The following is a 72,089-nucleotide window of genomic DNA, read 5'->3' as shown; positions in this document are numbered from 1 at the left end:
ACGTTTATTCACGAAAATCACCAAAAGACGTTGTAGAATGGATAATTATCTTTGCATGAAATTTTACTAAACTTAATTACAACGGTTATGTTTTATTAACCGTTGTTATTAGTTTTAACAACGGGTCACACTTGCACAACCGTTGTAAATATAAAAACTAATAACAACAGTTTACTCTGTAATACAGTATAACCGTTGTTAAAAATTTGGCGCAAAATTAGTGAAAATTAATTACAACGGTTGTATTAGAACCCGTTGTTATTAAGTTTTAACAACGGTTGTATACGCAATAACCGTTGTTATTGAAGTTATGAAGATCTAAAGAACAACAGATCGCTTTATTCTGCTATACGCTACAAAACACAAACACAAGCTAATACTGCTACACAAATATCATCCTCCATTCCTCCCTGATCGTCTCTCTCTGTCTTCATCTCCGTCACTGTTGTCACCATCTTCTCTCCCTCATCGTGTTTATCAATCACGTATATATGTTTCTTAGCTTATTAACTATTTCTTATTAAGATTTTCAAGCTATATATAGATATAGGATTGTTCAATTTCCTGGCCTATGAATGTCGATTATTTTTGAATTTGTGAATTTCGTTTATTTGTTTGCCTATTATTGGATTTTCTGAATTAGTTGCCTATATATTACGAATATAGAAAAATGACTCGAACTTGGATGATTGCTGCAAATATGAGTGACCCCAACTATAAGGATGGTTTAGCTGAATTTTATGAAGTCGTTCCGAACAATTTCAAAGGTTCTTCTAGTATTCCATGTACTTGTGAAAGATGTGGTAATATTAGGTATATGGCTTTTCCGGACGTTAAAATACACCTAGAAAAGTGGAGATTTAGTCGATCCTATACACGTTGGATTTTTCATGGGGAACCATTAGAGGACGAGAATAGCTTTGAAGAAGATGATGCTGAGGTATACGAAAGGTTAACTGATGATCCCGAGTTTGCCGAGTTTTTTGAGTTAGAAGAGTTGGAAGCAGAGAAGTTGAATGTTGGGTCTATAGATAATAAAGAGAATGATGATGAGTCGAATGCTTTTGAAGATGTAGGTGATGACACTATTAATTGGGATGACCTTAACAACATGTATGAGAAGTTGTGTGAGTCTGAAGCACCTCTGTATCCTGGTTGTAAGTTCACAAAAATGTCGGCTGTGGTGAAGTTGTATAATATCAAGGGGGCAAATGGGGTGAGTGACACGTGTTTCACTAGTTTTTTAGCCTTGATAAAGGAGTTGCTTCCAGATGGTAATGTTCTACCTGTTAAGACATATGAGGCTAAAAAACTAATAAGAGGAGTGGGTATGAAATATGAGAAAATACATGCATGTCCAAATGATTGCATATTGTATCTGAAATTATATCAAAACTTAACCAATTGCCCTAATGTTTGGAGTGGCGTTATAAGGATAAGGAAGGGATCTCGGGTAAGGTGTTGTGGTATTTTCCAGTGATACCAAGATTCATAAGGATTTATACGAATCCCGATGATTCAAAAATGTTAACTTGGCATGAAACTGGAAGAATAAATGATGGAAAGCTAAGACACCCGGCAGATGTTATGCAATGAAAATCGTTCGACGCTAAGTATCCCGAGTTCGGCAATGAACCTAGAAACTTACGTCTAGCGTTGTCTACTGATGGAATGAACCCACACGGAAACATGAGTAGCCAATATAGTACTTGGCCAGTAGTGTTGGCTATTTATAACTTACCTCCATATGTGTGCATGAAAAGAAAGTATTTGATGTTGTCGTTGTTAATTTCCGGCCCTAAACAACTTGGAAATAATATAGATGTCTATTTGGAACCTCCTCTAGACGATTTGCGAATGTTGTGGGATAGTGGGATAGAAGTATTTGATGCATATAAGAACGAAACTTTCAATTTAAGAGCGATGTTATTGTGTATAATATCTGACTATCCGGCTTATGGCGACCTTTCTGGGCATACAGTTCATGGGAAAGAGGCTTGTCCATTGTGTGGGGAGGATATCGAGTCTGAATACTTGAAGTCTTCTCGTAAGTATGTGTATATGGGAAATAGGAGGTTCTTGTATCATGACCATTGTTATCGCAAGATGCAGAAAGCATTCAATGGAAGACAAGAACTTCGTCAACCTCCTAGAATTTTGAGTGGGAATGAAGTTTATTAGAAAATAAAGCATATTGAGATAGATTATGGGAAGAAGAGCGGCTCTAAATTGTCTACTCGTGGGTATAAGAAAAGATCCATATTTTTTGATAAACTTCCATATTGGCCTGACCTGGAGGTCAGGCATTGCGTCTATTTCATGCACATTGAGAAAAATGTCTGTGATAATATTATCAATACCCTTCTGAATGTTCCCGGTAAAACAAAGGATAACACCGCAGCTAGGGAAGATATGAAAATGATGGGTATTAGGTTAGAGATGGCACCACAGAAGAGAGGTAATCGTACATTTTTACCGCCACCAGCTTATACCCTTTCACGGAATGAGAAAAAAGAGTTCTGTGCATGCTTGAATGAAATTAAAGTGCCACATGGTTATCATCGAACATGAAAAGCCTAGTGTCGATGCAAGACCTAAAACTCACCGGGTTAAAGTCACATGATTGTCACACTTTGATGCAACAATTACGACCTGTGGCTATTCGTTCCATTCTACCTGAAAAGGTAATATATGCTATAACTAGATTCTGTCTCTTCTTCCAGTCCATATGCGAGAAAGTCATCGATCCCGATGACTCGGATTCATTGCAGGACCTCGTTGTAACCTCTCTTTGTCAGTTGGAAATGTATTTTCCACCCTCTTTCTTCACTATCATGATTCATCTGACCATTCACTTGGTTAGGCAGATTTTGTACCTTGGGCCCGTTGAGATACCAGTATCCTTTCGAAAGAATGATGAAAGTCTACAAGGACTATACATCTAATCGGTATCGTCCAGAAGGTTGTATTGCTGAACGCGCTATTTTAGACGAAGCTCTTTCATATTGTTACGCTCATTGATGCCCGTCGTTGTGTGCACCAAAAATAATATTTATAATTCCAACTACAACTATAGATAGCGGTAGCAGGGTCGAACCACAGAGAGGCGAATGTAATTTATAGTTGTCTAATTTTAGTCTTAAGGTAACAAATGTGAGGGGGTTTGTTTTGAGTTGATCTATCACTAAAGGCAATAAATGAAAAGTAAACTAAATAAACGGATGAAATCAAATATTAAAGGGGTGCTAAGATGGTCGGTTCACTATAATTTCGGCGGCAGTACACTAGGTAGGTCTAAAACAAACACGTTAGACGGGAAAATAAGAAGTCCTCTCGGTCCATTCTTAACAGGTAGCATCTTTCGATCTCGCTACAGGTCCCTAATATCACTAATGCTAACTTTCGTCCTGAAAAGTGATTTAAAAGGCTAAATTAACTTATCTTTCGATCTCATTAATCTAGTCGTCTTAATTAGGTAGGCTATCTCCCTTCCCTATCTTTCGATCTTTATTGGGTCGGTCAATTCCTAAACATTCAACTAGTCGCGTGCACTCGATTCGTCAAATATAGCAATTAAATTAATTAAAACGAAACACATCTCACGTGGCCAGCCGATCGACCAGGGAACCCAGTCGATCGACCATGGCGCGTCCAGGTCTCCCTATTCTAATGCCGCCTACACTACAGATTCCCTACATCCTAGCACAGGGTATTTAGCTACTCATGCTGGAAATAATAACAACGATAAAATTGACTAATAAAACAGACGAATTCATGATTAAAATATCTAAATAAATGATTAACATAAAACAATAATTGGCTTTGGGAAAACTATTCTAGCAATTCTAATCTATGAACGAACAAAGTAACGAAACTGAACTAAAGAACAGAAAAATACCGAATAGAAGTAAGAAGAATCGGAAAGCACGAACGAAAAGTAAATTGTATTGAATGAATGTAAACCCCTAATGCAAAACTTAATATCAAACCCTAGGTATTTCCCTCAAAGATTGAATGATTTTCAGAATAGAGAGAGTTACGTTATATAGGTAGACATACGTAACTTTATTCTAAAACCTAAAAATACAATGGGTTTTAGAATTCTCGTTCTATTTCTTTAATTTGCGCGTCAGCTCGTGTGATGGTCGATCGACCATGCAAGGCAGTCGATCGAATGGTCTGTGCTGAACAGTAGCTTCTGTAAGTCGTTCTCTGGTCGATCGACCATAGGCGGCAGTCGATCGACCACTATAGCTGGTAGTCCGCTTCTAATTCTTCATAAAGTTGTCTTTCAGGCCTCGAAATGCGCACCAAGTTCATTTCTTGTGTAAATACTTCACGTCAAATGCAACACAAGTTACTCGGGGACGGATTCGGCTCGATTTATAATCATTTCCGCATAAATCTGCAATATTACATAAAAATACGAAAGTAGACGAAATGGGGCAAATAGTAGCATAAACTACATAATTGAGCTCTGAAATGCGTTTAAAATAGGGTGTAAAACATCATATAAATGACACGCATCAAACTTCCCCAAACCAAACCTTTGCTTGTCCCCAAGCAAGAACTAGACTCGATCCTAAAACCTAATGGAACGAGTTCAATCTCAGAGCGAAATGCAAACTGAATAGCCTAAACCAATTTAATGCAACAACTAACTATCAATTAGCAATATGAATCATGCAAACGAGTTATGTAGTCATTAAAAACTGCTGAACCGTCAACTATAGAGACTTATCAAATCAGACTCTCACGAGTCGCTCATATCACTCAATAAATACAGGTGATTAATGTATAAGATAGAAAGAATTCATTTTGTAGTGACACTCACCTAACTACGACCTATAAGAACATGCCTGCAATCTAATATGAAAATAATCTCTACAACCGTACATTTGCATTCCAACCAAACAAATGACCATGACATATGCCGAGGTAAATATGGATATGTGAGGTCTGGGTAAGAAGAGCCTAAGATAAATTTGGATAAAAACAGAGTTAAAAGCCAAGCTAGTAACTAAGGGAACCAAATTGATAACAACATCCAACTTCTTGATCAAACTTTCAATCGAAACAGTGCTAATAGCAAGCACAAAACTCACAATCTCCATAATAATTATAATTGCCCAAATGATGATGATAAAGCATGGGAATAAAATCACCAACTAATCGTAACTCCAACCATGTGATTTTATTATCTCTTTTCTCGGGCTTCAGTCGATCGACCGCCCTCTACAGTACAGCATGCGTTTTTTTTCTTTTTTTCGAATCATCTTTCTTCTCTCTTTTTTTTTTCTTTTTTCCAATTCTATTTTTTCTTCTTTCTTTCCTTCCTTTTTCATTTTCCCAACATCATCTCAAAATGAGCATTAGCTACCAAAAACAAAGTAACAATCCCAAGAACATAAACTACTAGCTTGACAAGGGCGGGCTATATGTAGGATGTGGTTAGCGGGACAAAAAGGCTATTTTTGGCAGTGTGAAGCTTATGGGCAAAATGAATAAAAGGGTGACCTCTTCCACATGTGTCAACTAACCACGAACCGAATGCATGCAGGTATTAAGAGATCAAGTTCATATTTATGCAAATTTATGTAACATGTCTCATAAGGAGTACTACTCACATCCTAGATAAACTGGTCATGAAGGACACCAGTTATAAGCTCTAAATCTCAGAAAATGATGTAGTTTGCCAAAAATCAAAGTCAAGTCTCAAGTCCAGCAAGAAATTTAACGAAAACTCGTAGAATATGCATATGATTCTACTAATAACATGTCAGTTAGCAAAGCTTAGGCATAAACAGCTGAAAATGCAATGTCATCATTGAAATACTACCGTTCCGACTCGACCTATATGCTAAAATAAACGTGCAATTTTTGAAAAAATTGAAATTTTTCAATTTTTTTGAATTTTCTGTATATATAAGAGAAAATAAACAACAATGCAAGATAAAAATGTAAACGTGAATGCAAGCAAATGAAATGCAACGTAAAACCCTTCCCCAAACCAAATCACACAATGTCCCCATTGTGCAAAATCATGTAATGTAATAAAAGGAAAACGGGAATTTGCGTGAAAATTAATTAAAAAGGACATGAAATGAAGGTCGGAAACTCACAAGACTTTAAGCGCAGCAAAAGGAAACCTCCCCAAACCAGTGTGAGCTAGAAGGTTTCAGTAGCCAGCAGTGCTACCAATAAGTACCTGAAAAGAAGCAAAAGTACCGCGCGTAAATCCGAGAAAACAATTTATTAAACGAAAAATTATGTGTAAAATAAAGAAACGAAAGAAAACAGAAATGAGTCGGAGAATAAAGTGGAGAAAAGACTCCCTCAACTCCGTAAATGGACCAAACACAGCAGGGGAATGGTCGTGAACAGGTACAGCAGCGAACATGGTCGATCGACCACATCACCCAGTCGATCGACCAGAGTGAATAGGGACAGAAGCTCCTGAAACTGTAGTGCTCAGTCGATCGACCATACCGGCTAGTCGATCGACTGAAATACCTGCTGTAACTTTCTGATTTCTTCAATTAGCTCAATAAATTGAGCTATCAAGGTCTATGAACCTGCAAATACACATAATAACGCGCCCAAAATTGCGCAAAACCCAAAGTAACAGTCTAAAGTATTTAAATCCTAAGCAAACTTATTAAAATTGCGAAGTCTCGCGCACAGAAAAACAATAAAAAGTCCAAAAGCAATAAAATGAATGGTTTTTGAAAAAGTCTTAATCAACTAATAGTTGATCAAGAATGGCCATGGAATGGCCCACTTGCTCGGCTTCTGGCTATAAGAAGTAGCATCTACAGTGCTCATCTCCTCAGCTGCACTCCTATCAACTTCAACATCTGCAGAACTCAATGGATCAACAGCTTCAGCATCTCCCCAATCAATAACTTCTTCTGGCTCATCAAAATCCAAGTCGGACTCCGTCACTTTGACTGACTCCTCATTAGGCTCCTCATCAGTGCCATAGCTAAGACATCCTAAACCGCCTCTTTGAATGATTGGCTCTTTCACAGCTGGAGCAACATGCGGCACTTCCTTCCCCAAACCAGCTCTTGCAATATCCAAACAAAAGAATCTTCCTTCAATTTTCTCCCAATCTGGGGCGGAGGTGTAATAGCAGAAACAGGCACAGAGACAGACATATCAGAAAGCACAAAATAAGATTTCTTTTCAGAAACCGTATTACAAGTGACTGGCCACATGGGGTCTTTCTTCTTAACTGTCTCGGCAAAGACAATGGAATGCTTCCCGACTTTGAAGGTTAGAGTCCCTGAACCAACATCTATAACTTCACCAGCAGTGTGCAGAAATGGTCTACCCAATATGATAGGAATGTGGGCATCCTCGGGCATATCTAGTACAACTAAGTCAATAGGGAAAAAGAACTTTCCTATTTGCACAGGAATGTCTTCTAAGACTCCTATAGGCTGGACCGCGGAACGATCAGCCATCTGTACTGTCATGTTGGTAACTGCAAACCTAGTCAATTTCAACTTCCTAGCAAGACTCAAAGGCATGACACTAATACTGGCTCTTAGGTCACACAAGGCCTTCTCAATAGAAAAGGTGCCAATATTACATGGGACTGAAAAACTTCCTAGGTCTTCTAGCTTATGAGGTGAAGTATGAGTTAAATATGAACATGACTCCTCAGTTAGTGCGACAGAATGCACAGTTTCAAGTGACTTCTTTTTAGACAAAATTTGCTTCATAAATTTCATGTAAGCAGGCACTTGATTAACTAATTCAAGAAAAGGAACTTGTACATTCAAACTACGAATAACATTTTCAAATTTGTTGAATGATACCTGTTCCTTCGTCGGCACCAATCTCTTCGGATATGGGGCTATAAGAAGTAACTTAGCCCTCTCCTCTAGGTCTCTCATGCCGGCATCGGTGGATTTAGGCTGAAAATCCACTACCTTCTCTTTGTTGAAGCTCGAACCCTCTTCAGACCGTCTCAAGAATGAGCCATTAATCGTCATCGGATCATATTTCGGAACCGGAACTGACCCATCAGCATTTGGGTCTTGCCTCAATAATTCCGGAGTCGTCGTACCCCGAAACAAGTGGTCCCTCAAGTTATTTGGCATTGGAGGACGAAAAGACTCACCATCAGCAGCGTAGTCAGTCGATCGACCATGCATGTCCGTCGATCGACTGACTTCTACAGAACGAGAGTCGTTTCACTTGGCGGATCGGGTCGATCGATCGGGTATGTCGGTCGATCGATCGATACATCCCCGCCGATCGTCTTTTTCTTGCTATTATTCGTTACAACCTTCTTCTTACTTGGTTCCCCCTCATCTTTTTCAGTGACATCCTCGACCATAGCGGGCCCCTCAAGGGTGGACCCACTCCTCAAAGTAATAGCATTAAGAGCCTCCTTTTGATCCGTCTGCGATGGTAAATGTCCCGGAGCTCGAGTTGCACTCTTGCTAGCCAATTGAGCAATTTGGCTCTCCAACATTTTCATCCCGGCCTCTCTAGCTTGAGACTCTTTCAACAACAAATTTTTCAACTCGGCAAATTCGGAGCCATGGGACTCATTTCTGGCCGAGGAACATCAGAGGCTTTTGATATGGCGCTTTTGCTTATGAGGGGGCACATAATTCTGCTGCTCTTTGCTGCTTGTGGAGGTGGAGTCGGATTTAGGACATTTTGGCTACTCCACCTCAAATTCGGATGGACATTCGGCTCAAAATAAGTGTTTGTCTGCCTATAATGTTGAAAAGCAAAAGACAAGACTCATAGGGAATTTGCAGGTTATGCGAAACATGTCCTTCTCCTCCACATCTCTTGCAGATGAAAGGACCGTCTAAAACAACATTCACATGATAGATCCCTCTTTTTGAAGCTCCTCCCAACTCGTACTTATCAAATCTCGCCGTAAGAGCCTCTAATGCGCTACGAGAAGGATTCAAGACTTCTCCTTTGATTTCCCCTGGAATTTCCATACTCAGCATTATGGGTGGCCAAATCATCAGTAATTTTCCACCCCTTTGTTTCTCCAACATTCTCCTGGAATCTACCATTAGCTGCCGCATCCAGGATAGCCCTCTGATCGTCATAAAGCCCATTATAAAATTGATTGCATAAGCTCCATTTTTCAAACCCATGGTGCGGAATAGTTCACACCATCTTCTTGAAACGGACCCACGCCTCATGAAAATTCTCATCAGGACCCTGTTTAAAGCTCGTGATCTGAGCTCTAATGGCATTTGTCTTTGAGGTAGAGAAATATTTCTTGTAAAATGCTAGGGCCAGCGAATTCCAATCAGTGATCCCGTTAGCAGCTCGATCCAGGTCTCGGTACCACTCCCTTGCAACATCACGAAGAGAGAATATGAACATAGTCTCCTTCACCTGGTCTTGGGTCACACCGGTTGGTGGAGGTATGGAACAGCAGTAGTCAATGAATGTCTCCATATGTTTAGCTGCATCTTCATTTGCAGCTACCCCGATTTGGTTTCTCTCAACCAAGTTGATATAGGACGGTTTCGGCTCGAATTTCCTATCCGTCCCTGGTAATGCGAGTCCCTTATAGAGATTCTCAGCTGTCGGCGCAGAGTGACTGGCTATACTCGCTTCTTCGGCCATGTCTGGAGATGTGACAGTCTCTGCTGAAGAAGTAGAAATAGGTGACTGTTGGGCCCTAAATTATCCTGCCTGACCTGATATAGGCCAGGCAACAGCCAAGGACAACTTCCAGGCAAAAGACATCTGAAACCAGGCATTGATTCAACACGGATAGGCACCAAGCAGGAGTTGATGAAAGACAAGCGAAAGATAACCGGCTGACCCTAAAAAGGAAAAGCACCAGCCACCTGCAGCGACAAATAGGCGGTTGATATATGTTCCCTACAAAAAGGAAGACCAATTCCAGAAAGCTATGATATAGGAAGCAGTCAAAACAACGGCTAATAAAGAGGCAACCACCTCCGGGTAAATAGGGCACATTCCCTATTTACCAGGAAACCCTAAACGGCATAAGAAGGAGGGAGAGATCAACTATAAATAGAAAAGAAGAGAAGATTAGAAGGGACATCAGATATACCCTCACTTTTACTTATATTTTTGTATTCTTAAGCTATATATTCGCTCATCACGCCTTTGATATAACAATACTCTGTCAGGCTATCTAAAACCATAGTAACAATCACTCCTGGCTTGGTGCCCGTGGTTTTTTCCCTTATTCCCAGGGTTTTTCCACGTATAAAAATCTTTGTGTCATTGTTTATTAGTTCATTTTACACTTAATTATACCAATCAGGCGAGTTGTTTGAGTTAGATCACCCTACATATAAATCCTGGCAGACAATCTAGATCAGTAAAAAGCCTGTCAAAACAATTGGCGCCCACCGTGGGGCATCTAACTCAAAAATAATCAAAGCCCACAACCAAATACCACAAAAAACTAAGAAAAGATGGCAGGAGACAACGTTGAGCAACAATTAGTCTGCTGCAAAAACAACAGTTGTTGGAGATGGAACAATTGAAACAAAAAATGATTCAAATTTGAAGCGAAGTGGCAAAATTGAAAGAATCAGAATCCAGCCTAAAAATACAGCTGGGAGAAAAAGCTTCAGGATCAAAGTTGAAAGTCCAGCCTGGCACACCATTCTCCTCAATCATAAGGAACATTGATTTCTCCAATATTGGTACTCCTACTCCATCAAAGTCCAAAGCAGGAGAAGGAACGGACTCAGGAGAACTCCAAAATGAAGAAACCTCATCGATCGGACTAACACGGCCATTATGATGGCTATGCTCCAGAAATCCAAAAACTTCACGAGAGATTTGAAAAGATTCCAGGAGTTCCTACCCCAATTGAAGAAGCAAATCCAGAGAGCTATCTTTGATTCACCTTTGTGGATGAAATAGCAAAAATAGACTGCCAAAGAAATTTGTGATTCCCTCAATGAGAATCTATGATGGAACCACAGATCCACAAAACCATGTTGCCTATTACAAGCAAAGGATGCTGGCAGCATCAATTCCTAGTGAACTACGTCAAGTCTGCATGTGTAAGGGATTTGGAACAACTCTGAACGGACATGCCCTGCAATGGTACATAAACCTGCCAAATGGAAGCATCAAGTCCTTTTCACGACCTGGTCAACTCTTTCAATCATCGGCCACAGCAGCAGGAACTAGAAAAGAGATCCAGTGACTGCATACAGGGTTAAACAAAAGCCTGGAGAATCCATCAGATCCTACATGACAAGATTCAACAAAGAAAAGGTTTCAATCCCCAGATGTGATGTTGGAACAACCGTTGAAGCTTTCAGGCAAGGGCTACCCCGGATGGTGAATTCTACGATGCAATGACCATGAAGCCCTCGTCATACCTTTGAAGATGTCCAAGCATTAGCCATAGGCTATATCAGTCTGGAAGAAGACAAAGGCTACAAGGCGATAATGCGACAACAACTCAGGATATGACAAAACCAACAGAAAAAGCTCTAACCACAGAGGAAGCGGTTCAGGCCATCTCCCTACACGAGACCCGACGGATCGAAGTCAACTATACACATGAACAACGAGGTAACTCCTATACTTATCCTCCCGTCCAGAATATAACTTCTCTGTTGACATTGCAGGATCGATCAAGAGACTTGACCATATGGGAGACATTGTCAAGTGGCCAAAGAAGTCGGACAACCCCAACTCAAGGAAGGACACCATCGGTGGTGCGAATTTCACATGAACATAGGACATACAACGAGAAGAATGCGGGATTACGGAGACAAGTGGCTTACCCGCTAAAGAAAGGATACCGAAAGACTTGATGCCAACAAAGAACAGGGAAGATGATGGAACACGAAAAAACACAGAAAGGCAACAACGTGACTTACCCCCTGCACCACCCATTTATGAAGTCAAATTCATCAATGGAGGATCAGAAATTTGTGGCCTGACCAGCTCAGCTGCAAAGAAAATTGCCAGGGAGTCAAAAATGAAATCTCCTTTTAAACCTATCAATTTACCTCAAATTACTTTTGACGATCTCGATATGCAAGGCATTCGGACCTCCACCATGACAAACCTGGTGATCACCATGCAAATAGGGACTGCACGTGTCATGAGAATCCTGGTAGATGGAGGCAGTTCAGTAAACCTGATCATGCTTGATGTCCTTAAAGCAATGAAGATTGATGAAAGCCAAATCATAAAGAAGTCTAATGTCCTAGTGGGATTCAGTGGAGAAACAAGAAACACACTGGGAGAAATACACCTGCCCACATACGTGGAAGGAGTATCTTCATACGAAAGATTCGGAGTCCTGGATTGCCTGTCATCCTACAATGCCATATTGGGAAGACCATGGATCCACAACGTGAGGGCCATACCCTCCACCTATCACCAATGCATCAAAATACCAACAGAATGGGGAGTAGCAACCATAAAAGGTGAACATAAATCTGCCCAGGAATGCTATACTGAGTCATGAAGCCTTCCAAGGCGGGTAAGTCCTCGCCTAGCAATTACGATACCACTGTCGGGACAACTCATGTGGCGAGAAACCAAAATGGAAACGATCAAGTAATTTTAGACCCGAGTACCCTGACAGGCACGTCATCGGTAGGATCGATGTCCCTGATAATATCAGGCCAGAATTAGTAAATTTTCTTAAAGGTAAATCTATATGTTTTGCCTGGTCACATTTTGATATGACCGGAATAGATGCCAATATTATTACACATAAACTAAATATAGATGAGTCTTATAAGCACATCCAAAGAAAAGAAGAAAGTTTGCATTTGAAAGACATGCTATCACTAATGAAGAAGTAGACAAACTATTGGACATGGGGATGATAAGAGAAGTCATTTACCCTAATCGGCTAGCCAACGTAGTGGTGGTACAAAAGAAGAATGGCAAGTGGAGAGTTTGTGTAGATTACACAGACCTCAATAAAGCTTGCCCAAAAGACCCATTTCCACTCCCACACATAGACGCAATGGTGGATGCTACAAGCAGGCATGAACTCCCGACATTCATGGATGCCTCAAGTGGATTCAACCAAATCAAGATGCACCCATCTCGATCGGGAACATCTTTGCATTTATCACGGAAAGGGGCATATACTGCTACACAGCAATGCCCTTTGGCCTGAAAAATGCAGGGGCAACATACCAACGCCTGGTCAATACAATGTTTAAGGACCAAATAGGAGACACCATGGAAGTCTATATTGATGACATGGTAGTTAAATCAAAGAAAGCTGAAGATCATGTCAGAGACTTGGAGACAGCCTTTAAGATCCTGGAAGAATTCAATATGAAACTTAACCCATCCAAATGCCATTTTGGAGTATCTTCAGGAAAATTCCTAGGTTACATGGTGACCAAAAGAGGAATAGAAGCCAGCCCAGAACAAATAAGAGCCATACTAGAACTGGAATCCCCCAAGTCAGTCAAAGATATTCAAAAACTGACAGGACGAGTTGCAGCCCTGAATAAATTCATTTCCAGATCATCAGTAAGGTGCAAGGCATTCTATGACCTACGCAGGAAGAACAAAGCATTCAAATGGTTGCCTGAACACGAGTCAGCTTTCCAGGAGCTCAAAACATACCTGACTACACCTCCGCTACTTGCCAAACCAGACAAAAGAGAACCCCTGATGGTCTACCTATCTGTCACAGAAACAGCAGCAAGTGGAGTCCTGACCAAAGAAATTGATGGCCAACAGCATCCAGTTTACTATGTAAGTAAAAGTCTCCTAGACGCAGAAACCAGGTATGGCCTACTTGAAAAATATGTACTTGCTTTAGTAATGTCCTGCACTAAACTTCGACCTTATTTTGAAAGTCACCCAATCATTGTAAGAACCAACCTACCTATCAAATCTGTCCTGAGAAAGCCTGAGTTGTCAGGCAGAATGGCAAAATGGTCAGTACAAATCAGCACCTATGATATAACCTTTGAACCCAGGACGGCAATTAAATCTCAGGCACTAGCAGACTTCGTGGCTGAATTCAGTCCTACCCTAGAACCAGACCTCATAAAAGAGGTCAATCTTCTTGACACCCAAAAGACAGACCAGGAATGGACTCTCCATGTAGATGGGGCAACAAATATGAAAGGCACTGGCCTAGGACTAGTCCTAAAGTCACCACAGGGAGACCTAATTGCACAGGCTATTAATTGTGAATTCAAAGCCACGAATAGTGAGGCTGAATATGAAGCCCTGATTGCTGGATTAAAGGTATGTATAGAACTCGGTGTAGCAAATCTCAAGGTAAAAACTGACTCTCTCTTAATTTCCAATCAAATCAAAGGAGTATATGCTGCAAAAGATTCAAAGATGATACTCTATTTGGAATATGTCAAAAACCTTTGCAAAAAATTCAAAACCTTTGACATTGACCAAATACCAAGGACTTAAATACCCAGGTGATGCCCTAGCCACTGGGATCAAACTTCACCTTTGTGTTTGACAAAATACCCATCGTCCACCTGTTGGAACCAACCATAGAAAGGCCTGAACAAATTTGCCCTATCCAGGAAGATACAACCTCCTGGACTAAACCTTACTATGATTAGTTCCTACAGGGGATACTCCCTACAAATAAAAACGAAGCAAGGGCCCTGAAAATCAAAGCATCCACTTATACCATTATAAATAACACCTTGTTTAAAAAGTCTTAGGCTGGACCTTACTTACGTTGCCTGGAACCAAATGAAGCCAGCCAGGTCATAGAAGACATACATGATGGATACTGCGGAAATCATAACGGTGGAAGAAGCCTGGCAAGCAAAATTCTCAGACAGGCTACTTCAGCCAACCCCGAGAGCCGATCGCATAACATATAGCTCAAAATGTGAAGCCTGTCAAATCCATTCCCCTTATATCCATCAACCATCAGAGCTACTACATTCCATCTCAGCCCCCTAGCCATTCATGAAATGGGGCATGGACATAGTAGGCAAGCTACCTCAGGCGCTTGGACAAAACGTCTTCATGCTAGCAATGACTGACTACTTTTCCAAATGGATAGAGGCAGACTCTTACAGGCAAGTCAAAGAAAAGGATGTCATATCATTTATCAAAAGGAATATCATATGCAGATATGGAATACCTTCAGAAATAGTCTGTGACAATGGTACACAATTTGTGGGGAAAAGAACAGAAAACTTCTGTGCACAATGGAATATCAACCTAGTCACATCTACACCAGGCTACCCTAAAGCCAACGGCCAAGCAGAATCAAGTAACAAAGTAGTAATCAGCTGCCTGAAGAAAAAGCTGAAAAGAAGAAAAGGAAGATGGCGGAAGAGCTCCCCCTAGTCCTATGGGTGACAGGGACCACACCCAAAACGCCCACAGGCCGGACACCATATTCCCTGGTCTATGGTGCAAGCGATAATACCAGCAGAAATTCATGTGCCAACTACTAGAAGCAGCCTGAACACAATAGAAGAGAACAGGCCCCTATTACAGGATAACCTACTCTTAACAGAAGAACTAAGGGATGCAGCCAAAGTCAGGATAGCCGCCTACCAACAGGTAGTCGCCAGAAGTTACAACAAAAATGTCAACATCAGAGTATTCAAAGAAGGAGACGTGGTACTAAGGAAAGTTTTCCCCAACACCAGAGAAAAGAACGCAGGCAAACTAGCCCCTACATGGGAAGGCCCGTACTTAATTGATTCAATAGTGGGACAAGGAGCTTACAGGCTACAAACTTTGGAAGGAGAAATGATCCCCAGATCTTGGAACATTTCCCACTTAAAACTATTTCATATCTGAGAAGCAGGTAAAACTACCTATCCTATATACATGTCACTAGAACTTCCTGCTATGTGCTAAGTTGCTTGCCTGTTATTCTTAGCTTCACCTAAAACTTTATTTTAAATCCTGAAAACTTGTTTTACGCCTTCTTTTCACTTATTATATGTTACACTTTAGGCTTAAACAAATGTTCAGGATTGAGGGCCACTCCACCCAACCTGAACAGCATTTCTAAAAATGCTCTAATTTGGCACCTGCCTGCCTGACCCGAAAATTAAACTGAGCTCAGTACATAAAAAGATAAGTACAAAGGTGGAATAGACCATAGTACTTGTCAAAGAAGCCCTCCTGACAGGCTGAGGGCCATAAGCCCTCCTGACCGGCAACCACCCTCATTCTCAAAAGCCCTCCTGACAGGCAGATAGAGCCACCATTCCCCATAAACACAGGAATGAGGGCCATAAGCCTTCCTGACAGGCATTACTATAACAAAAAAATCACATGAATGTACAGGTACAAATTCCAGTCAAACACAGCAAGAAAATCAAGAGAAGAAAGGATATATATATTAAAACCTACCTAGGAATATACCCTTCCCAGGAAACAAACCGTTTATCCAGGAAAAGCCAACAAAAACCAAAACAAATCCTAAATTATTTGTTCAGGGAACATCCCCCCCTGAATAGGCCAAAACAACACAAAATTCCACAACAGAAAAAATCAAACTAGCCCGCCTTGGACACAGTAGTAGAGCCAATCCCCTCATCAGCAGCCTCCTCTTCTTCATCTCCCTCCCCTTCAGCATCACTATTTTTCCCTTTGGATGGAGGAGAGTCCACTTCCTCGTCAGCATGCAACTTACAAAGCTCAGGATAAGTGGTATTGAGATCGCCCAACTCCCGATCGGGATTCCAAAAGGCCGACTTCAAAGCAGGCTCTTTCATAGCATCCACACGGCCCTTGCCAAAGAAATACAAATGCATCATCTTTATACCTAGCCTGGACCTCATCCCTCTCTCTGACCATTCTTCATTTACTTTTAATCGCTCCGCATAGCTCGCTTTTGACCTTCAACTCTTCCCGAGCAATATCAAACTTAGCCTGAAGAGCTTTCAGAGCATCCCGAGCAGATTTCAGCTTAGAAGACTCCACCAGCAACCGAGCCTTCCCTGCCTCATTATCCTCCTTCAAAGAATGATTCTCAGCCTTGGACACCTCCAACTCAGCTTTAAACTTGTCAGCATCTTTTTTCAAGATTTGTACCTCCCAATCCAAGGCATTTTTAGACCATGGACTGATTCCAGTTGATGGCGTTCCTCAAAGACATCATTAACATTCTAAAACAAAAGAAAAATGCCTATCTAAGCCACAAAAAAGAAAACACACACAAAAACCTACAATAAACAAAGACAGATAATATATACCTCCTGAAGCATGGTAATCAAAGGTTGGCAAAGCATAGTCCCCGGAACGATACATAGCGGCCAAAGCACGGCGCGAAGCTTCCTGCACTGGTACTTGAAATAGGGATCATCAACCACAAAAGCCTGAGCCTGAATTTGATCCTTGGCAAACTGGACCTCATCCATACGAGCCCTGACCCCCTGACCTCATGAACTCCTCTAGACTCATCCACTCTCTTCCTCTTCTCAGGACGGTCACTATCATCCATAATCTTTTCAGGAGACGCCAACTGAACCTCCCGCACAAAGTTCCGAACTTGAACAAAGACTTGTCACTTCCCGTTGCCTCACCGCTCTTTGACTTCTCCCCGTGTCTGGGAGACCCCGCCTTCACCAAAGACAGACCAAAACTAGTCTGGCGAAGCCCGGTAGCCTGCACGTCGAGTTTCTAAATCAGCAATATAAGCATGAATCCAATACAGGAAACAGAATGACAAAAATAAGCAAAAGAACTTACTCCCTGACGAAGATGCCCCTGGAACCTTAGTGCTCTTTACAGGCTTATACGTACTCAACTTAGCCTTCTTAAAACGAGGCATAGAAGCTTGCCCTAGACAGGCAGGCCAAGCCCTCTCCTCTTGAGCAACGCCATAAACGCTATCCGCTATCCCCACCGACCCCTCAGCATCAGGATCATTCACCCAATCATTTACTAAAAGAAAGCATGGGCAAAGTAAGTAAACTCTCCAAAACATATTATTACCAAACCAAAAATAATGCAGGAAAGAAAGTTACCTCCTTCAACAGCTGGGTAATTCAGATAGTCCAGGTCAGGGGCAATTGAATCAGCCTTGATAAACATATAAGTTTGAGCCCATCCTTTATCATCCCCTGAATCAAAGTTGGTAATCAGGTGAGCCATCTTTGACCTGACTCGAAAATTGAACCTCCCAAAGAGAATGACTCTTCAGGTGATAGACATTCTTGAAATCATCCAGGGTAATAACCAATTTATGCTTAGAACATAAATGCTCAATAGAATGGACAATTTTCCAAACCATTGGCATGAGTTGAAACGGAGGAACCCTAATAGCCCTAATCACCTCAGTCATAAAAGGAGAAAGGGGAAGCTGACCGCCACCCCTGAACGCCCACTCAAAAATACAGAACCAACCCGGGCTACTCTAATTAGCCCTGATAGGACCGTTCTCAGGAATCCAAACCTCAGCCCCATGAGGAATAAGGCCCCTGCCCTTTATATAATGCTCAAAAGCAGGTTTCAGTTGATTGGCTTCTTGAAAAGAAGCCGCCAAAGCCTTATTAGGAGAATATTCAACCCCCTTATAAGACATGGACAAAACCTCTGGAGGAGCAACAACCTCCACCACATCATCCTCAGGGATGATATCAGGGACCCCCTCAACCTCAGCAGAAACCATTTCAACTTCAACAGGAACTTTTTCAGCCTCAGCAGGAGCTTTTGAAACTGCTGTCCTACTCCTGCCACCAGCCATATCTTATTATTTCTGGAAGATGAATTTTTCAAAGAGAGAATTTTTTAGAAAGGGAAAGAAGAAATTTGGGGATTGAAATGTGGAAGCAATCACGGCAAAGGAAGGATATTTATAACCGCAAATCCTAAACGGCTAGAAAAGCAAGTGGTAGAGACTAATCATGACTCTCCTAGGGTTTTGTGAACCTACCCTATTAATGAAAAATAACCGTTACAAGAAGTTGAATCAAACACCAATTCTAAATCCGATAAAAAGACCCTGCACAAATCACTTGCCTGGCCCAAATTTTTATCTCCTTATTCCTGGCCAGACCCAATAATGAAATAAGCAGATAAGGGGCAATTGTTGGGCCCTAAATTATCCTGACTGACCTGATATAGGCCAGGCAACAGCCAAGGACAACTTCCAGGCAAAAGACATCTGAAACCAGGCATTAATTCAACACGGATAGGCACCAAGCAAGAGTTGATGAAACACAGGCGAAAGATAACCAGCAGCCTAAAAAGGAAAAGCACCAGGCCACTGCAGGCGACAAATAGGCAGTTGATATATGTTCCCTACAAAAAAGGAAGACCAATTTCAGAAAGCTATGATATAGGAAGCAGTCAAAAGAACGGCTAATAAAGAGGCAACCACCTCCGGGTAAATAGGGCACATTCCCTATTTACCAGGAAACCCTAAACGGCATAAGAAGGAGGGAGAGATCAGCTATAAATAGAAAAGAAGAGAAGATTAGAAGGGACATCAGATATACCCTCACTTTTACTTATATTTTTGTATTCTTAAGCTATATATTATTTTCGTCACGCTTTGATATAACAATACTCTGTCGGGCTATCTAAAACCATAGTAACAATCACTCCTGGCTTGGTGCCCGTGGTTTTTTCCCTTATTCCCAGGGTTTTTCCACGTATAAAAATCTTTGTGTCATTGTTTATTAGTTCATTTTACACTTAATTATACCAATCAGGCGAGTTGTTTGAGTTAGATCACCCTACATATAAATCCCTGGCAGGACAATCTAGATCAGTAAAAAGCCTGTCAAAACAGTGACGAAGGTGGATCCTCCTCAAACAGCTCGTTCTCGTAGTAACTAGAAAGAGTACTCAGCTCTTCCTCTGTCGGAAATACTCTAGATGATCGTCTCAACTCACGCAAAGTCTTCTCAAGATCAGGATTGAACGGTAGTAGTTCACCACCCTGTGACCTGCGCATAAGAGGAAACTACAAGTAGAATATGAGAATAGTTTAAGGAACAGATGTCCCTTAAACTAAGAGAAAGACTAAAATAGAAACAACTACAAATTTTAAACAATTGCCTCCCCGGCAACGGCGCCAAAATTTGATGCCCGTCGTTGTGTGCACCAAAAATAATATTTATAATTCCAACTATAACTATAGATAGCGGTAGCAGGGTCGAACCACAGAGAGGCGAATGTAATTTATAGTTGTCTAATTTTAGTCTTAAGGTAACAAATGTGAGGGGGTTTGTTTTGAGTTGATCTATAACTAAAGGCAATAAATGAAAAGTAAACTAAATAAACGAATGAAATCAAATATTAAAAGGGTGCTAAGATGGTCGGTTCACTATAGTTTCGGCGGCAGTACACTAGGTAGGTCTAAAACAAACACGTGAGACGGGAAAATAAGAAGTCCTCTCGGTCCATTCTTAACAGGTAGCATCTTTCGATCTCGCTACAGGTCCCTAATATCACTAATGCTAACTTTCGTCCTGAAAAGTGATTTAAAAGGCTAAATTAACTCATATTTCAATCTCATTAATCTAGTCGTCTCAATTAGGTAGGCTATCTCCCTTCCCTATCTTTCGATCTTTATTGGGTCGGTCAATTCCTAAACATTCAACTAGTCGCGTGCACTCGATTCGTCAAATATAGCAATTAAATTAATTAAAACGAAACACATCTCACGTGGCCAGTCGATCGACCATGGCGCGTCCAGGTCTCCCTATTCTAATGCCGCCTATACTACAGATTCCCTATATCTTAGCACAGGGCATTTAGCTACTCATGCTGGAAATAATAACAACGATAAAATTGACTAATAAAACAGACGAATTCATGATTAAAATAGCTAAATAAATGATTAACATAAAACAATAATTGGCTTTGGGAAAACTATTCTAGCAATTTCTAATCTATGAACGAACAAAGTAACGAAACTGAACTAAAGAACAGAAAAATACCGAATAGAAGTAAGGAGAATCGGAAAGCACGAACGAAAAGTAAATTGTATTGAATGAATGTAAACCCCTAATGCAAAACTTAATATCAAACCCTAGGTATTTCCCTCAAAGATTGAATGATTTTCAGAATAGAGAGAGTTACGTTATATAGGTAAATATACGTAACTTTATTCTAAAACCTAAAAATACAATGGGCTTCGGAATTCTTGTTCTATTTCTTTAATTTACGCGTCAGCTCGTGTGATGGTCGATCGACCATGCAAAAGCGATCGATCGTGATGTCCGTCTTGAACAAAGAGCTTTCGTAAGTCGTGCTCTGGTCGATCGACCATAGGCGGCGATCGATCGACCACTATAGCTGGTAGTCCGCTTCTAATTCTTCATAAAGTTGTCTTTCAGGCCTCGAAATGCATACCAAGTTCATTTCTTGTGTAAATACTTCACGTCAAATGCAACACAAGGTACTCGGGGACGGATTCGGCTCGATTTCTACTCATTTCCGCATAAATCTGCAATATTACATAAAAATACGAAAGTAGACGAAATGGGGCAAATAGTAGCATAAACTACATAATTGAGCTCTGAAATGCGTGTAAAATAGGATGTAAAACATCATATAAATGACAAGCATCACTCATCCCTCCCCCCGAGGAGTTGATTGGCGTTCTAAGAATCGTCATAGTATTTGGATGATAGGAAAAGGTATTAGGGGCCGGGTTGAAAAAATTGTGACACGTGAAATGTTGCATTTAGCACATACGTATGTGCTAAACAACGAAGATGAGGTGCAACCTTATATTCAACAACACAAAGATGAGCTCAAATACGATCACCCGAACAAGACCGAAAAGTGGATTGCAAACGAGCATACGAAGACGTTTGGAGAGTGGTTTAGGAATATTGTCTTAGAGTGTACGAATCAAACTGGTGATGACATCTCTCCTAGGTTACTACGTCTTGGTTTAGCTCCAAATGCCAGGGTCACCTTTTATAACAGTTTTTCCATTAATGGATATACTTTTTACACCATGAGCAAAATGAGTTGAGCACAATGCAAAATAGTGGTGTGAGTTCTGAATTTGAGGCAATGCACTTTGTTACTTCATAAGATAAAAAGCCTATTTGGGGAAAATGCCTTTATTATGGTGTTATTCAAGAAATATTGGTATTAGATTACATTTATTTCACAATGCCTTTGTTTCGATGTAACTGGGTTGATAACAACATCCATTGTGTCCGAAAGGATAAGATAGGATTTACGTTGGTCAATCCGGGTAAGGTTGGCAATAATAAGGTTGATCCTTTCATAATGGCATCCCAAGCTAAACAAGTGTTCTATGTCACCGATCTTATGGATAAGAAGTGGTCTGTTGTACTGTCTATAAGGAGTAGAAGGAGTAGTCCATCCGATAATGGTGATGATGATCAGGATGTCGTTTTGAGGGAATGGATCACTCTACCACTGTATCTTATTTCAACGATGTTGACACAGATCATGAGGACACTAAAAGCATCTATATGCGTGATGACCATGGTGAAGGTATTTGGGTTAACGAAGAAACTATGACATCCTAGAAACATCCCCGATCCTGAGTTGGTCTATAATGTAAGTTATTAGCTTTTATTTTTATTTTTATTTTTAAATATATATATCTTCCTTTTAGATTTTTTTTATTTTAAATAACTATCTCCCTTTGAACAGATTTGCATTTAGGAACTGCATATTTAATACAAACGTAAAGCAACGTCTGAGATACACACAGTTTGACACTCAACAAATAACACACGACGTTGCTTGGAAGTTTCAGCCACGGAGACACGAGACACATTTTTAGGGTTTTAGGGGTACATTGCTTGGAAAACATCCACAACCTGGTTGTAGGCATCGACGCTTTCAGACTGGCCGATCACGCCTTGCCCATCAAAGATGGTCGCATACGCACTTGGACATAGTCCACGGTATTCTTCAGAAGCTCGGCATCCGAGTCTGTGGCTACCCAGAGGTATGGTTAGAGTGTTGATCTATTCGGAGCATTCCAGTCGTTCCTGCCATGGCCTCTGAGTTGAAACATCATGTCAAGCTTAAATGCTGATTCTACATGTGCAGGTGATGTTCCAAACTGAATGAGTAGACTCCTTTGAATCCCCATGGCCCCATTGGGGCTTAACTTTGTTGACCGAGTATCCCAGCTCAATAAGCTTATTCCTCAAAGAATTAAAGCTTTTGGTAGCAAATTTTCCATTGTCTATATCTATGTGGCCTGGGGCATTCATCAGGATACAGTGATATGGATGACCAACATTTTGAGTCATTTTCAGAATTTATAGGTATGCCTCTTTTCTGAGTTGTGGGGAGAAAATTTGATGGTTTATTTGTGAGTTGTGGGGAGCTAATAGGATGCCTCTTTTCTGAATTTATAGTAAGTTTGAGATGTGTTGCTGGAGTGTATGTATGTTGTCTTTAGCTTTTGGTAGCTTTAAAAAGCCAATAGAAGCAATGGTCATCGTTAAAGATTCCCAAATTTGCATGGCATTGTAAATCCTATAGATATGCAGTATGCATTCTGGTGTTGTGGTCTTATTTTCTTGATCTTATTGTTAGATGTGGATGCTGTTGTTGAAATTGGTGACTAATGTTGCAGTATATAGTGCTTCTGCTATTACAGTTGTTTTGCTGCTGTATTGTTACAGGTTTGGACTGTAATGAAATTACAGTAATTTTAAAAAAAAAAGTGTTAAACAATAACAACGGTTATATTGACATTACTCGTTGTTATTACTTTCAACAACGGGTTATAACACAGGAACCTTTGTTATTGGTTTTATTAGAATAAAAAAATGAGATAGGAAGTGACAACGGTTGTATTACTTATACCCATTGTTATTTCTTTCAACAACGGGTGTAGTACTTCTACCCGTTGTCATTTCTTTTTTAGACATATTTCATTTTGGCGCAAATTGGGTGAAAATATATTACAACGGGTATATGTTAACCGTTGTAATAAAGTTATGACAACGGTTGACTTTTATTGACCCGTTATTGTTAACATATCACAACGGGTTTGTTTTTAGAACCCGTTGTCAATAGTTTGTCTAAATAAAAAACTAATATACAAACACATACAGGTATACAGCATACAACATCAGTTCAACCGTTGGTATCCTGAGTTTATTCTCTCTTCCCCGCTTTCTACATTCACGTTGCCGGCCGTCGCCCAGTTTCCGATGCCCAGATTCCGTTGCCTTCCCTTATGATCCTGCTCGTTCCCTTTATCATCATCATCATCATCATCAGGTATGTTCACTTTTGTGTTTCGTCATTAGGGTTTTAAGATCATCTTTTTTTGTTTTTCATCTGTTTGTTTTTCATCTTCTTTGTTATCTTTATCATCCCGCATCATCTACTTCATTCCTCTTATTAGGGTTTTAGGATTTTAGAAGCTCAAACTGTTGTTTTAATTAATTTTCATTCCTCTTTAGGGTTTTAGATAATACTCTGCATGTCGTTGTTCATTTCCTATTTAATTCATATTTAGGTTTTAGGATTATCATGGGTAAAAAACGGAAAAGAAGTCAAAAGAATAATAAGCCTGATGGGGATAATAAGCCTGGTGAGAGGGGTGCTACGAAGTGCCCTGCAGCCCTTGCAGCTATAGCGGCTAAACAACCGCCTAAAATAACATGGAACTCGAAGGGTATCCCTACTGGTCCAAATACGGGGCATTTATCCACTTGAATTGGATGTTGCACAAGACATTTTGTGCCTATCCATTTAGATGAAATTAGGAATTTGAATCCAAAATTGGCGCAGTTATTGTTGGATCGTATAAAGAAAGCCTTTGATATTGCCGAATGCTATGATAAGTATTTAATATATAAGGCAGGGGGTGCCTTAAGGCAGTGGAAGTGCGACGTTGGTAGGAATTGGTTGTATGTGGACAAGAAGACGGGGGAGATGCGTAAGAGCCCATCGTCAAAAAAGTGTCCCACCATCACTCAGGAACAATGGGATCTTTTCAAAGTGAAGAGAGCTAGTGAGAAGTTTGAGGTTAAGTATCCTCGCCTTTTAATGATTTACCTATCATTTTTTTAATTAATGAGTTCTCTATAATCTTTTTATTATCTCATGTACTTGCGCTTTTATATAATTTGAAGGCCGTTAGCAATAGAAATCGTGCTAACATTTCATGCAAGAAGGGGAAATGGTATGGTTCTCGAGGCGGTTACAGATTGATAGAAGACAACCTCGTAAGTAGCACTTAATTATCCCCCTGTTTATTTGATTTTTTTAATCACACTTGGACTTGATACACATTTATATATATAACTGTTAACATGTTAATGTGTAGGCGGCAAAGGGAGTGACCGACTTGAATCAGCACGTAACTTATAAAGAAGGGCACACGCATAAAGGATCCTGGCCGTGTGACAAATATGATTAGGAAGTGTTGGCCAACATAGTAAGCATTATTTTATTAAGACGAGTTCATTACTAACTTTTATTATTTTAGTCACAAATATAATTTGAAGTTTATTAAATATATTATAAGAGAAGGTATTGAAAGAGGTAGAAGAAGGGAAATTCACTCCCAATGGTTATGAAGACGTTCTTGCTAGAGCGATCGACCGACCCGAACATCCAGGTCGATTGAGGGGCGTCCTGTTACATGTTGGAGTCAAGGAATATTATGGGACAACTACCCCGAAAAAGAGGAAAATGAAGGCTAAGGCTGACATGGTACCATTTATTCTATAATTTTCATTTAAGTTCACATGTTATTGTTTTAAACAAATTGTTAAAACATTACATTCTTGGCACGCAGGTTCAGTTATTGGCATCCGTGATACTAAAGATGAATTCTGGAGGCAAGCCTTCCGAAGAAGAATTGAAGACGATGGAGGATGTCATTAAAGGGGGAAAGGTACAACAGATTGGTCAAGAGGCCGAGAACACTACTACCTTGGCAATACATGAGAATGAAGTATCGGTCAACGAGATTCAGAAAGATCAGGTACCTAATGCTTCTGAAGTTGTAACAACTAAAGCCGATAAGGTAAATATATGACTTCCTTATTTTTCTTTTCTTTTTTTTGGGTAAGATCAAGAGGTGTGTTCCCTACCAGCTCTAATGCTATAACTTCTGACATCGTGCCATTGGTTAATTTTATTAGGTAAATGAGTCTGAAAAGGAGATGCAACTTGAGTTATCCACCACAGATGACAATAATCAGGGGATGCAACTTGAGAAGACGGTTGATGGAAAACAGCATCATACATCCCCTTCAAATCAGTTCAGAGTTTTCGGCAAGGTATGCTGAAGTCTTTAATTAGTTAAATTTATATGAATTCTATTAAATTTTGGTATATAATATGTAATGTATGTGTATTCTTCAGGCCTTAAACAGGAGGGTAGTTATTCTTACTGACCCTAAATCCGAGAAACCACTTGTGCGTGTTGGCCGGGGTCTTGTAGACTTGCCTACCAAATCAGCGGAAACTTTATTGGTTCATGGCGAAAAACTTTTGCCGAACCATAGAAAAGTAGAGATAACTCAAGTCTTTGAAGGCCATGAAAACTCAAGTCTCGGCCCATTTACCGAAATTAGGAGAGTTAATTTCTCTTTTTTTCGGTTATTCCAAAAATGTATAAAATGTGTAAATTGTCATCTAATGAGGATCGAACCCATGACCTCTTGGTTTGAGTACCCTCACTATTACCACTATGACACATTCATCTTGTTGATATTAAATATAACCGATTACATTTAATTACGAATTAACAGATTAATTCTTCAAATCTAACATTACATACATTTAATTAAATATAACTTATTATATTTAATTTACGAATTGACAGTTAATTCGTCTCAACTAATTTTATTTAATCTTCATTAAATAATTGTCTCATCAACACATTGACTAACTGTTTAGTCATATAAGGCATCAATGTGATTATATTTCTATAACCACATCTCTCAAACACATCCTATAGGTGTGACCTTTAGGGACCAGTTGATCACCGCCATCTGTATGATAATAACGTCAAACTTTCTAGCAAGCCAACCGTTATTAGGTAATCGTTAATCAACTGATTAAAATACGAAGTATACCCTTGTGAACCTGTAAGAGATTTACAATTGTTATCACACTAATTTGTGGAGGACACAAGCTCCAACAAACTCCCACTTCTCCTCACAAGTGTATGTGCGATAACCGATTCTCATATCCTAAAATTTCTCCCACTCAATGTAAAACAATTTGCAAATCCGTATTCACAAAGGTCGTATTTTACAAGCGATCATTATCAAGAGTGGTTTCCCCGACTAGAGAGTAACTTAACTGATAAACGAATCATCATTCGAGCATGGCCATGCATTTCAGTTACAACTCCTTGAGTGGCCCTGAGAAATAACTATACCTGATAAAGGTTGGATATTTTCCTCAACTCGAATCCTGCCAATGTAAGCACAGTATGAAATGACCCAGAAAAAATCTACTTAGCCTCCGATTCACAGACCGTGAGAAAGAAACCAAAGTCACCCAAAAACTGCCTTAATCTCAAGAGACAGTCGATAGTCAAAAGAATCAACTCTAGGAACACAATGGATGTCCTATCAACGACTTGGCACTGAATGTTTTTAAAACATTTAGGACTCCATTACGTTGTCACAAAAAAATTTTCCTACGAGGTATCGTTATAATCTCGCATTTGTGATCGATCAGTCAACAATTTGACTTATGGCTCGTTGAACCCACCATCAATCGACTGCACAATATAATAGCTAGAGTTATCAGCTCATTAAGGCGATTACGGACCAAACAAAATATAATGTAATTCAGTTCACTTTGTGGTGTTCAATGTTGTCAGTACAATCCACATGAAAAACAAAATATTATAATAAAACGATGAAGTTATAAATAGTATTTGAAAAAGATAATGTATCAAATTCATAATCAACTACTACAACTCAGGAACACGTTTAATTCCCATGGAAATAACGTGCCCTTCATGCTTATCAAAATTCAACGGTTTAGTGAGAGGGTCCGCGATGTTATCATCCGTCGCAATCTTGTCAATCACTATCTCTTCTTGCTCCATGTAATCACGGATCAGGTAAGATTTCCGATGTACATGTCTAGATTTGTTGCTAGACTTAGGCTCCTTAGCCTGGAAGATGGCACCTCTATTGTCACAGTAGATGGTGATCGGGTCATTCAAACTAGGAACTATCGTAAGTCCTTGTAAGAATTGACGCATCCATATCGCTTCCTTAGCTGCTTCCGAAGCGGCATAGTACTCAGATTCAGTGGTAGAATCTACTACAACACTCTGTTTGGAACTCTTCCAGCTGACCGCAGCACCATTAAGAGTGAAGACGAACCCGGACTGAGATTTTGAATCATCTCGATCTATTTGGAAGCTTGCATCTGCGTAACCGATTGCGCATAGCTTAGAATCACCTCCATAAGTCAATACCCTATCCTTAGTCCTCCGTAGGTAATTGAGGATATTTTTAACAGCTATCCAGTGTGTTTCACCTGGATTCTTTTGGTACCGACTTGTCATACTCAATGCATATGCCACGTCTGGACGTGTGCATATCATGACATACATGATTGATCCTATTGCAGATTCAAAAGAAACACGACTCATGCGCTCAATCCCTTCAGGCGTCGTGGGTGACTGAGACTTGCTCAACTGCATCCCAGATGTCATTGGAAGGTTCCCCTTCTTGGAGTTGGTCATGCTGAACTTCTCAAGAATCTTATCCAAATAAGACTCCTGACTAAGTGATAACGTCCGTCGTGATCTATCTCGGTAGATACGGATTCCCAAAATGCGTTGTGCGTCACCCAGATCTTTCATCTGGAAATGGTTGTTCAACCATTCTTTAACCGAAGATAGGAGATGAATGTCATTCCCAATCAATAGTATGTCATCGACATACAATATCAAGAATAAAATCTTGCTCCCACTCGACTTGATATATAAGCATGGTTCTTCGACCGATCGAGTGAAACCATACTCTTTTATCACCTGGTCGAAACGATGATTCCAACTCCGAGAAGCTTGCTTAAGTCCATAAATGGAACGCTTAAGCTTGCATACTTTCTTAGGATGTTCAGGATCTATGAAACCTTCGGGTTGCACCATGTACAAATCTTCCTCCAAATAACCGTTTAAGAAGGCGGTTTTCACATCCATTTGCCAAATTTCATAGTCATGAAAAGCGACAATCGCTAAGATTATCCGAATGGAACGTAGCATGACTACAGGTGCAAAAATGTCATCATAATGCAATAGGTGCACTTGAGTGAAACCTTTTGCCACTAGTCGTGCCTTATAGGTATATGGTTGCGCGTCTACAGAACACTTTATTTTGTAAAGCCACTTGCACTGTAGAGGTTTTACCTTATTAGGTAAATCAACTAGATCCCATACGTCATTCTCATACATGGAGTCCATCTCGGATTGCATGGCTTCAAGCCATATATTTGAGTCGGAACAGGCCATAGCACCTTTATAGGTAGCGGGTTCATTACTCTCTAGGAGTAAAACGTTATTCTCCTCGACCATACCAATGTATCTGTCCGGAGGATGAGAGACTCTACCCGACCTCCTAGGTTCCTCAGGAATATTAACCGTATCATCAGTTGGAGGAACAACTTCCTCCATCCGTTCCTCGGTTGTTGGTTATGGAATCTCCGACAGCTCGAAGGTTCTATTACTCGTCTTGTTCTTGAGAAATTCTTTATCTAAGAACGTCGCACTAGCCGCAACAGAAACTCGATGTTCGGTAGGCAAATAGAAGTAATGACCAAATGTTCCTTTTGGATAACCTATAAAGTATGTCTTGACCGATCGCGGGCCGAGCTTATCCTCGTGTCTCCACTTGACATAAGCCTCGCAGCCCCAAACCCGAATAAAGGACAAGTTAGGGACCGTTCCCTTCCACATTTCATATGGAGTCGTGTCGACAGCTTTAGTTGGACTTCGGTTAAGTATAAGAGCAGCTGACAAAAGAGCAAAACCCCATAATGAATCAGGCACTACGGTGTGACTCATCATGGATCGAACCGTATCAAGTAAGGTTCGATTTCTTCGTTCGGACACACCATTTAATTGAGGTGTTCCAGGTGGAGTTAACTGTAGAACGATTCCACAGTCTTTAAGGTGTTGATCAAACTCATTTGAAAGATATTCACCACCCCGATCTGAACGGAGTGCTTTAACCTTTCTACCCAGTTGGTCCTGTACCCTGTTCTGGTATTCCTTGAATTTCTCAAAGGACTCACTTTTATGTTTCATTAAGTAGACATATCTGTATCTACTTAAATCGGCCGTGAAAGTGATAAAATATCTATAGCCATCTCTAGCGGTAATTGACATAGGTCCACAAACATCAGTATGTATGAGTCCTAATAGGTCACTAGCGCGCATTCCAACACCTTTGAAGGAAATTCGAGTCATCTTGCCAATGAGACATGATTCACACGTGCCATATGTAGAAAAATCGAATGCGGGAATAGTCCCATTATCGACGTGTTTCTTTACGCGTTTCTCATTTATGTGTCCCATTCGACAATGCCATAGATAGGTTTGATCTTTGTCACCAACCTTTAATTTCTTATTATTCATGTGTAATACTTCCGTGGTTTTATCTAAGATGTAAATTCCATTCATGGAAACTGCTTTGCCATATATCATTTCATTAAAAAGAAAATACAGCTATTATCCTTTATTGAAAATGCAAAACCGTCTATATCGAGTACGGAAATAGAAATAATGTTCTTAGATAAACTGGGTACATAGTAACAGTTATATAAAATAACTCAAAACCACTAGGGAGCTGGATTACGTATGTTCCTTTCGAGACTGCAGCAACTCGTGCTCCATTCCCGACTCGCAGGTCCACATCACCCTTTTCGAGAGGTATGATGTTCTTTAGGCCCTGCAAATGATTACATAGATGAGAACCACAACCAGTATCAAGTACCCTAGTTCCGAAACTTGCATGGTTAATCTCAATCATATGAATATAAGATGACATACCAATAGGAACGATGCGGCCTGCTTTGATGTCCTCACGGTAGACGGGACAGTTCCTCCTCCAATGTCCAGTCTTGTGACAATGGTGGCACTCAATGTCACCGCCCTTGCTCTTTGCCTTGCCCTGTGAGCCACTAGTCTTACCGGGCCCACTCTTACCGTTTCCTGGCTTTTTAAACTTTGGCTTACCTACAGCTAGGTCGCCATGAGCCTTGCCCTTACCTTTACCCTTGTTGGAAATCGTGAGAACATCCGGTTTCATGCTCCCACTCAATTTCATATCCTTCTCGGTCTGTACAAGAAGGGAGTGTAGCTCATGAGAACTCTTTTTCAAGTCATTCATGTAGTAGTTCGCCCTGAAAAGGGCAAAACCATCGTGAAGAGAATGAAGCATTCGGTCTATGACAATGCTCTCACTGATTTTACAATCAACTGCCTCCAGCTTCTCGACATTCTCAATCATGTGAAGAATGTGTGGGCTAACCGGTTGGCCCTTCTAGAGTTTCACATCAAAGAAGCGACATGTATGCTCATAAGTAACGATTCTCGGTGCCTTTGAGAACTCGTTAGTGAGCGTGGTGAAAATCTTGTTTGTACCCTGAGCAATGAAGCGTCTCTGCAAATTGGTTTCCATTGCAAAGATGAGTACGTTCTTTATCGCACCCGCTTTCATAACGAAGTCACTATAAGCAATTGACTCGTTGACTCCTGCATTGGGACCTGGGTTGACCGGTATTGGCTCAGTTAAGTACTTGAGCTTACCGTCAGCAATGACAGCATTCCGTAGTGCCGCCTACCAGTCCGCAAAGTTGGACCCGTCATTCTTCAGTCGTGTGGACTTATTCACGTGGTCCATGAAAGCTTTCAGCCAGGACTCGCGTCCAAGTGTGGCACTAGGCATTTGGATTGCGTTATTTCCAGACATTTTGTTGTAACAGTATTATCAAAATAAACGTGTTCTACACTGCGAGAAGAAGAATAAAAATAATAAGCATGTGCATCGTTTATATTTTTAAGTCTAATGAACTACTGTCATAACGCGAAGACTCAAAACATTTATACAATTGACCTTCCTCAAGAATTATATAAATGATCCCAAGACTTAATTATCTGTAAATTGATAAGCCAACCTTTTGGCTAATTCTACTGTTAGAATTCTTGGTCGATAAATTTCTGTAAATTCTATCTTTAGTCCATCATAATCACGAGAAACTCTTCGGACTATAATGTTGAGATAAACTAAGTCAACACAAACTACTTACCCAACGTAGAAGGGGTCATATTATGCCTACCGACGAAGAAGGGATTCATAGTTGTTTGCCCTTATAAAGACTAATCTCAATTTCCGTTTTAGAGGAAGATCCCATCAACTTTATTTTAATTCATTTTAAGTGAACTAATATCTAGCATTCGAGAATGAATAAACTAAGGTGATGGCTTAAAAAAAATATGTGACATCTGCATGTCCATGAAAACTAATATACAATCTATATGAATCAATTTTCATGCATTTTAGTAGTAGGTGGTTTCGCTTTAGGCGGAATATGATGCATAAACTATCATGTGAATGTAAAGCAATAGGAATGAAAAACGTAAAAGCAATAATAAAGTCCTAGTGTGGCCTATCCTATCAAAATGAACATTAAATACAAGTTTGGAATCCATACTTGGACCCGAGAAGCTTGTCTCGATGTTCCATCTTGATCCATGTAGCGGGAGTGAGCTTCAATCTCCATCTTTAGTCTTCTTCGAAAATTACAATAAATAAATTTACATAATAAACCTATTTATTACATTCTAATTTCAAAACCCAAAAACTAAAGAAAAATAAAAGAGATTCGAGATCTCATAATTACATAAAATGCGTAAATAAATTCATTCAACGATTCATTCAACAAAATTAAAATGCATCAACTAAAAAATAAATTAAACATACATGACACAATTCCTTAATTATGTTGATTAATTTATCCAAACCACCTATTTAAAAACATATTAAGTGACAATTCCTCAATTAATCACATTAATTTCAATCTTAATTCATATCAAACTTGTAATATGAATTTAATCCATCAATATTTTAAACTGCTTTAAAATAATTAGGTATCTCAAAATTGTGAACCGTTTCACAACAATTAATCATACATTGTAAAGGTAATGTATAATTAATATTGGCCAAAACAAACAAAAACAAAATCCTTTTTTTTATATGTCTCGGCTAAACCAAGAAAAAAAAACAAGCCCTTTTTTCGGCAAAAATAGCAAGAACCAAAAAAAAAACAGCCCGTTTCTCATATTGTTCACGGTTTTTATCTGTAAAAAACCGAAACAAGCAATTTTTTTTTTTTTTTTAAACTGTCCTTTGTGAACAGTAACAAAAAAAATTTTCTTTTCTCGGATGCTTTTCAAATCGGCATAAACAAAAACAGCCGCAAAAAACTTTAATCGGTTTTCAGGAAAAACCGAAAGGAAAAAAAAAACAGAAATTTTTTTTTTTAATAAAAATACTGTTCATCCGTGAACAGCACGTGACGGAAGGGAAAAAAATTCCACGGATAAAAAAAAATCTAGCCGATTATATATTTTTTTCGCAAACCCTAATTATTGTTTACAAACAATTTTATGAAAATCATCAAAATTAAAATTCGTGGCCTTGGCTCTGATACCACTTGTGGAATTTATCTGTATGCATCCCTTTAATTTAAGGATTATAACGAATCATAAAGTGATGAATACTAGTCATAAAATTAAATTGCATAAACAAAAACATAAAGGATTAAGAAATAACCTTCGGTCCTAGCAAAAACGGCCTAAGAACAATATCAAAGTTGATATTCGCCTATCAGTTGCACCCAAGACGATATGAGAAATGCCCTTTGATTATGCTAGAATCGATCCAAAAATTAACTGATTAATTTTTAGGTTTTTTTTTGTGTTTTTCGTAGAGATGAGAGGCAAGAGAATGAGTGAGAAAAATTAGGTTAAGAAAAATTCACTCCCCTTCCCCTTTAACCGTGTATGAGGAGGAGATTAGGGTAGAATTTTTCTTCCTAATATTCTCGGCCCATTTACCGAAATTAGGAGAGTTAATTTCTCTTTTTTTCGGTTATTCCAAAAATGTATAAAATGTGTAAATTGTCATCTAATGAGGATCGAACCCATGACCTCTTGGTTTGAGTACCCTCACTATTACCACTATGACACATTCATCTTGTTGATATTAAATATAACCGATTACATTTAATTACGAATTAACAGATTAATTCGTCCAAGCTAACATTACATACATTTAATTAAATATAACTTATTATATTTAATTTACGAATTGACAGTTAATTCGTCTCAACTAATATTATTTAATCTTCATTAAATAATTGTCTCATCAACACATTGACTAACTGTTTAGTCATATAAGGCATCAATGTGATTATATTTCTATAACCACATCTCTCAAACACATATTATAGGTGTGACCTTTAGGGACCAGTTGATCACCGCCATCTGTATGATAATAACGTCAAACTTTCTAGAAAGCCAAACGTAATCATTAATCAACTGATTAAAATACGAAGTATACCCTTGTGAACTTGTAAGAGATTTACAATTGTTATCACACTAATTTGTGGAGGACACAAGCTCCAACAGTAATTCACCACCCTGTGACCTGCGCATAAGAGGAAACTACAAGTAGAATATGAGAATAGTTTAAGGAATAGATGTCCCTTAAACTAAGAGAAAGACTAAAATAGAAACAACTACAAATTTTAAACAATTGCCTCCCCGGCAACGGCGCCAAAATTTGATGCCCGTCGTTGTGTACACCAAAAATAATATTTATAATTCCAACTACAACTATTGATAGCGGTAGCAGGGTCGAACCACAGAGAGGCGAATGTAATTTATAGTTGTCTAATTTTAGTCTTAAGGTAACAAATGTGAGGGGGTTTGTTTTGAGTTGATCTATAACTAAAGGCAATAAATGAAAAGTAAACTAAATAAACGAATGAAATCAAATATTAAAAGGGTGCTAAGATGGTCGGTTCACTATAGTTTCGGCGGCAGTACACTAGGTAGGTCTAAAACAAACACGTGAGACGGGAAAATAAGAAGTCCTCTCGGTCCATTCTTAACAGGTAGCATCTTTCGATCTCGCTACAGGTCCCTAATATCACTAATGCTAACTTTCGTCCTGAAAAGTGATTTAAAAGGCTAAATTAACTCATCTTTCGATCTCATTAATCTAGTCGTCTTAATTAGGTAGGCTATCTCCCTTCCCTATCTTTCGATCTTTATTGGGTCGGTCAATTCCTAAACATTCAACTAGTCACGTGCACTCGATTCGTCAAATATAGCAATTAAATTAATTAAAACGAAACACATCTCACGTGGCCAGTCGATCGACCAGGGAACCCAGTCGATCGACCATGGCACGTCCAGGTCTCCCTATTCTAATGCCGCCTATACTACAGATTCCCTACATCCTAGCACAGGGTATTTAGCTACTCATGCTAGAAATAATAACAACGATAAAATTGACTAATAAAACAGACGAATTCATGATTAAAATAGCTAAATAAATGATTAACATAAAACAATAATTGGCTTTAGGAAAACTATTCTAGCAATTTCTAATCTATGAACGAACAAAGTAACGAAACTGAACTAAAGAACAGAAAAATACCGAATAGAAGTAAGGAGAATCGGAAAGCATGAACGAAAAGTAAATTGTATTGAATGAATGTAAACCCCTAATACAAAACTTAATATCAAACCCTAGATATTTCCCTCAAAGATTGAATGATTTTCAGAATAGAGAGAGTTACGTTATATAGGTAGATATACGTAACTTTATTCTAAAACCTAAAAATACAATGGGCTTCGGAATTCTTGTTCTATTTCTTTAATTTACGCGTCAGCTCGTGTGATGGTCGATCGACCATGCAAGGCAGTCGATCGACTGGTCTGTGCTGAACAGTAGCTTCTGTAAGTCGTGCTCTGGTCGATCGACCATAGGCGGCAGTCGATCGACCACTATAGCTGGTAGTCCGCTTCTAATTCTTCATAAAGTTGTCTTTCAGGCCTCGAAATGCATACCAAGTTCATTTCTTGTGTAAATACTTCACGTCAAATGCAACACAAGGTACTCGGGGACGGATTCGGCTCGATTTCTACTCATTTCCGCATAAATCTGCAATATTACATAAAAATACGAAAGTAGACGAAATGGGGCAAATAGTAGCATAAACTACATAATTGAGCTCTGAAATGCGTGTAAAATAGGATGTAAAACATCATATAAATGACAAGCATCACTCATCCCTCCCCTGAGGAGTTGATTGGCGTTCCTAAGAATCGTCATAGTGACTGGATGACCGGAAAAGGTATTAGGGGCCGGGTTGAAAAAATTGTGACACGTGAAATGTTGCATTTAGCACATACGTATGTGCTAAACAACGAAGATGAGGTGCAACCTTATATTCAACAACACAAAGATGAGCTCAAATACGATCACCCGAACAAGACCGAAAAGTGGATTGCAAACGAGCATACGAAGACGTTTGGAGAGTGGTTTAGGAATATTGTCTTAGAGTGTACGAATCAAACTGGTGATGACATCTCTCCTAGGTTACTACGTCTTGGTTTAGCTCCAAATGCCAGGGTCACCTTTTATAACAGTTTTTCCATTAATGGATATACTTTTTACACCCGCGAGCAAAATGAGTTGAGCACAATGCAAAATAGTGGTGTGAGTTCTGAATTTGAGGCAATGCACTTTGCTACTTCATAAGATAAAAAGCCTATTTGGGGAAAATGCCTTTATTATGGTGTTATTCAAGAAATATTGGTATTAGATTACATTTATTTCACAATGCCTTTGTTTCGATGTAACTGGGTTGATAACAACATCCATTGTGTCCGAAAGGATAAGATAGGATTTACGTTGGTCAATCCGGGTAAGGTTGGCAATAATAAGGTTGATCCTTTCATAATGGCATCCCAAGCTAAACAAGTGTTCTATGTCACCGATCTTATGGATAAGAAGTGGTCTGTTGTACTGTCTATAAGGAGTAGAAGGAGTAGTCCATCCGATAATGGTGATGATGATCAGGATGTCGTTTTGAGGGAATGGATCACTCTACCACTGTATCTTATTTCAACGATGTTGACACAGATCATGAGGACACTGAAAGCATCTATATGCGTGATGACCATGGTGAAGGTATTTGGGTTAACGAAGAAACTATGACATCCTAGAAACATCCCCGATCCTGAGTTGGTCTATAATGTAAGTTATTAGCTTTTATTTTTATTTTTATTTTTTAAATATATATCTTCCTTTTAGTTTTTTTTTTTTTATTTTAAATAACTATCTCCACTGAACAGATTTGCATTTAGGAACTGCATATTTAATACAAACGTAAAGCACTGATACAGATACACACAGTTTGACACTCAACAAATAACACACGACGTTGCTTGGAAGTTTCAGCCACAGACACAGACACATTTTGTAGGGGTTTTAGGGGTACATTGCTTGGAAAACATCCACAACCTGGTTGTAGGCATCGACGCTTTCTGACCTGGCCGACTACTGCCCATCAAAGATGGTCGCATACGGCACTTGGACATAGTCCACGGTATTCTTCAGAAGCTCGGCATCCGAGTCTGTGGCTACCCAGAGGTATGGTTCGAGTGTTGATCTATTCGGAGCATTCCAGTCGTTCCTGCCATGGCCTCTGAGTTGAAACATCATGTCAAGCTTAAATGCTGATTCTACATGTACAGGTGATGTTGCAAACTGAATGAGTAGACTCCCTTTGAATCCCCATGGCCCCCATTGGGGCTTAACTTTGCTGACCGAGTATCCCAGCTCAATAAGCTTATTCCTCAAAGAATTAAAGCTTTTGGTAGCAAATTTTTCATTGTCTATATCTATGTGGCCTGGGGCATTCATCAGGATACAGTGATATGGATGACCAACATTTTGAGTCATTTTCAGAATTTATAGGTATGCCTCTTTTCTGAGTTGTGGGGAGAAAATTTGATGGTTTATTTGTGAGTTGTGGGGAGCTAATAGGATGCCTCTTTTCTGAATTTATAGTAAGTTTGAGATGTGTTGCTGGAGTGTATGTATGTTGTCTTTAGCTTTTGGTAGCTTTAAAAAGCCAATAGAAGCAATGGTCATTGTTAAAGATTCCCAAATTTGCATGACATTGTAAATCCTATAGATATGCAGTATGCATTCTGGTGTTGTTGTCTTATTTTCTTGATCTTATTATTAGATGTGGATGCTGTTGTTGAAATTGGTGACTAATGTTGCAGTATATAGTGCTTCTGCTGTTACAGTTGTTATCTTTCTTTGTATTATTCTGAGTTTGACTGTAATGAAATTCTGAGTAATTTAAAAAAAAAAAGTGTTAAACAATAACAACGGTTATATTGACATTACTCGTTGTTATTACTTTCAACAACGGGTTATAACACAGGAACCTTTGTTATTGGTTTTATTAGATAAAAAAAATGAGATAGGAAGTGACAACGATTGTATTACTTATACCCATTGTTATTACTTTCAACAACGGGTGTAGTACTTCTACCCGTTGTCATTTCTTTTTTAGACATATTTCATTTTGGCGCAAATTGGGTGAAAATATATTACAACGGGTATATGTTAACCGTTGTAATAAAGTTATGACAACGGTTGACTTTTATTGACCCGTTATTGTTAACATATCACAAAGGGTTTGTTTTTAGAACCCGTTGTCAATAGTTTGTCTAAATAAAAAACTAATATACAAACACATACAGGTATACAGCATACAACATCAGTTCAACCGTTGGTATCCTGAGTTTATTCTCTCTTCCCCGCTTTCTACAATCACGTTGCCGGCCGTCGCCCAGTTTCCGACGCCCAGATTCCGTTGCCTTCCCTTATCATCCTGCTCGTTCCCTTTATCATCATCATCATCATCAGGTATGTTCACTTTTGTGTTTCGTCATTAGGGTTTTAAGATCATCTTTTTTTGTTTTTCATCTGTTTGTTTTTCGTCTTCTTTGTTATCTTTATCACCCCGCATCATCTACTTCATTCCTCTTATTAGGGTTTTAGGATTTTAGAAGCTCAAACTGTTGTTTTAATTAATTTTCATTCCTCTTTAGGGTTTTAGATAATACTCTGCATGTCGTTGTTCATTTCCTATTTCATTCATATTTAGGGTTTTAGGATTATCATGGGTAAAAAAACGGAAAATAAGTCAAAAGAATAATAAGCTTGATGGGGATAATAAGCCTGGTGAGAGGGGTGATACGAAGTGCCCTGCAGCCCTTGCAGCTATAGCGACTAAACAGCCGCTTAAAATAACATGGAACTCGAAGGGTATCCCTACTGGTCCAAATACGGGGCATTTATCCACTTGGATTGGATGTTGCACAAGACATTTTGTGCCTATTCATTTAGATGAAATTAAGAATTTGAATCCAAAATTGGCGCAGTTATTGTTGGATCGTATAAAGAAAGCCTTTGATATTGCTGAATGCTATGATAAGTATTTAATACATAAGGCAGGGGGTGCCTTAACGCAGTGGAAGTGTGACGTTGGTAGGAATTGGTTGTATGTGGACAAGAAGACGGGGGAGATGCGTAAGAGCCCACCGTCAAACAAGTGTCCCACCATCACTCAGGAACAATTGGATCTTTTCAAAGTGATGAGAGCTAGTGAGAAGTTTGAGGTTAAGAATCCTCGCCTGTTAATGATTTACCTATCATTTTTTTAATTAATGAGTTCTCTATAATCTTTTTATTATCTCATGTACTTGCGCTTTTATATAATTTGAAGGCCGTTAGCAATAGAAATTGTGCTAACATTTCATGCAAGAAGGGGAAATTGTATGGTTCTCGAGGCGGTTACAGATTGATAGAAGACAACCTCGTAAGTAGCACTTAATTATCCCCCTGTTTATTTGATTTTTTTAATCACACTTGGACTTGATACACATTTATATATATAACTGTTAACATGTTAATGTGTAGGCGGCAAAGGGAGTGTCCGACTTGAATCGGCACGTAACTTATAAAGAAGAGCACACGCCTAAAGGATCCCGGCCGTGTGACAAATATGATTAGGAAGTGTTGGCCAACATAGTAAGCATTATTTTATTAAGACGAGTTCATTACTAACTTTTATTATTTTAGTCACAAATATAATTTGAAGTTTATTAAATATATTATAAGAGAAGGTATTAAAAGAGGTAGAAGAAGGGAAATTCACTCCCAATGGTTGTGAAGACGTTCTTGCTAGAGCGATCGGCCGACCCGAACATCCAGGTCGATTGAGGGGCGTCCTGTTACATGTTGGAGTCAAGGAATATTATGGGACAACTACCCCGAAAAAGAGGAAAATGAAGGCTAAGGCTGACATGGTACCATTTATTCTATTATTTTCATTTCAGTTCACATGTTATTGTTTTAAACAAATTGTTAAAACATTACATTCTTGGCACGCAGGTTCAGTTATTGGCATCCGTGATACTAAAGATGAATTCTTGAGGCAAGCCTTCCGAAGAAGAATTGAAGACGATGGAGGATGTCATTAAAGGGGGCAAGGTACAACAGATTGGTCAAGAGGCCGAGAACACTACTACCTTGGCAATATATGAGAATGAAGTATCGGTCAACGAGATTCAGAAAGATCAGGTACCTAATGCTTCTGAAGTTGTAACAACTAAAGCCGATAAGGTAAATATATGACTTTCTTATTTTTCTTTTCTTTTTTTTGGGTAAGATCAAGGGGTGTGTTCCCTACCAGCTCTAATGCTATAACTTCTGACATCGTGCCATTGGTTAATTTTATTAGGTAAATGAGTCTGAAAAGGAGATGCAACTTGAGTTATCCACCACATATGACAATAATCAGGGGATGCAACTTGAGAAGACGGTTGATGGAAAACAGCATCATACATCCCCTTCAAATCAGTTCAGAGTTTTCGGCAAGGTATGATGAAGTCTTTAATTAGTTAAATTTATATGAATTCTATTAAATTTTGGTATATAATATGTAATGTATGTGTATTCTTCAGGCCTTAAACAGGAGGGTAGTTATTCTTACTGACCCTAAATCCGAGAAACCACTTGTGCGTGTTGGCCGGGGTCTTGTAGACTTGCCCACCAAATCAGCGGAAACTTTATTGGTTCATGGCGAAAAACTTTTGCCGAATCATAGAAAAGTAGAGATAACTCAAGTCTTTGAAGGCCATGAAAACTTTCAACTGCCCGTCCCAGTTCGTGATGACATTACCATTCTGGCAGATGCGGTTAGAAGTTTCATCCAATGGCCTGAATCTCACATCTTTCTGCCTCGTTCGTCTCCGCCTCAACCGAAAGAAGTTGGGGTTAGAAAAAATACCTTAATATGTTAAATTTTTATATGTTAAATATTTTTATATGCTAAATTTATATGTTAATTTTTTTTTTGTAGGGAACAAAAAAGCTGGAGAAGCCGGATAAGCCTAAGTCACCAGACATGCCAACTACCTCGTCGAAACAACAACTTGATGAGATATTTAATTAACTTCTCCATTTTTTTAAAAATCTCCCTTTATATTTTTTCTGTATTTCTAAAAAGTATGGAAATTTTGTGTAGGGAACAAAAAAGCCGGAGAAGCCGAATAAGCCTAAGTCCCCAGACATGCCAACTACCTCGTCGAAACAACAACTTGATGAGGTATTTAATTAACTTCATTTTTGGGAAAACCTCCCATTATTTATATTTTTTCTGTATTTCTAAAAAGCATGGAAATTTTGTGTAGGGGACATCATTGAAAGAGCAGGTTGATGAGGTATTTAGTTAAGTACTCTTTTATTTTTATTACTCCAACTAGCTAGATAGGATATGTTACCTTTGATTTTTTTATTATTTTAATTATCTACATGTATAGGCTGGTGGTAGTAGCACAAAAAGAGAGAAGCATTATTTCCCCGCACTGAAAGATGTTAGGAGTATAAACTCCACTAAATTTTCTGGGAATGAATTCATGCTAAAAGTAAGAACGGTGACGATGAGGAAACTGTATTCGGAGGCTAACCATCGCATAGCAAACGAGCAATTGATAATTATTCCGCTCGAGGAGGATATTTTAGGGGTTGAGCGCGAAACAATTCTGTCATGGGAGCTGCTAGCCATTTGGGCTGGCCTTGACGAGATTGATGTCCAACACCTATTTGTTTGGATGAATTAAGTTTCTTAATAAATCATTTCATATTCTAATATTCTGACTAGATAGTGTTTTAAATACCGGAATTAATACCGTAATAATGTAGGATATTGAAATTGAGAGTGATCCCCGAGAACAAGATTCCATGTGATCAATACGGATTCCTGTGCCCCTATATTTTATCTATGCATATCACGTTGTTTTCGTTCGAAGATCGGGTAGATTATATTGCTCGGCAATTGGCGACAACCAAAAAGTTGGTTTTTACCCCTTATAATGAAATCGGGTAATACATCATTAGCATTACGTTTTCCCCTACAATTGCATTTTCATAACTAATATATGTACTTGTTAATAATGTTGATGTCTCTTGATGTATGTAGGAGTCATTGGGTACTAGCAGCCATCATGCCGAGCAAGACGAAAGTTTTTTGGTTGGACTCTTTGCATAAAGAACCAAGCGAGACCTTTAAGGGCTTGATTATTAAGTAAGTTTATAATACGAATTTATTTTTAATAACATTAAGTTTCAATTTTTATTTATAGCAAAACGCTCATTTTTGCCCCAAAAATATGAGTTTCTGCCTCTTTTTTTATAAAAAAAAGGGCCTTTGAGAAGAAAAGAGCTTACGAGGATCAACCCACGAAAGATTCTGATGATGGCCCTACTTTTATTACGATAACAGGGGTACGTGCTCAAATACAATACCTTAAGTGCGAAAATCTGTGTTTAATAATAATACGTGCGCAAATACAATACCTAAAGTGCAAGATTATGATGTGGGCCTTCTCGTCTCTTCGTTTTTTATGTCATAATATAGGTCCCTCGCCAGACGGATAGCATAAAATGTGGATACTACGTTTGTCGATTCATGTTGGAGGTTATCATGCGAAGATACATCCTTATTCCAGAAAAGGTTAGTAACTTCATAATGTGTTTATTACTTTTTTTAAATTAGAGCTGATGTTTTCATAATGATGTATGTTGTTACAATAATGTCTTGTATGTCTCTGTTTTTTCCGCAGTATGTAATCAACGCGCAACATCTATTACCTGAGTTTAAAAGGCAGCAAATAGACGAGGTAAGGGACATGTTGGGTAAATACGTCTTAGATCATTGCAATGAAGACTAAATGCATGATACTTAGCTTAGAACTTAGATCAGATCAGTTTAGTAAATTTTTTGTTGAAGTTAGGGAATGATCTTTGTAAATTGTTGTTAGTATGAATTATGATGTTGTTGTTGTAAATTGTAAGTATGATGCTAGTGTTGTTAGTATGAATTAATCTGAAAGATGAATTGTATCTATTGAGTTCTGATGAACCCAGCTGTTGATATATGCTGCTTCTGATATATGCAGGATTTTGAATGGCATGAAACAAATTTAATTTTAAAAAAAATTAGGAAAATGTAATAAAAACGGTTACTTAAACAAAAACAGTTGTAAATACCATTCACAAATCCCCGCGCATAATATTCAACAACAGATTTAAAAGAAGAACCGTTGTAAATACCTTTCACAAATACCTGCGCATAATATTCAACAACAGGTTTTAAAAGAAGAACCGTTGTTACTAACAATTTCAACAACGGTTATGTTCCGTATACCCGTTGTTAAAAGTCTTCATAATTTTGGTGGGAAAGATACAACAACGGTTTTTTATATTATAACCGTTGTTATATCTTTCCTACCAAAAGTTTGTCAAACTTTCCACAACGACTTACTCGCAACAACGGCTTTTAACCGTTGTGAATAGTTTCCACAACGGTTTTAGTAAATAACCCAACCGTTATAAATACCTTTTACAACGGCCGCTTTAACAATGTCCGCTTTTGTTTTTACAACGGTTTTTACCCGTTGTTATAACCTGTATCTGTAGTAGTGGCATATAAGTAGGTTGTGTTATTCTTTATATTAGAGAGCTAATCGTCTATTTTATTTATTTGCAGGATGCATATATATGAATTGACAAAAGGCAATAATATTAGGTAACAATTTGTTTTTAATTTCACGTATAATATTTTCCTTTGACGAATATTTAGCAATTTATAGGATATGTTTCATGTTATATTAATGTGAGATGGTTTTTTTTAGTATAGACGGTCTCTTAGATGACTTCTTTAGTAGAGATGATTCATCACCTTATTTCAAGCGTAGCCTTGAATTGATTGTTTAACCATGGTGTTTTTCTATTATGTGTTACTGTTTTTCGTCCCAGTTATTTGTTTACCTTTGGTTTTGACACAAAGACAAAGAAAAGGGGAGGGGTCATTTGTGATGGTTGTTAATAAATGACAAGCAGACATGGGTGTGTATGATCTAATTAACCATAAAAAACCTACCTAATAAAGGAAGGTAAACAAATGAATAAGATACCTTAAAATGCAATAGATAAACATATGACCGAAAACGAGAGAAGATATCTTTAGATATGTTAATCAAGTACTTAACAAACTGCCTTTTTTGGTGTAGGAAATATTATCATAAATATCCCTAGAAAGGAAAACGTACAATTGTACACAATAATATAAGTGTATTATTTGCATAACATTTGTAAGTTTGTTTATAGAAGAAGATTTATCTGTTTTTGCTTAATTCTACCCATGTCTTTTGCTTTGACATGTAGATAAAGTAGATCTTTATCTTAATTTTCGGTTTAATTTATGTAACTAAATTTGACTGTGACAGATTTATTTGCAGATCATGGTCAACTTAATTTTGGTCAAGATTAATTGATATCGGACGCCTTAGCATCTTAAGATAATTTGTTATACTCTTATGGCATTCACGATTGATACTCCAAAACTGTGATAGTTAATAGAATATTATTCCCCAATAATATTCTGGATCTTCTAGTGTATCAATTATAATCAATTAGTTGTATATTGTAAATCAATTAGTTTATATTATGCGTAACTTATAGGATTAGTAATTGACTTGCCATATTTCTAGGATATGAATATGGCATAGGTTTAACTAACTGATTGATATCTTGGTGTATATAATGTACGACTCATTCATTGAATAATCAAGCAAACAGACTCTTTCATGGTATCATTGAGCTGTTAAGATCCTCCTCTCAAAATCCCTTCCTCCTTTCTCTCGTTTTCTCTCTGCCAAATTTTATTTTCTCCTTCCTTGCATCACCATGCCTGACGAAGCTACCAAATCTGCCCCTTTCCATCCCGCTTTTGCTCTCTCTAATATCAAAAACCACATCTAAATCACCCTTGAGACGGAAAACGTTCACTACACATCATGGGCCGAACTCTTTCTCAACACAGCTCGTGCCTTTGATGTCGCTGATCATATCGCCCCACCCAAAGATGCAGTTCTCAAAAAGGATGGACAATTGCTTTGTCTCGATGCCATCGTCAAACAGTGGATATACAGTACCATCTCGCTTGATCTCCTCCACACCATTCTTGAGCCCGATACCACTGCCCAACAAGCATGGGATCGTCTCAAGGACATTTTTCATGATAATAAAAACTCGAGGGCGGTGTTCTTGGAGCAGCAGTTTTCCCAAACTCATGGATAATTTTCCAAATATCTTCGCTTATTGTCAGGCTCTCAAAATGCTTGCCGATCAATTGGAAAATGTTGGGGCTCCCGTCTCCAACAATCGACTAGTTCTCCAATTAGTCGCTGGCCTCTCAAATGGGTACGATGGGATCGCTATGATCATTCAACAAAGCGATCCCTTGCCCGCTTTTTATAAGGCTCGTTCAATGCTCACTCTCGAGGAGACTCGGCGCAGCAAAGTGACCTCGGTCACCAGTGACTCTGCTCTTGTGGTCACGAATTCTGATCAGACCGACACCACTACTCGCTCTTCTTCCAATAACACTCGCAGTGGCAACAACTCCCGCTCCTACAACAATAAGGGCAGGGGTGGTCATCACCGTGGCGGTTATAAAGGAAAGAACTCCGGACCGAATAATGGTGGTGGCGGTGGGTCCTCAAATGGACAGAATAATGGTGGCTATCTAGGCAAGAACAATAGGACACATAATTACAATCAGCTGCAATCGGGGGGACAACAAGCGTGGACCTGGGTTCCCTTTTCCCCTGCCACACCGCAGCACGGGTGGACCATATCTCCGTGCCCCTAGCCCACCTCTGGCTAGGCACCACCTGCTGCTAACCGTGGTGGTCCTGGTATTCTCGGACCTCGGCCTCCACAGGCTTTTATTGCGCAACCAAATTCCCTCGGTTCTCCTTCGGGTATGCTTGTTCCCACTGACATCGCTGCCGCGATGCAAACCATGACGCTCCAACAACCTGACGAAAATTATTACATGGATACAGGAGCATCATCACTCATGACGGCTAACCCAGGTACACTCTCTTCTTATTTTAATTTGAGCAATAACCGTCGTATAATCGTCGGGAATGGCAGTGAAATACCAATTCGAGGTTATGGCTCCAAAATCTAGCTGCTCCTTTCCCCCCTTTTGTCTTACGCAATGTTCTTCATGTGCCTAACATAATTAAAAACCTTGTGTCAGTCCGTCAATTTACTACCGATAATCGTGTGTCTGTGGAATTTGACCCTTTTGGCTTTACTGTGAAGGATCTGCGGACGGGGAATCAACTTATGAGATGCAGTAGTACGGGCGACCTTTATCCCATGACATCCATTTCCTCTGCCAAAGTGTCGTCCCCTGCTTCTCCACAAGCTCTCACTACCGTGTCATCTTTGACCTGGCATGACCGTCTCGGACATCCGGGTCTTGCCGTTTTTAATAATATTCGTAGGAGCAATTTATTATATCGTAGTCCATTGCCTCAGAATTTTGTGTGTGCTTCTTGTCAATTAGGCAAACAAATAAAAATTCCGTTTTCTCCTTCACCTTCCTCTACTTTGTCTCCGTTTGATATAATTCACAGTGATTTGTGGTCATCCCCAGTCCCAAGCACAATGGGTCACCGTTACTACGTTTTATTTTTGGACGATTTCACAAATTTTTTATGGACATTTCCTCTCCAAAATAAATCACAAGTTAGGTATAATATAAACTAATTGATTTACAATCAATATATATATATAAAAGAGGCTTTTTTCAGGCAATTCTAGAGACTCCAACTTTATAAAACTACCTAATTAATTTTTAATTATCCCAATATTTATGTATAGTTAGTTATACCAATATTTGTGCAAATTCTATCTAATATTTATGCAAATTCTATCTAATAGAGTTTTATAAGTGATTTACCAGTGGAAAATCATAAACTTATATATACCATCATCAAAACATGAAAACCCTAACACAAGCCTTCGCCAAAACCGCTGCAGGGATCGAGAAAACAGTCCAAACAACGGTTCAGGAAGTGACCGGCCTGAAAGCGCTAACCGACTACGATCTGCTAGACCAGATCGGCTCTGCTGGACCGGCTTTAGCATGGAAATTGTTCGCCGCCAAGCCACGTGGCACTGCGTCGGGACAGTACGCCGCGGTATGTGTCTGGTTACTCGACAAGCGAGCGTTATCGGAGGCGCGTGCGCGTGCGGGAATGTCGAAGGCGGCGGAGGATGCGTTTTTTGATGTGTTACGTGGTGACGCGGCGAGGTTGGTGAGGATGCGGCATCCAGGAGTGATACACGTGGTGCAGGGGTTGGATGAGACCAAGAATGCTATGGCGTTTGTAACGGAACCGATTTTAGCGTCTGTGGCGAATGCGCTTGGTGATTTGAATAATCTTGGCAATTATTGGGATGGAATCCTACTCAAACAGGACCTATCCATCTCACCTGTAGAAAAGCGGGAAAAAGATTGCTCTCTCTTTTCGTAGTATTTTACAGGTTAATCTCCAAGTGGAGGGGGAGGTAGTGTGCCCTACACTAGGGATACATGAAAAATCAAACCGGACACCTATGGGTTAGAAGGTTACATATAAAATTCCAATCACATCGACAACTATAACAAGAATAACGCTTTACAACGGCGTGCAATGTAGCAGCGTAGTCGATATTTTTCTGTTTTGTTCTCTTTATACAGAACTTGTTGAAAGTGAGGCGCATTTGAAGGGAATGTCACCCCATAATGTCTCACAACTTTCTTTTTCCTTTCTCTACGCCTTGAATAATCAATCCATCGGGTATGGCTATTTGTGAAAGTATCATTGGACAATCCAGATGAGGATGATAAACGTTCGAGAATTTGCAGATCAGTTGCCAGTTGGGATGATGGAATTCCTGAACGAACCAATCTAAGGTTCATCTCTTGATCAGGATCTGGAATTGTACTAATGCAAACAGTGGCATCTTTGAGCCGGTTTTCCAGGCAATTGGACTCCGAAAAAAGGGACTTTGGCGAATCTGGTGAAAGGAATGGCGATGGATTTGCTGAGTGAAACACAGAAGATGCAGATGACAGTCTTCTTGATGTTGTGGTTGCCAACAATTCCAATTTAGAGCTCTCTCCTCGGAGATCCATAATTATCAAATTTCTTGTGCCATGTATGTACAAGTTGACCGTTTCCTGTTATCAGAAACAAAATTTAGCATTTATCCACGCTTAGCGGTAGACCTTTGGTCCCATTAAAAACAAAAATAATTTTCCGAAAGAACGTCTCATATATACTAAAATGTGAAATAGCAACTCTATCTTGCACAGTTGCACCCCAAAACAAAAGGAAATAGAAATAAAGAAATTACCCATCAAAGAACTTCTTAAAATAGAAAGGTTAATAATTGACTACGACGGCCTAAAATAAAATAGGTAAAGAAATAACTGGAATGAGGGGTAAAATAATAATAATAATAATAATAATAATAATAATAATTATAATGAAAGCTGCGCGCATTTTATAATAAAAAAAAAAAAAAATAAAAATAATAATAATAATAATAATAATAATAATAATAATAATAGATAGATAGATAGAGTAGAATTCTATAATATGTGTGACTCTCAACAATCAAGTTGATCCTTCTCCTCATGCACACGTACATGGTACGAAGAGGCGAAGAGCATAGGCTAGCTTCATCCTTGATTTGGCTGTTATCTACAAATAATAGTTACCATAATAATAATGCAATAGGTCTTGGTATAGACGGGTGGGGCGAACAGACGGGTAAAGACCTCTTATAAAATGGGTAGGGGGGACAAAGTGGGACACCCCCATGTGCTTCCCACTTTATGGCAAATGAGTATTTTGTGAGGGGAAATGGTATCCGTCTATACGTATAGACGGATAGTGTCCGTCTATAATGAGAATTTGTGATAATAATGATAATACCGCCACGAAGAAATGAATGATAATAGTTCACAAAATTAATAAGATAAATTTACCTTACAAATTGTAATTCCTATTCCTAGAGTCCTTACATAAACGTACTTCTTAATCTTATATAAAATTAATAAGATAAATTTACCTTATTTGAGTAATTGAAATACAACTTTTACGTATCATTCAAAATGATATTAAAAGATCTAAACCATTAGAGAAAGGACAAATTTGAAACCCGTGCAACGCACGGGCACAAAATCTAGTATACAACTAATTGATTATAATTGATACACTAGAATATCCAGAATATTATTGGGGAATAATATTCTATTAATAGTTATGGAGTATTACTTTAGTACTCCATATGAGATATAGCACACGAATACTTAATTAATGGGGTGGCTTTGATATGATGAGGATTAGCATACTTTCTCCATATCATTTATTTATTTACCTTTTTTTATTGGTTGTGAAGGTACTTTAATTAATGATAAACAAATGATTGGAAGGGATGAAATATTGTTTTTATGTAAAAACTTTTTTCAGGTTATAATATGATACTTCCTAATTCCTATACATGGTGATTAGTAAAGTACGGAGTATTTGTTTAGATGATGAATTAATTAGTATACAAAAAATTCATTAATACGCGGACCACAACTACAATATATAAGATATTTCCTATCACAAAAGAGCATAATAACAAAGCTCAGCACTTACGTTTAAGAAAATGTAAATGATCTAATAAATGATACCCTTCTAAATGATCAAGACAAACACTACAACCTTAAGTCAGTTTGTGGAGACCTCAATCAGTGCTAATTTTAGCCGGTTCTTTTCAAGTAATATTATAGTCCAAATAATTGTAAAAACTTTTTCAATTGAGACCCGGAAATTCAACTTTTACAAATTGCTTCGAATGAGTTTTTAAAAGATTATGTGGTTGAGAGATTATATAAAGAGTACGATAATCAAACTTTTCAAACTAACTTTCAAGCCATATTATATACTCTGACTTTTATAAACTACTAAGACGGTTAAAACGAGTTGAACTTTACTAAATAGATATGAGCTGAATTGAATGAAGCTGAAATAAGTGTTAATTTAATTTGAGTAAAAGTAAGCTGGACTAAATAAAACTAACTTGAACTGAACTGAAAAGAGTTGCAATTATGTCAGAAAGAACAGGACGTAAACTTAACTCTCAACAATACAAAAGTAATTTAAAGATTTTAAGAGTGTTTATTTAACAAATGTTAATCTAACCTACGATGCGACAAACTTACTTAGAGTTTTCATTTATTTAGGGAGTTCATTAAGAAACAATAGTTTCCATGATGCTTGACTAATACTCCCGGTAGAAGGCTAAAACTTTTTATATTCATGAACAAAAAAAAAGAACCAACGACTAAAAAAGTAAATACTCCCTCCGTCCCGTGATATATGAGAAAAGTTAGGTGACATAAGTAAGAATGTAAAGAGAGGGTCATACATATTTGCCAAGCAACGAGACTCAAACAGGAAGTGAGAAGTCCGATCAAAATTAGTGCAAGGTTGTTAGCTTAGCTCCATTTATTTCAATTCAGTTCTTTTTAGCCAATAAGATCGAGATAATACTTGATAATAAATGTAATGTTCAATAACTGTTTATAAAACATACAAGTACAAGCGGCTCGTGCATCGCATAAACATTAAATATAGTATATATTTATTTATTTCCAAACCACAAATTGAGAAGGTATCATTCTCACAAGTGTGCGAAATACACAAGTAAACTATTACCACCGATGTGTGTGTATCCTGCACAAATAGACCAATAACCAACCAACCACAAATATGTGGGTGCATTACGCAAATGTAAGCCAGTAAACAATGAAACTACTCCCTTTGTGCGTGTATCTGCATCTTCTGTCACGCCGGTTCTATCTCATGTGATTTCGGACTCTGGATCTTGGAATCATGCTACTGTTTATCGTTGGTTTCAACCTCCTTGTGCCAGAACTATTCTTGCTATGGAACCTCCTCATATTGATATTGATGACTTCCTCTATTGGAAGTACACGGAAGATGGAGTCTATACAGTTCGCTCAGGCTACGACTTCTCGTTATCCCACATGCCTACTTCCTGCTCTCCCTCGTTTTACTCTTCCTTTCCTTGGAAAGTTCTTTGGAATCTTCGTTGTTCTCCTAAGCTCCCTCTCCTGGTTTGGCGTATTGTACATAATATCCTTCCTTCTTTAGATAATCTATCTGTCAGAGGCCTTCAGGTTAGTACCTCCTGTGTGTTTTGTCACTCTTTTCCAGAGTCGTTAGATCATCTTTTTCGTTCGTGTTCTGTTTCTAGACATGTTTGGCTTTCTTCGCCTCTTGGTATTAATTCGGTTGCTAACCCAGGGGTATGTTTGCAAAAATGGCTTGCAGATTTTGTTGTATTTTTCCACAGAAACACTGCTCATGCTGATCGGTGCCTTCTTCGTTTTCTTTGTATTATAAAGGCTATTTGGATGGTTCGTAATTCGGTAGTCTTTGACAACTGTAGTCTTGATCCGGTTCAAGTTTTACATTTGTCGGACTATCTTTTTGCATCTCATTCCCAGCTGTCGGTGTTTTGGCCTTCCTTTGCTAGATCTTCTATCAAGATTTCAATACCAGTCTTAAACTGTGCTCTGTTTTCTTCTGAAATAACATACTTTATTCCAGTTCACAGGTCAGCTCTAAGGGATTGCTACACTGTTTCTTCCTTGGATACAATGGCAGGCAATCCAGTTTTTCAGAATGTGCGGGCTTCCACGGTGTTTGCAGCCTCGACGAAAGGCCTCCTTCTCACCATGTACAGAGCTCACTCAGCTTCACAAACTTCTGTTTCTTTCAGAGTAACATCAAAAAAATTATCCTCAGTTCTGGCCTCCACAACGCCAGTACCAGTCGAATTGTGTCACACGTTGAGCACAATTCGTAGTTTCCTTCGTTTGTACGTTCACTGGTCAGTTAGTCTGGCCACTGACTAAGTTGTATACTCTCTGATTACATTTATATATATATGCAGTTCATTATTGTCAAAAAAAAAAAAAAAAAATGAACCACCAATATGTGTGCATTACGCACACTTACGTAACGGAAACAAGGATACCATAATTGCAGATAAGTATGTCCACACATAAGCATAACCAATAATTTACAAGTAATATGTAACCAAACCAACCAATGAAAATCATTTTTTTTTCTTCGTACACTTGATATTCTGATAGAAATAAAAGGAGTAAATGGCACATGATATAGAGTAAACTCTCAATCTTCTTTACCCCGGGAAAAAAAGTGTGGGCCAAATTCTGTATATTGGCTGTTAGGCTTGGAGATCCGCAGATATTTCAGGATGATATTCTGCCCTGGTCTGACCATCAGGGTGGGTGTCAGGACGTTAAGCCACCAGGGTACAAGAGCCATGAAGAGGACAATGGTCACCATATAAGGACAATATTTGACCAATTCAATGACTATATTATTGATAATATTCGGACAATAATTGGAGCATTAATGGAGAAGATTTTGTAATAAAAGGCAACAATTAAGAGAGCAATAAAGCGTATTAATCCGAGCAATTAAGGAGGAATATTCAGCATTAAAGTAGAAAATCTGGCAGCCGTTCAGCATGGACTATATAAGAAGCACTCGGAGATTATTTGCAAGACATACAACATAGCATATACAAGAGCACACAATATTCTCTCATATAATACTTGAGCTTTATTACGATCATTAGTGCTAAATACATAATATTATAGTGAAATCCTCTCCTGGCTTGGTGCTCGTGGTTTTTTCCCATTTAAGGGTTTTCTACGTACAAATTCCTTGTCTTATTATTGTTTATTTTCCTTACTTTGCTTTTCTAGTTTCGTGCCCTGCCCTACATATTCACAGATAAGTTTGAGCTAGTTAACCCTGCCTAGACCTACCCTGATCTGATTTCGCTTTGCGCAAAATCCATACAAAACAATTGGCGCCCACCGTGGGGCATCTAGCTCTTTAAAATCTTTTTTCCTTATCTTATAAAAATCCAAATAACCTACAAAAATGTCTCAGCCTACCATTGAAGAACAATTGAACGCAGCCCTCCAGCAACTTGCTGAGTTGGAAGCCTTGAAAGACAAGGTAGCCCAAACTGAGACTGAAATCCTTCAGTTAAGAGAATCTAAGTCAGCTCTGAGACAAAAACTAGAAAAACTCAAGGAGCAGGCTCTAAATTTCAGCCAGGAACACCGTTTGCATCAATTATAAAAAACATTGATTTCTCCAACTTTGGAAGTCCAAGTGGCTCTAAATTTATCAACGTTGATGGTGAGCCAAACAATAACAATGAAAAACCTGATGAATCTGCAGCAGCTATCATGATGGCAGTAGTCCAGGAAATCAAGAAACTAAATGAAAAATTCGAAAAGATACCTGGAGTACCTCCCAGCTTGGAGGAAGCTGCCCCTGATAGTTATGCTGATTCGCCTTTTATAGACCAAATAGCAAAAGTGGATCTGCCTAAAAATTTTGTGATTCCGTCTATGAAGATTTATGATGGGACCACAGATCCACAGAATCATGTAGCTCTCTATAAACAGAAAATGTTAGCTGCATCTATCCCCAGCGAATTCAGGCAAGTCTGCATGTGTAAGGGATTTGGAACAACCCTGACCGGACCAGCTCTACAATGGTACATCAACCTGCCAACTGGGAGCATCCATTCTTTTGCCAACCTGATCAACAAATTCAACCAGAAGTTTGCAAGCAGCAGGGAATTGGAGAAGCGATCCAGTGATCCTTACAGGATTACACAGAAGCCAGAGGAGACTCTTAGGGTATTCCTCGCCAGGTTGAACAAGGAGAAAGTATCTATTCCCAGGTGTGACGTTGGAACAACATTGGAGGCATTCAGGCATGGGTTACTACCTCATAGTGATTTATACAATAAACTCACTAAGTATCCCTGTCATACCTTCGAAAATGTACAGGCCAAGACCCTTGCATATATCAGGCTAGAAGAAGACAAAAGCTACAAAGTCGGATCATCCAGTGGATCAAAGGACTATGGATAGAGCAACAAAGGAAACAATTACAGACCTACTCTATATTCCAAGCCAGACCATTCAGAAGTCAACCTGGCATGTGAGTATCAAGGTAAGGCTAAAGTTTTCCCACCTATTTCTGAGCATAACTTCAGTGTTGATGTTGCAGGCTTGGTCCAGAGACTTGAAAACATAGGATCAGTAGTCAGATGGCCTAGGAAGGTGGAAACCTCCAACCCTAGGAGAGACAACTCCAAGTGGTGAGAATTCCACATGGACATTGGGCATACGACGAATGATTGCTTTACCCTGAGGAAGGAAGTGGCCTACCTGTTGAAATCTGGATATCTAAAGGACCTGATTAGGATGAAGGGCGGGAATACAGACCAGAGCAAGGAGAACCAAGAGCAAAAGCAGGACCACAACCTTCTTCTACCACCCCCAATCTATGAAATAAAATTCATATCTGGTGGATTGGAAATTTGTGGCCTGACCAGTTCAGCAGCAAAAAAGATAGCCAGAACGCCAAGGACTACATCACCCTGCAAACCGGATCATGTCCCATCAATCACTTTTAGTGATTGTGACCTGGTAGGAATTCCTGATGTTTATCATGATGGCCTGGTAATTTCTATGCAGATTGGAACCGCTACAGTAAGGAGGATCCTAGTAGATGGAGGCAGCTCAGTAAACCTGATCATGCTTGATGTACTGAAAGCCATGAATATTGGTGAAGATCAAATCACCAAGAAATCCAGCGTTTTGGTAGGATTCAGTGGAGAAACCAAAAGCACATTTGGAGAAATTCATCTTCCAACCTATGTTGAAGGAGTCTCATCCTATGAGAAATTCGGAATCCTGGACTGCTTGTCGTCCTACAATGCAATCTTGAGCAGGCCATGGATCCATAATATCAAGGCTGTACCATCAACCTATTATCAATGTATCAAGGTACCAGCAGAATGGGGCATAGCCACAATCAAAGGAGAAGACAAAGCAGCCCAAGAATGCTACACATCAGCCTTAAAGCCTTCCAAGGCAGGTAATTCTCTTGCATAGCAATTACCGTACCCTAGTAGGAGCACTTATATGGCGCCATCCAGAATGGAAACAGATCAGGTAATCCTAGACCCTAAGTATCCTGACAGGTATATTCTAGTAGGGTCTGACGCCCCAGATTGTGTCAGGTCAGAACTGGTAAAATTTCTCAAAAATAAATCATCATGGTTTGCTTGGTCTCATTTTGATATGACTAGAATTAGTGTTGATATAATTACACATAAACTTAACATTGATCAATCTTTTAAGCCTGTGCAAAAGAGAAGACGAAAATTTGCACCGGAAAGAAATGCAATAATTAATGAAGAAGTGGAAAAACTTCTGGATATGGGAATGATCAGGGAAGTAATGTACTCTAAATGGTTAGCTAACATGGTTGTTGTGCAGAAAAAGAATGGTAAATGGAGAGTTTGTGTAGATTACACTGACCTGAACAAAGCCTGCCCTAAGGATCCGTTTCCCTTGCCATATATTGATGTCATGCGGTAGATGCCACAGCAGGGCATGAGATGCTGATATTCATGGATGCCTCCAGTGAATTCAACCATATAAAGATGCACCCTGCTGACCACGAAAGTACTTAATTCATTACAGACCGGGGCATATACTAATACATAGCCATGCCTTTCGGCCTGAAGAATGCAGGGGCAACGTACCAGCGCCTGGTCAACGTGATATTCAAGGATCAAATAAGTGATATTATGGAAGTCTATATAGATGACATGGTAAAATCTAAGAATGCAGAAGATCATGTGAAGCACTTGGAAATAACATTTCAAATATTGGAAAAGTATAACATGAAACTCAACCCTGCAAAGTGCCACTTCAGAGTCTGTAGATAAGTTCCTTGGATACATGGTGACAAAAAGCGGCATAGAGGCCAGCCCTGAACAGATAAAAGCTATCCTGGAACTTCCAGTCACCCAAGTTTGTCAAGAATATTCAGAAATTGACAGGCTGGGTAGCTGCCCTGAACCGGTTCATATCAAGATCCTCTAAAAGGTGTAAAACATTTTACAACCTGCTCAGAAAAAATAAACAGTTCCATTGGACACCTGAGCATGAAGCAGCCTTTTAGGACTTAAAATCGTACCTGTCATCTCCACCTTTACTAGCTAAACCAGAGAAAGGAGAACCTCTGTCAGTATACCTATCTGTCACTGACACATCAGTAAGTGCAGTCCTGGTAAAGAAATAAGAAGACCATCAACATCTTGTCTATTATGTAAGTAAAAGCCTGCTAGATGCTGAAATGAGGTATTGATTACTTGAAAGATATGTTTTAGCTTTAATTATGTCATGTGCTAAGTTGTGTCCTTATTTTGAGTCTCACCCTATCATAGTAAGGACCAACTTACCCCTAAAATATGTCCTACGCAAGCCTGAATTGTCAGATAGGATGGCCAAGTGGTCAGTTCAGCTCAGTACATATGACATTACCTTTGAACCCAGGACATCAATTAAGTCACAGGCCTTAGCAGACTTTGTGGCTGATTTCAGCCCTAACCTAGAACCTGACCTGAAAAAAGAAGTTAACCAGCTAGAAAACAAAACCCCAGACCAAGAGTTGACTTTGTTCATAGATGGGGCATCGAATGCCAGGGGGATAGGGTTAGGGTTAGTACTAAAATCACCAAAGGGAGACATGATAGCTCAGTATGTAAGCTGTGAGTTCAAAGCTACCAATAATGAAGCAGAATATGAAGCCTTGATAGCAGGCCTTAAGGTATGTCTAGACCTCGGTGTTCAAAATTTAAAGGTAAAAATAGATTCACTTTTAATTGCTAATCAAATAAAGGGAATTTATATGGCAAAGGATGCAAAAATGATTTCATATTTAGAATATGCAAAAAATCTTACCGCTAAATTTACTTTATTGATATAGACCAAATACCAAGAGACCTGAACACCCAGGCTGATGCTTTGGCCAGCCTAGGTTCAAATTTTACTCCCGCAGTTTTTCATAAAATACCAATTGTTCACTTATTAGAGCCAGCTATTAGTAAAGCTGAATAAGTCAACCCTGTCAATCAAGATAATAATTCTTGGACCAAACCTTACTATGATTGGTTCCTCCAAGGAATATTACCTCAAGGCAGGCATGAAGCAAGGGCTTTTAGAATCAGAGCTTCAACTATTCCATTATCAATAACACTTTATTTAAGAGATCGCGGGCTGGACCATATTTGAGATGCTTAGAGCCTGATGAAGCTAAACAAGTATTCCAAGAAACACACGATGGACATTGTGGCAACCATAAAGGAGAAAAGAGCCTGGCAAGTAAAGTACTCAGAACAGGCTACTATTGGCCAACATTGAGGGCTGATTGCTTGGAATATTGTTCAAAATGTGAAGCCTGTCAAATTCATGCACCAATAATACACCAGCCATCTGAACTACCTCACTCAATTTCTGCACCCTGGCCATTCATGAAGTGGGGCATGGATATTGTAGGGAAACTGCCTGTAGCTCCAGGACAAAAAGTATTCATGTTCGCTATGATTGACTACTTGTGCAAATGGATCGAGGCTAATTCTTTCAGGCAGGAAACTAAAAACGAGGTGATATCTTTCATCAGAACGAATATTATTTGCAGATATGGTGTCCCATCAGAGATAGTGTGTGATAACGGGACCCAATTTGTGGGGAAAAAGACTAAAGCATTCTGCCAAGAGTGGAATATCAACCTGGTCACTCCCACCCCTGGATATCCAAAAGCTAACGGCCAGGCTGAATCTAGCAACAAGGTAGTCATAAGCTGTATTAAGAAGAAACTGAAGAGAAGACGAGCCAGATGGGCTGAAGAACTTTCATTAGTGCTATGGGCAGACAGGACAACTCCAAAGACATCAACAGACCAAACACCCTATTCTTTGGTGTACGGCTGTGAAACTGTCATCCCTGTAGAAGTCCGGGTGCCAACATCAAGATATAGCCTGGACAATGTTGAAGCAAACAACAACCTGATGCAAGACAACCTGGTCCTAGTAGAAGAACTAAGAGACGCTGCCAAAATCAGGATGGCATCATATCAACAAACAGTGGCCAGAACTTACAACAAAAATGTCATGATTAGAGTATTTAAGGAAGGAGACCTTATCCTACGAATAGTTTTCCCAAATAAGAAAGAAAAATCAGCAGGCAAGCTAGCCCCTATGTGGGAAGGCCCCTATTTAATTGACTCTGTCATTGGACAAGGAGCATATATACTCCATACATTAGAAGGAGAAATGATCCCAAGATCCTGGAATATAGCTCATTTGAAATTGTTCCATGTATAAATCGTATCCTGGCCTGATCAAGTAAAAATCACATCTTTACTATCAGTGTTTTACCCTGACATGCTACCAGAAAAATTGTGTCTCACATGTTTTATGTGGAATCCATGTCTATATATGCAACTAACCCAATTTCTCTCATTTTACTTGAATACTAAACAATTATACATGATAAATGACTATATGCATAAATATTTAAGATTGAGGGCTACTCTACTACACATTAGACTTCTTATTTATGTACTTTTTAAATTTTTGCACCCCATTGCACCTGATGAAGTTGGTAACCATCACCGGATACGGTGAATAGCAAGACCAATCAGACATGAAATAATTGCCTGACCTGGCTATTTGCTGCACACATCTACAACCGGCTGGACGCAGCAAGACGGTGCAAGGGTGTTTTATCCCGACCATCAGTCTAAATGCCCTCTCGACAGGCCGAGTACCAAGCCCTCCAGTCAGGCAGGAGACATAAGCCCTCCTGACAGGCCGGTTTTTTCACTCCTTCAACCGTTATGGTAAAAGCCATATGTGGTTGAAAGGCTTACGTTGGCTTTAATTGCAAGACAGGGACAAAAAAACTGAAAAAACAGGTTAACAGATTCTGAAACTTAACAGGTCTGAAGAAATAAAGCTTGCTGGATTAAGGAAATTTTGGACAAAAACAACAAATAACAAGGCATCAAGAAATAAGCAAATTGAGCCAATGAAGGCCACTATCATCATATTTATAATGGCCTTACCCCCTGGGGCAAAGGCACCAAAATAATTGTTAAGGCCAGGGATAATCACCCCGACCAGTCAAACACAACAAAACAAGAAAAGAAAATTGTCTTTCTAGGGACATCCCTCCTGGATGGGCCAATACCATCAAAGAAAAATATAAAATTACTGCTCCCCCTTGGACACAGTATCAGCACTTCCACCCTTGGCCTCATCAGCCCCAACATCCTGCTCCTCATCAGCATCAACAACCTGCTCCCCTAAAGAGTCGACTTCTTGTTCATTGCCCATATTGTGCAGGTCAGGATATTTAGAAGCGGAAAAAGCCATCTCAACTTCAGGGTTCCAATTTGACCTGACCTCCACAGGCTCCGACATAGCAGCCACTTTCCCCTTAATGAAGAAGTACAAGGAAGCATCATTGACCTTGAACTCCAAATCATCCCTCTCTAGGGTAAGCTCCTCATTTCTGTCCAGTGCCTCAGGCAAAAGCTGCTTACTTGAGTTTGCCTCAGTCTTGGCAGCATCCCTCTCAACCTGCACCTTCGCCAAGTTAGCAGTCCCTATAGCCAGTTCGCCTGGGCGAAATCCAGTTCAGACTTTAGCTTATCATAATCAGATCTCATAAGATCAATCATATCCACCAAAGAGGTAGCCTGATAAGCATTATGGAGACAAGCTGCTACACCCTGAACAGAAACAAAAATAAAATAAATATTATATCATAATAAATAAAAACCACTAATTAAAACATACACACATATTACCAAAAAAAAAAAACTACATATACCTCTCTCACAGCAGCCAAGGCACCTATCAAAAGGCTAACAGCCTGATCTACAGAAACAACCGCATGAGAAGCAGTCCCAATAGGATCAAGGGTGAGCATAACATTAGATTTGGAAGTGGCATAATCACTAATTTTCACCCTAGCAGCCTCCAAATTATCCACCCTGGCACACACCTCCCTGACTGGGGCAGACAAATCAACTTCCTCCACTTTCCTCTTCTGGGCTGCCGAACTTGTTTCAACAGGAGGAACCGGAGCAGGTGAGACCTTAGGAATAGCAGGCAACTCAGTTAAATCAATGACAGGCCCAGTATCGCCACCTCCCTGAGAACTCTCCTCCTTGACCTTGGCCAACGTGGTAGAAAGGTCAGCCATGCCAAACCTAACCTAGCAAGACGAGTGGATGATCTAGTGGCTATAACACGAGACACTATATTAGCAATAAAAACAGGTTGTCATGAAAAAGCCATAGAAAGAAAAGCAAAACAAAAAAGAGAACAAATAGACTTACTGCCTGAAGTAGAAGCACAGACAGCTTTCGAAGGCTTGGGCACCCTAGCAGCACCTTCAGTCTTCAGGCAACGAGGAAGATGACCAGCCCCACAACAGAGAGGCCAAGTCCTCTCCAATTGAGGAATTACAAGGAAAGCAGAGATGCTTGTAGTAGGATACTCGATCTCGCTGGACGAATCATTAACATCAAACAAAAGATGTATAAGTCATTTAAGTTTATTTACTTTCTTTAAAACTAACAAATAAATATGCAGGATAAGCGAAAAAATTCAAGGTACTTACCACTAACATAGGCATCGTAGTTCAAGTACGCCAGATCAGGACCCACATAATTGGTATTGACAAACATATACCCAGCGGCCCAATTCTTGTCATGGCCACTGTCCAAGTTGCTGAGAAGAGGAGTGTCTAAAGGCATGACCTTAAAACTGATCTGGTCAGGACTGTTGGTCCTGACAGCATAGCAGGCCTTCAAGTCCTCCAAGGAGAAGGAAATATTGTGTTTTTTGCAGAGGTATTCAACGGAGCAGACCACCTTCCACACCATAGGCATCAGTTGGTAGGAAGGCAAACCAATTTCTTTAATGACATCCACCATAAGTGGAGAGAAAGGAAGCTTGCAACCAGCCCTGAAAGCCCAGTCATGGATACAGAACCAGCCAAGACATGACTAGTCTGCCCTGACAGGAGAATTTTCAGGGATCCAGACTTCGGAATCAGCAAGAATGATTCCCTTATCCTTCAAGATGTTTTCAAATTCGGGTTTCAGACAGTTTGGAAGAGACTGATCATCTTTTAGAGCTTTTGTGGGTTTAAACTCAAATTCTTTATGGAAGATGGAAATCATTTCAAGAGGGGGATTAATTGGTTTTTCAACCACAACAGGTTGAACAGCAGAAGACGCTACTAAATTCTCAGGGGTGGTTTATTCAGGATTGGAAACAAATGGGGTTCCAGGAGACATCACTCCCCTGGAAGATTTCTTTTTTGCAACCATTTTTGAAGCTTTGTTGAAGATTTATTGAAGATTAAAATCTGGGAATTAAGGGAACTTGAGGATAAAGATTATTAGAAGAAAATGATCGGATTTTGGTGGAGTTAGAATCAATGAAGTAGAGGCTATTTATACTCGGTAAATTTAGGGTTTTTCAACCGCAACTTGCAGAGTAATTATTGAAGAGTTGCAGTAATTGCAACACACGTCACAACCGCTAAATAGCCGTTACAGGATTTTATTAGTCACAATTTAGCCGTTGAAAGCAGTTTTTCAGAGTTTGAAGTTATCTCCTTATTTCTGGCCTGACCCAGCGAAGATAACGAGATAAGGGGCAATTGTTAGGCCTGGAAATCCGCAGATATTTCAGGATGATATTCTGCCCTGGCCTGACCATCAGGGTGTCAGGACGTCAAGCCACCAGGGTACAAGAAGACAGGCGCCAGCCATGGAGAGGATAATGGTCAACATATAAGGACAATATTTGACCAATTCAATGACTATATTATTGATAATATTCGGACAATAATTGAAGCATTAATGGAGAAGATTTGGTAATAAAAGGCTGTAATTAAGAGAGCAATAAAGCATATTAATCCGAGTAATTAAGGAGGAATAATCAGCATTAAAGTAGAAGATCTGGCAGCCGTTCAGCATGGACTATATAAGAAGCACTCGGAGATTATTTGCAAGACACATAACATAGCATATACAAGAGCACACAATATTCTCTCATACAATACTTGAGCTTTATTACGATCATTAGTGCTAAATACATAATATTATAGTGAAATCCTCTCCTGACTTGGTGCCCGTGATTTTTTCCCATTTAAGGGTTTTCCACGTACAAATTCCTTGTCTTATTATTGTTTATTTGCCTTACTTTGCTTTTCTAGTTTCGTGCCCTGCCCTACATATTCACAGATAAATTCGAGCTAGTTAACCCTGCCTAGACCTAGCCTGACCTGATTTAGCTTTGCGTAAAATCCATACAAAACATTGGCCTTGTGGAAAAAAAAGTCCATCAAGACTTATTTAGCAAATTGGGCCGAGTAACTTGGTAATCATAAAGGGCCCGTGAACAGAGGAAGCCATGGATATCTCAGGGAGATTTTAGGGGTATCAGGGAGAATAGAACACAAGGCAGCGTTTATGGAAATAAGCACGGTGGGACCAAGATTCCTTGCCGTCCAAGGAATAGGGTTCTATTAGGGTTTATACCCTATAAATAGGCAAGGAGATGGAGAAGAAAATATCATTCAAGAACTACCATACAAATACAACACGTTATGCCAGTTAGATTATCGTGCCATCTTCCTTGTACTCATTCTCATATTAAAAGCTAGTGTAATCATTGGAAGGGTATCATCCCTTCCCGCGGTCGTTTCCCACATTGGGTTTTCCGCGTCACCAAATCTCTTGTGTCAATCTTTATTTACATCTTTAATTTCCATACTTAGCATTAACGTAAACGATTCAATCAACATACAACGAATAAGACCACATTGACCTATTTAACCTAATTCGGTAGAAACCATACACAAACCATGGAACACACTTCACCTGAAGAGGTATCACTTTTGATAACAAGTAGAGGTTAGTGTACAGAGTTTTGTATCCAGAAATGCAAAAAAAAAAAACAAAAAAAAAAAACAAAAAACAAAAAACGGTAGTAGGTATACTACCAATTTTGTTTCACTTCTTTTATTTACATTCCTTTGAACTTTAAAACTGCTATTGGAGTTGTGTGGTCTGTAGCTTCCTGGAACCATAATTGCTCTAGCACCCCATGAGATAGCATCAGGTACTTCACATCACTCTGATGGATTTTTCTAATTTTCAGGCTTCTTTGAAAGCATTACTCTGCATTCTAACATCTATGGTACATTGAAAGTGTTGCTAATAGGACTGTCAACTGTAAAACGCGGGGTGACAAGGCACATGGCACTCCAACATGCCTAACCTAATTCTCCAATAGGAGCACTCTCACCAGACGGCTTGTGGAACATACGAAAGGGAGCCTGACTGACAGCTTAAAGCTCTCCCAGCTACCCTGGATACCACCCACAAATGTATCTCTCAAAAACCGAGTACTCGACGCAATCAGGGCCCCAGTATGCATGCACAAAACATACGGAACGCAGGGATCTCTGAGCTACCAGAATCCTGCAACACTCCATTGGTCCTAGAATGACGATAAAATTGCCTAAGGTACGCCCCTGTTTGCTTTAAACGTGATGAACACACCTTGCGTCATGAACAAAGTTAAGTAGTCAGATTGCGGCATATGCCTAAATGTGTCATTGGACTGACACGGCAGCTAGCTGAGTCTAAATCAGCCTTCTCAGGCTGACACGACTGGTCTTAATCAGCCTCATAGTTTGACACGCCACTTCCACCCAGATTGCGGCATATGCCTAAATCAGTCATTGGACTGACATGGCAGCTAACTGTGTCTAAATCAGCCTTCTTAGGCTGACACGACTGGTCTAAATCAACCTCCTTGATTGACACGGCCGCTACCAACTGAAGCCAGCCAGTAGACTGACACGACAGCTCCCTAAGCTAAGTACATAAAACCTACAAGTTACGATATGAATAAAACTTGCCAAAACTAGGCAAGGGTCATTTCAAAAAAAAAAAAACGGCCAAACACGCCACTAAGGCAGATATGTCCCTGAGTTCAGACAACCGCCACCACGGCGGGAAACACAAGGTAAAATGTCTAAAAATTCTTATAAATCTGTGCCATACAGGGCCAGACCACCAGTAAAAAAATATAAAGACTTAAAAGAAAAAACTTTTAACTAGAGGCCAGGTCAATGACCTCCCTCTCAGGCACCTCTCCTGCCTTCTCTTGCTGACCCTCCATTTCAGGTACAGGACCAGGTTGCACGCCCTCTGTGTCAGCAGCCTCTTGAACCTCCGCAGCAACAACAGCCTCATGAAAGAAACCAGCTTCCTCAGCAGCCGTCTGTTCCATCAGCGCAGGGGAGTTCACCTCGCCAACCTCAGGCATCAGCACGCTCAAATCAGGCTGAACAGGGTAGAGGTTCTCCATCTGCCTCTCTTCCTCCTCTATGGACTGCAGGGTTGGAGGCTCAGCAAGCGCAGCACGCATCCCGCTGATCTTGCCCCGAAAGGTAGCATAAGCAACAATATTGGTGGCTAGGGAGATCAGCTCACTGATCTTTTCGTCAGAGCGCTTAAGGGCATTAGAAAAGGTGCTGCATACCTCTTGAGTGCGTGCCAACAAGTCAGCCTCCTCCTTCAACTTCTTCTTGCCTCCACTCAGCTCAGCCTTCAGTTCCACCACACGCTCCCTCAGGTCAGAGCGCTACTACTCCAAGTCAGCAATGGTCCCCGATAGCTCCTGATTCATAGCGTTGGTAGCCCGACTAGTGGTTTGCACCACATTGATCATCTTCCTATTATAAAGGCCTGACTGGAAAGCCTGTTGGCAAAAAAGAAAGAGTTAGCATATTTGGCATGGAAAGATTCGGAACAGGCAGCAGAAGAGAAGTACTCACCATAAAAGCATTGTGCACATCATTCTCCGCCATCTCTTCAGAGGAGAATTCCGTGAAAGTTTCCACCAGATAAGGGAAAAGGATCTGGTCGATCTCAGGCCAGTATAACACCTTGTCTATATTCCCAAAACCATCGGGAAAGTGGGCAATGATACCATCGCTAGCAGTGGCAGCCGGACTCGCAGGAGGGGTAGGAGGATGACAGGATAGAGGACTGACCTCTAGAGGCTCAGGGCGAACAGTGTTAGAATGGGTAGGAGGAGACTGAAAGGAAGTAGTAGGGGCACTCCTCTTGGATGTAGAAGACACGTCAGGCCTCCCAGCGGCACCCTTTCTCTTAGCACTCTGAAGGATAGCCTCCAGAGGGTCAACCTTGGCACCTGTAATCAGCCAGACGTCAGGTGTCAGATAAAACAATAAGCGTACTAGTAAAGGGGACCTACCAGAAGACATGATGTGAGCTAATTGTTGGGGGTTGGAGGAGGAGGCAGGCGAAAAAACAGGTAGCAGATCAGGAAACTTCCTGTCAGAGAGAGTGATGCAGAACAATTTGTTGCGGGCAGACGCTAAATAACTCAGACGGATCAGGTTGCGGGGGCCTGCACAAAAGTAAAAATTAAGCCGGTAAGCATTGGAGAAACAAAGCAGGCGCCAGAAGAGCTACTTACTCGAGGTTATAACCTCAGATAGAAGATTTCCTCAAACCATTTTTCATCCCTTGACTTCGACACATGCCTGAAGGGGGTCTCACCACGGCCGTAGAAGGAAAACTGGCCCCTTCCTAGCGATCGAATCTCATACATGTGAGCCAGCTCACCAAGACTAATGGTGATGCTCGTATTATGGGTGGCTGACAGAGAGTAGAGGGGAACCCTCCAAATATTGGCAGCAATTTGGACCATGGAAAAGTTATTGGTTCGAAGGAAATCTTACATAAGTTTTGGGAAGGGGAATCAAAAACCGTATCTGAAGGGGTAAAGATAAAAGCAGACCCATCCTGCACGGATGGCATCCGCCTTTTGGCCGGGCTCAGGAATGGCGATATGATGTGACTCATATTTGAGCACATTTAGCGCCCGAATTAACCTTGTTACTATGCTTTATAGTGCATAATTGGGTCATTTACTATCTTTAGTTTCCCGTTTTGCATATTCTTTGAGGTTTTGTCTCCTTGGTAGGAAAGGATTGCTAACCTTGCATTTATGAGGCGGAATGGAGCTAAATTGATGGCATCCAATAACCAAGCATCAAGGAGAAGACAATACTAGAAGGCCTATGTAGATAATAAAGTGAAATGGGCAATGATGAAAAGATCCTTGCATCCTCAACACGATCCTTGCGGATTGTTAAGGATCAAAAAGAAGAGAAGCTGTCTGTCCCAGGATCCGAGCGGATTGTCCATAATCTGGGCGTCTCTGAGCAGCAAGATCCTAGCGTCTTATGCCCAGGATGAGTGTCCCACAACAGTTCAAGCCGAGCGTCTCATCTGTGATCCGCTCGGATCACAAGGCATTACCAACCGTGCCTCAGCACCGTGCCTCAGCACGGGACGAGCATATCGACACGGGACCAGCAAAAGGGATATTCTCATTTCCTTCGAGAGGAGCATTTCCTCAACTTTTCTTAGGGACTTAATAGTCATTTAAGCCCTTAGTAACTCTAATCTTTGTACCTAATCTTTAGTATAAATACCCCTTTGTACTACCTAGATTAGGATGATTTTTTTATGCTCTCTTAATCAAGTTGTAATCATCCTTTAATCTAGTAGTAATCATGTAATCAACTCTTAATCAAGTTTTAATACAATTCTCAATATTAATCTTTCCTTAATTTTTCTATTGTTCTTCATTTATTTTGGGTAATTAGAAGATTATTTGGGTTTATTTGGAGGATTGACAACCTTCCATCAATCATCAAGTACTTCTATTATTCTTTTCTTTATTATTTGGAATCATCTTCATAGGTATAATTCTCTCTTAATCTTATTTAATTATTGTTAATCACTTTCATTTATTCATCATGTTTTGCCTTGCTATTATGATTGACAACCTTGTTAGCATGTTGAACTTGATAATGAGTGAGTAGTTTCCTTAACTAGGGTTAATGGGGAATTAAGGAAAACCAACATGGGGATTGATTCATGCTTAATCTAATATGTTTTCATAATTAATTTGCTTGCTTGTTGTGATTTCAACTTATGCACATGTTATGTTTGATGAAATGCGAGCCTATGAATCTTTGAATTTTTTACCCATCACCTATCTTTTCAATTAGGCTTGTAAGCTTATACACCAACTTGAGCCTCATTAGACCATGCATATAGTTAAATAGGAAGGATTAAGTCGATTTGTAGGTATTGTACAATCTAATCGATTCGGCTCCAGAACCCAAACCTTCTTAGGTATTGTAAGCTTATACACCAACTCGATCCCATCACAACAATAATTGCTTGCAATATAATTGAGAACATATTTGTATAATCAACTCCCATGAATCCCCTATGAACCCATGATACCCTAGCGTTTTTAATCAATTGTCTACATCTCCATTCTATTTACCTTGCTTTGTTTTTATTGTTGATTAGTTTTAGTTGATCTCCTACCTCAACCCCAATTTGTGACACCCTAAGACACGACCATTTACAATTGAAAATCCTACATCAATACCCGTCCCTTGGGATCTGACCTTTACTTGCCTCTTTGCTAAGAGTAGTTTATGAAGTTATAAATATTGTTTTGGTTGGTAGCTTTTGACGACGAGTTTTATACCGGACCACGATATCAACCCCGTCGCCGAGCCCCAGTATTTCTTTGATTACGGGGATGTCAACGATGGTCAGGGAAGAGTTGCAGTCGTGGGGGTGAACAAAGAGATTACAGGATTGAAAGGTAGGGTCCGGGTTTAGGTCGGCCGGAATGGAGGTTGAGGCGGTGTGGTGAGTCTTGCCCATAATTAAAGAAAGGAGGGAAGAAATATTAAAGAAATGAGGAAGTACCTGATGAAGCACAACTACGGTTGAAATGGCAGAAATCCGGCGAAAGAGTAAGGAGAAGAAGAAGGGTTTAAGAGAGAGAATAAGGGTTTTAAATTTTGAAGTAAATGAGAGAGGTAGGTGAAGTGGTTAGGATTATAAAGGAAGAAGGGAAGGTGGAGTACGGGAAACGAGGAGAAAGAATAGGGGCAATGATGAGTGTTTTGGAAGTTGTGCAAAAGACGGCGCGGGATTTGAAATTAGTAATTCTTTATTCGACGCATCGATACGTATCTCACAAGGATCTAAGGACAAACTGTTTGGGCCAAATTCTGCATATTGGCCTAGTGGAAAAATAAGTCCATCCAGACTTATTTAGCAAATTAGGCCGAGTAACTTGGTAATCATAAAGGGCCCGTGAATAGAGGAAGCCAGGGAGATCTCAAGGAGATTTTAGGGAGATCGGGGAGAACAAGGCACCATTTATGGAAAGAAGCATGGTAGGACCAAGATTCCTTGCCGTCCAAGGAATAGGGTTCTATTAGGGTTTATACCCTATAAATAGCCATGGAGATGGAGAAGAAAAGATCATTCAAGAACTACCATACAAACACAACACGTTGTGCTAGCTAGATTATCATGCCATCTCCCTTGTACTCATTCTCATATTAAAAGCTAGTGTAATCATTGGAAGGGTATCGTCCCTTCCCGTGGTCGTTTCCCACATTGGGTTTTCCGCGTCACCAAATCTCTTGTGTCAATGTTTATTTACATCTTTAATTTCCATACTTAGCATTAACGTAAACGATTCGGTCAACATACAACGAATAAGACCACATTGACCTTATTTAACCTAATTCGGTAGAAAAATACCAAAACTGTTTGGCGCCCACCAAGGGGCATTGTGGTCGTCATCATTAGTCACTTAGATATAGGATGGACAAACAAACATCATCAGCCGTGTCAAGGAGTGGTCAGCCGCTGATACCACCAGATCCTATCCAGAACCCAGCATCAACGGCTCAAACTCAAGCACCCGGACACACTCCAAAAACCACATCTATGACAAAAGTTACTCTACCTCCCAGAACTCCTGCTGTGGCGGCACACTCCAAATTAGATAAAGGACCTGGAAACTCAAATCTCACTCCACCACCAAGTCCAACACAAACCTTACTTAGTGGCATGGAAAATCTGCAAAACGTGATGGAGAGCATGCGTGAAGATCAAAGGAAGGCAGAAGCTGAAGCAAAAAGGAGGAACAGGGAGCTCTGGGCACAGATAGATATTCTGAGACAGCAGTCAAGAACACCAGCAAGCGCGGAGGGTGAAGATCAGGCTCCAATAGTGGATCTCACACAGGGGGCATCAGGCAACAGGAGTCGACCGCGACAGATTCCAGCCGAGCTAGTAACAAGATTAGATCTAGCAGCAGTATCGACGGGAGACAGACGCATTCAGGAAAACAGCGCCTGACAGTTATACTGACTCGGGTCAGGAAGCAGCATCCAGGGTCAGCAAGCGGAAGACAGACGCATTCAGGACTCGGAAAGCTTAATCAACGAGCAGTATCTGGAGTTGAGAGAGATGTTGAGTAGGGTCCCTGGAATGCCACCTCCACTTGAGAAAACAGCGCCTGACAGTTATACTGACTCACCGTTCGTAGACGCAATATCAGTTGACACCATGCCAAAGAGATTCACAAATCCAAACATGACACTCTTTGATGGCACAACAGATCCCTTTGATCACATGAGCCAGTACTAGCAAAGGATGATGATAGTGACGGCTGTTGGGCATGTAAAAGAAGCCTGCATGTGTAAGGGGTTCAGGTCCACACTGTCAGGACCGCCACTCCGATGGCTAGTGAGTCTACCTAACAGATCGATATCCACATTTTCTGACCTGGTAAACGCATTTAATCAGCAATTTGCAAGCAGTCGGAAGCCACAAAAGCACGCTGGTGACTTATACCGGATTTTTCAAGGCGCCAACGAGACCATTGAAGCATACAACACTAGGTTCAATAATGAGAAGGTGGCAGTACGGGAGTGTGACATATCAACAGCAGTGGTATCATTCAGTAGGGGGTTACACCATGAGTCAGACCTATACAAGCAGCTGACTATTCACCCTTGTCATAGCTTCGAAGCGGTACAAGAAAAGGCAGCAGTTGCAATCAGACTGGAAGAAGATATCCTGGCTAGAGCCAGTATACCAAGTACGCCAAGCGTATCCAGCACGTCGGCCATAAAGAAGTCAAATAGAAAGCAGTCTACCGGAAAGAAGGAGGAAAGACATAGACTATATGGTAGGGGAGTCAACAGAATCGACAACAGAGAAGAGAATCAGCAACTCCCCACACTGGCAAAGTATGGATTCACAACTGGCGTCGGAGGAATCCTAAAAGCACTCAGGGAAATGGGAGATGGGGTAAGGTGGCCTAGGCCACCAGTAGAGGGACAATCATGGCGAAAAGACAGCAAGAAGAAATGTGAGTTCCATCATGACAATGGGCATAACACGGAAGATTGTTATACTCTACACAGAGAGAATAGGCGCCTGTACGAGCAGGGGGAACTGAGCCACCTATTACCATGTGGGGGCAAGCAGCAGGATAAGGTGGGCTCCGCAAAACCCGCAGCACCACCTACGTGCACCAAGATAATAAACGTGATAACAGGCGGCTCGGACTTAAGCGGATTGACATATTCGACAGCCAAGAGGCGTGCTACTGAAACTAAAGGAGACAGACCGGAGACTTCCTGCAGAGTTTCCCACAGCGATCTGCCTGCTGCCGCCTTCGACGAAGCGGATATACATGATAGCCAAGAACATCATGATGCACTTATCGTAACGTTGTCAATGGCCAATTGCACGGTTAGAAAGATCCTGGTAGATACTAGTAGCTCGGTCAACCTAATCATGCTGAAAACCATATAAAACATGGGATTCAGCGAGAAAGACTTGCAGAAGAAGACCATCCCGCTGGTGGGGTTCAGTGGAGAAACAGCTAACTCATTGGGAGAAATCGTGATCCCAACCTACTCATGAGGAATCAACAAACAGGTAAGGTACTTGGTTATAGATGGACCATCTACCTACAATGTTATTCTTGGGAGACCATGATTTCATCTAATGAAGGCAGTCCCCTCAACGTACCATCAATGTGTGAACTTCCCCACACCTTGGGGAGTGGAAACAATACGAAGAGACCAGGAAGAAGCCAGAGGTTGCTACAAGAAGGCATTAAAATGCACAACCAGCCCTCCAGCATAGCAATCACAGAAGCAGCACATCCAGGACGAATACATTGAGCCCCCAGCCAAGGAGCTAGATCAAATTAACCTGGATAAGCTGCACCTAGAGAGAACCGTGCTAATAGGGCCAGGCTGCAAAAGAAATCTCAGACAGCATGTAATCGAATTTTTGCAAGCCAATATGGATTGTTTCGCATGGTCCCATGATGACATGATAGGAATAGATCCATCTATCATAACACACAAGCTCAACGTAGATCCGAGATGCAAGCCCATCCAGCAGAAACGAAGAAAATTCGCAGCTGAAAGGAATAAGGTGATCAACCAGGAAGTGGACAGCCTGCTAGCAGCAAACAAGATTACAGAGGTAAAATATCCAGAGTGGCTATCAAACGTGGTAGTAGTACCCAAGAAGAATGGAAAATGGAGAGTATGTGTGGACTTCACTGATCTCAACAAAGCATGTCCAAAGGACCCCTTCCCACTGCCACACATTGATGCAATGGTGGATGCGACAGCTGGACATGAAATGTTGA

General features: G+C 39.8%; 1 protein-coding gene and 1 non-coding gene across 2 annotated transcripts; both read left to right on the top strand.

The window, feature by feature from the left end:
* The first annotated feature begins 9,130 nt into the window (after positions 1-9,130).
* LOC141636798 (small nucleolar RNA R71) lies at positions 9,131-9,237 on the top strand. Its single transcript, XR_012541383.1, has one exon. It is a non-coding gene; the product is annotated as a small nucleolar RNA R71 (small nucleolar RNA).
* A 38,167-nt stretch (positions 9,238-47,404) lies between these two features.
* Positions 47,405-47,941, top strand: LOC141627562 (SCY1-like protein 2 B). The gene has a single exon (XM_074440801.1). The coding sequence runs from the start codon at positions 47,405-47,407 to the stop codon at positions 47,939-47,941; it is 537 nt and encodes a 178-aa protein (XP_074296902.1).
* Positions 47,942-72,089: the final 24,148 nt, after the last annotated feature.

This window comes from Silene latifolia, chromosome Y, assembly GCF_048544455.1.
Source record: "Silene latifolia isolate original U9 population chromosome Y, ASM4854445v1, whole genome shotgun sequence".
In the NCBI taxonomy this organism is placed as follows: Eukaryota; Viridiplantae; Streptophyta; class Magnoliopsida; order Caryophyllales; family Caryophyllaceae; genus Silene; species Silene latifolia.
This window is presented reverse-complemented; position numbering and strand designations above follow the sequence as displayed.

Coding starts and splice junctions, on each gene's coding strand:
- LOC141627562 (XM_074440801.1), top strand. CDS start 47,405: ATGAAAACCCTAACACAAGCCTTCGCCAAAACCGCTGCAGGGATCGAG.